The sequence below is a fragment of the Coenobita brevimanus genome, chromosome 42 (assembly GCF_032717465.1).
Source record: "Coenobita brevimanus isolate Jiangsu-jjx chromosome 42, ASM3271746v2, whole genome shotgun sequence".
NCBI classification, from domain to species: Eukaryota; Metazoa; Arthropoda; class Malacostraca; order Decapoda; family Coenobitidae; genus Coenobita; species Coenobita brevimanus.
The window spans coordinates 19,830,288-19,902,376 of NC_136995.1; positions in this window are offsets into that span (position 1 = coordinate 19,830,288).

Consider the following 72,089-nt stretch of genomic DNA (forward strand, 5'->3'; position numbering starts at 1 on the left):
CAAATAAAGTATCTACGTTAATCAGTGGAGTAACGGATGTTGGAAAAGGACGCCCTCGTGTCGTGGCATCGATGTAACCCGGCGACCCAACTGCCTGGACTGGGGGGAAAAAAAAAAAAATAAATAAAATAATCCTTATCTCCAAAGAGAGGATGGTGGACTGCCGAAGGTAGTTTAAGCCAGCAGTTCACCGGGTTCACGTTTCAGCCACAGTGCAGTAACACATGTCTTCTATATTTTAGTCTCGCAAACGCCACACTTATATATTAAGCTTAGGATAGAGCCCTGAGGTGGGTTTCTTGAACGTATTTACGATTGATTCCCTGTTGTAACTTAGGCTTGTCTCTGCGGGAACAGCGAGATACATGAGGAGATCCTGGCGTCTCCCTTCTCTGTCCTTCCAACTTGAACAAAACAAATAAACGTGTGCAAATTTTCTTCTCGTAACCAAGATAACTATTTCTAGGAGGAACAGGAGATATGGGAAGACCCTGAACCTAGTTTCCCTAGTCTCCCTTAAAAAAAAAAAAAAAGAAAGAAGAGGAATTGTTCGTAAGTTTGTGTGTGTCAGCCTTGGTTGTGAAGTGTTAGAATTTTAGTAATTGATATTCGGCTGCTTTGCCAAAAATAAAAAAATAAAAAACTATATATATACAACGGGAGGTGTGCGGCAGTTAGTGGGAAAGTTGTGAAGGTTGTGGCTGATTTGAACCTTAACGGATGAGAGAGAGAGAGAGAGAGAGAGAGAGAGAGAGAATATTGCACAAGAATGCGTATTTACTCCTAATTCAAATGAGTGACAAATTTCCTTTATCATCTGGATTGAGTATTCTCCCATTGGTGTGTTATTAAGGTCTCTCGCAGGCTGCAGTTTATGCTGACCTCGGTTGTCTGTCGCTGTGTATTTCATGTGTTTTATGGCCCGTGTGTGTGTGTGTGTGTGTGTAATTCACCGGGTCGGTCAGGATCACTTGATGGTCGTGATGGTCAGCTTTTACCCTCCCGGAAGGGAGCTGAGAGCTCATATAGTCCGATCTAAGGGCAAGCCTGTGACCTTCACACACGCACACACCCGTCCCCTTGCTCCAGGGGGACAGTAACCACCCACTTCGTCAGTGAAACTTTTCGCAACCTGAGCGAGGCGCGAACTCCCGTCCACCAGTTGGCAAGCGACAGCGTTACCACTGCACCAGCGAGCGGTGTGTGTTTGTGTGTGTGTGTGTGTGTGTGTGTGTGTGTGTGTGTGTGTGTGTGTGTGTGTGTGTAATTGTGTGCTTGTCTGAAGATGTTGTCATATTGGTTTATGGCCTTATTACTCTCAGTGTAACAGCATGTGGTTTTATTATTGTTTGTCTGCTTGTAAGCTTAACGAGGTGCTGAAAAAGGACGCCTGCATGTGGTGGCACTGATATAAACGAGTGTTGGAGTGGCCTCTCACCAAAAAATAGGATCGTGCGCTGTGGTAGAAGGCCAGCTTTTGGTTTGTAGTCCACCGGGTTCACGTTCAGATGAGTTCGGGGTTGCATCTGCCACCACCACCACCACTTCCACTGCAGCTACTACTACTGCTACAGCCACCACCAACACCACCACCACCACTTCTACTGCCGCTATTACTGCTACAGCCACCACCACCACCACAACTTCTGCTGCTACTACTACTGCTACAGCCACCACCACCACCACCACCACTTCTGCTGCTACTACTGCTACAGCCACCACCACCACCACCACTTCTACTGCTACTACTACTGCTACAGCCACCACCATCACCACCACCACCACTTCTACTGCTGCTATTACTGCTACAGCCACCACCACCACCACAACTTCTGCTGCTACTACTGCTACAGCCACCACCACCACAACTTCTGCTGCTACTTCTGCTACAGCCACCACCACCACCACAACTTCTGCTGCTACTACTGCTACAGCCACCACCACCACAACTTCTGCTGCTACTACTGCTACAGCCACCACCACCACCACTTCTGCTGCTACTCCTACTGCTACAGCCACCACCACCACCACCACCACCACCACCACTTCTGCTGCTGCTCCTACTGCTACAGCCACCACCACCACCACCACAACTTCTGTTGCTAATACTGCTACAGCCACCACCACCACCACCACTTCTGCTGCTACTACTACTGCTACAGCTACCACCACCACCACAACCATCACCACCAACACCACTTCTTCTTCTTCTTCTTCTTCTTTAGCGTTTATTTTTCACGTTTTTGTAGAGGACGCGTTTATAATTATTTTTCGCCTTCCAAAGTTCCCAGGAGGCGACTGGAGACTTAACCAGTTCACACACACACACACACACACACACACACACACACACACACACACACACACACACACACACACACACACACACACACACACACACACACACACACACACACCTTTCATAGCTGCGTTCTTTTGTAGCGTTTGTTTTTGCCTGGTTTTTAATTAATTCCGGTTTTATTTTTTCTGTCTGCTTATCAACTCCATTGTTTTTCCCTGTACGAAATATGTATAAGAACATAAGAAGCAGGGCAGCCCCAGCAAGAGTGATCAAACTTCTAGAATAAGACAAGGATAGCAAAGAAGACATTCCTCTCTCTCTCTCTCTCTCTCTCTCTCTCTCTCTCTCTCTCTCTCTCTCTCTCTCTCTCTCTCTCTCTCTCACTTGATTCCTCTCCATTCCTTACTTCTCCCTCCCTCTCTCCCTTTTTCCTCCACTCTCCTCTCCCTCCACCCGTCCTCGTTCACCCCCCCCCCCACCTCATAAGTCAGCTGCCCCCGCCCTGCATTTCTCTCGCCTGTCCTCTTCATCCTTTCCCGCCCTCGTTTTTTCCTCTTCGTACTCCTCTTCCTTCAGTTCTCTTTCTCTCTTTCCTTTCTTCCTCACATATTCTCTTTCACACATCCTCACTCCTCCTCTTTGCTATGTGGCGTTTTCTTTCATACCTAATTGTTTTATATCGCATTTTTGCTTCGGTTCATTTTTTTTTTCTTACTGCTCACCTCATTTATTATAACGACATATTTTTCTGCATTTTCTTTGTAATACTGTATTAATTTTTTCTGTACTGCAGGTATGGTTAGACTAAATTTCTCTGGCACATTCTGTTGATAACGCTGTATTGAGAGTTCATTGTCCTTTTTATTAATCATATTCACCTCAGTATAGTGGGAAATAGGGTAGGATGATGATGATGATGGTGGTGATGATGATGATGATGATGATGATGTGTGTGAGTCAGTGTTATGCTTGGCTACACTCACTGTTCATCTTTTTCTTCATCATTATAGCTTTTCCTTTATAATTTCACAGTACCTCCACCTTCTTTCCTGCTGCATGTTTTGTCGTTCCTTCTCTCTCTCTCTCTCTCTCGCTCTCTCTCTCTCTCTCTCTCTCTCTCTCTCTCTCCCCATTTTCCACATCACTTTCCCTTTTCTTCTTCTCATCATCTTCATTTTTCCTCGTATCGTTAGGTGGTCATTCCCATGGCACCGTATTCCCTCCTTGTCTTTAGTAAGGGTGAGGGTGAGGCTGGTAAGGATGAGAAGGAGGGTAATTGTCAGTATGAGTGTGAATGTGGCGGTAAAGGTGAGATTGTTTAGTGTTAGGATGTGTCAGTGTGAGTGCGGGGATGTGGGTGAAGTTGGTGAGGGTGAGAGTGTCAGTGTGAATGTAAGGGTGAGTAAGGGGTGAGGGTAAGGGTGTGAGTGAGGAGTATACAGAGGGTGGGTTAGCGAGGATGAGGTCACAACACTTGGCCCATATATGCAAAATCCTGTACACTCACACGCCCATCACCGCCTCCACCCTCACCACAGGGATACCTTTTTTATTTTTGTATTTGGTCTTTTTGGGGGGTTAGTTAAGGGTGGTTATTTGAGGTGATTCCCCTTAACACGTCAAGCCTTTACCCAACAGTTATGGTTAGTCTGCCGCTCAGAGTCTGCGTTCACCGAAAATACTGTCCTTTTATACCTGCTTTTGTGAACTACTTATTCAACCCAATTGATACAGACAGACAGATAGACGGACAGACGAACAGACAGATATACAAGGAAATAGACGAGGTAGAAGACAGACACATAGACAAGAAGACATTTAGAAGACCGACAGACGGACAGGCAAGACAATGAATGACCGGCAGGGAGATAGGCAGAACACAGGCAGACAGACAGGTAAACAGATAGACAAGCACCACCCTTTGTTAGTGTTCACACCAGATCCTTGAGGCGAGATAGATTACATAGATAGAGAAAAAGACATACAGACACATAGAGAGACAGGTAAATAGATAGACATATTTACCAATAAATACCCACACTTGACAGACACAGCCTACTGCCATGCTTATATTTTAGACAGCAGATGTATTAGTGGGGTAGATACGTTGATAGACGGCGGTGTTATCTTGGGAGGAGAGAAAATTTTGCGTCCATTCCCGTTCGTCTCTTGTTACATAAAATCTTCTGATGCTTTGCCTTAGTGGGTGAGCCCTGCATGAGTAAAAAGGCTAAATAAGAATTATAGAGTTTGTAGGAGGGCCAGCCAGAGGTTTACGATGTACTGAGGTTATACATTTTGAATGCCGAAGTGACTGACATTTATTCACGCCGTGTTGAGTGAATGGTTGGGGAGTACATGAGGGTGGTGTGCGTGTGGGTGTGTGTACATGCGTGCACAAAGAAGGAATCAGAGTTTATAAGTGTTCCAATTTACCCTTTCCAAAGCTTGCGATGAAAAAAGAGGTAATTTTGAATGCTGGAAAGATGTGAAGTTTATACCGTGCATTTGAAATGTTTGTATAAAAACCGAGGAATAATGTTTATGAGAGCCTGCAGTAATTAAAACACTAAGAGATCAACAAAGAATGAGAGTCAGATGTTAGCCTTGTAGCTGGTAAATCGTGAGTTGCTGGTATGGCCGTTTCTACCGTTGCATCCACGTTGGGAGTACCTCACTGTTCCGCTGACTGTGGGAAAGAATAACGAGAGAAACAAGAAGCGGTGCCAAGGCACAGCAAACCCGTCCCCGGCAGTCATTTTAGTGCTGACGCATAAACACAAAAGAATGTCTAGTCAAAGATGTCACTTATCAAATTTGGAGTAAATCGGGTGAAAATTGACGACTTTATGCCCATTTGAAATTTTAGGCCCGACGCACCTGACACTGACTACCCTACCGCTAACTGGGGGGTAACCTCCCTGATGTAATGAGGCGTGTTATAGGATGCAGGTTTGAAAAATGCACCTTTGGGTTTTGGTTTCATGTCGATATGATGAATTTAAAAGAAGTTATGGCGAAAAAACGATTTTTTTTTTTTTTTTTTTTTTTTTTTCCTACATCATGGGCCTTGGCCCAATTTGGCCCAAAATTTCATCAGGTGATCAGAAGATCATAGCCCATCATCCCTGTAATTTTAGTCAAAATCCCACCAGGTGTTTCGCGTAAAGTTGTTAACAGACAAACAGACACACCAACCGAGTGAAAACAATACCAGTCCCCGAGCCCCTTCGGGACGTGGACGGGTAATGAGTAGGGGGACAGAAGAGATAAACTGATTCCCCAGAAAGACGCAAGAGGTTGAAAGTTAACATTATTATTAAGCAAGAAACTGAAGGAAATGTATTACTGTGAAGAAAATGAATGGTAAGTATTTTTAAAGAAATACATGGAGGAAACTGGGGGATGAGAGAGAAAATTTGAGAGAAAACACTTATATGATAATCGTTATAAAACCATAATTATGGGGTGAATGTGAATATCGGCAGGTAGTTAAATAGAGGCCGTAAAAGGCCGAACAGTAATATATTCATGTATTTTGTTTTACTTTCTCTGATATGGGACATACCATCTTCGGCAACTAGTAAAAACCTCAACCACCTCCGCATATGATGACACCTCGTATAGTATTTTCAGTTTAACTTGACCTAAAATTGTCATCTCGCCGTCTTGAATGCTGGGTTGTAACGGTACAGTAACACTAGAATATGATGCAACTCATAAATATATGTCATGGAAAGAATGTGGAGCCATAATGTTGTCCTTTTTTGCCACTGAGCTAAGTGAAATAAGCCACAAAAAAGGCGAAAGTGTGGGCCAACTTAAGGTGAAAGCATATAGGAAGCCATCGCCTTGCTCTTGTTGCTCAAGTGACGGGCCTCTTTCGCCTCACCCAAACATATTCCTGCCCCTTCCAAGCCTGTCACCGCCATCAGTGCCTCCCCTCGTTCCTCACACCTTCATTCTCATTTATGGCCATATTTCTTCTTCCCTCACTCACACCCTAACCTTGCCGCCCCCCACCCCCCTCCTCTTGTCACCCCCACACCACTCCCGTCGCTGTCCTTCCCTCACCCCAGCACCACCTTGACCATGACCTTGACGGTTTTTCATCCTCTCCATCATACAGTCTCACTTACATTCACACTTTCTGCACCCAACTGTTTCTTTGTCTGTCTGTCTCTCTCTCTCTCTCTCTCTCTCTCTCTCTCTCGCGAAAATTCGTACGTTCCAGACTGACGAAATATAAAATGTTGAGGCATTAGGGCATTCGTATGAGAGCGGTGTAGGGACAGACGGTGCAAAAACAGAAATTTGTTCCTGGCCGGTTTTGCCAAAATGTTTCTCCAGAGGAATGGAATGGCTACTGAGGCTAATCTGTCCTTCTATAGGTGCAGGGCCCGGGAGAGTGTGGTATAAATGGTACCAAAACACCAGGGCTTGGGCTAAAAGGGAGCCTGGAGAGCGAGCTAGGACCTTATTAATGTATTGATTTTTTGTTATATTACGTGGCTTAGGTATAATCAATTGGATCATCTTTTCTCACATAAGGAAAAGAATATACCCGGTATATTGTCAGAATTACCTCGCTCTGTTTTGCCTGAGTGGATCATTATGTCTGAAGGTTAGGGGCAGGTATCGTTTCGTAGCACCAGGGCCCCAAGGTGTCTCCCGGGCCCTGTGTAGGTGTCGTTTGGATCCAGTGATTCCCTCGATACATGAATTATGTATATAAAGTGTCAAGTTTAGGATCATATTAAAAAAGATTAATACGATGGAACCCTAAAGAGTGTACCAATTAGCTTTGATATCATGAGTAATTAAGAAAAAGGGTAGTACCGGTACGCTAAGTTCCATGTCTGTAATATCCCACGTAAAGCAAAATTTGGTAATCAAAGAGGTGAGGGCGGTAAGGGGTGGTGAGAGCGTCAGGGAGGGGAGGGGGAGACAGGTCAAGTTCATTCCCAACCATCCGTATGCGAGGCCTCGTGTCGACGAGGTAATAGGGGACGGGAAATGGGTTGGGGGGGGGAGGGATGGAGCGGTGCCAAGGAGGAGGGGATGGAGGGAAGGACGAAGAGAAGAAAAGGAGAGGGAAAATTAAAGGATGACAGTGGAGAGTATTTGAGAAAAGTGAGAAAAGTGAGGGGGGAGGGAAGTAGTGTGAATGAGAGGGATATGGGAGGCAGGCTTTCTTTTGCAGGCTCCCAGGGTTTGATATTTATGCATAAATGAGAGAGAGAGAGGGGGGGGGGAGTTTATGCAAGGAAGGAGGAACCAAAGGCCAGGAGCCCGCAAATTGTTTCCTCCAAGAAAAAGCAAAAACAAGATAACAGAGGGCCAAATTCAAGATCCATTCATTTCGAGATGCCTAGACACACTGCGTTTTGAAAGACTGGAGATTAAAGGCAGAAGGAAACACAGCCAAAGGAAGACAGTTCCAGAGTTGATATGTTGCATATATGAAAGACTGGAAGTAACGGTCAACTCTTGCATCAGAGAAGTGGACAGAAAAGGGATGAGAGTTTGTTGATAGTCAGGTGTTACGCGCCTGTCTTAGTGGTGGGGTATGCAAGCAGAGAGTTCAGAGGATCAGAGACCATTGAAGTAGCGATAGAATAGAGATAAAGATGCAACAGTGTGGCGAGGAGACAGGTTGAAGGGAGCCAGTAATAGGAGGAGAGTTAATGAGGCGAAAAGCCTTTGACCCCACCTTGTTGAGAAGAGCTGTATGTGGGGAGCCTCCCCACACGTGAGAATTGTACTCTACCCAGGGGCGAATAAAACCCGTGTATGAAAGAGTAGAATGGAGATGGGTAAAATATACTTACAGAAGAAAGGCAGATATGGTTTGAAAACGCAAGAAACAGAAATATGTGGTAAAATTTAAGAAGACAAAGGAGAATAAAATTATGTGGCAGTGATAGAGTTTGAGACTGTTAGAAAAGAAGAAGAAAGAAAGAAAATACAAGAAAAGAACTTCATGAACAGGAAAAGAAGGGACAAAGACAAATTCAGAGAAGATAAGTCCAATAGAGATGAGGATACAGGGTGACAGTATAGAGTAGGAGAAGGGAAAAGAGGGAACTGATCTTGGAATACAAGGGATGAGGTGACCAGGAAAAAAATGACACAATATGAAAACCCCAGGAAAACATTTAAGGAATGTGGGAAATAAATGAAGAAGCAGGAGGTAAGTCATAGGATAAAATGACCATAGTGTTTTTACCTAACTCGGCCCAGATCTTTGTCCTTTGCAGCTCAGTGGCAGAATAAGACAGTGCAATGATTATCCATCCTTTTCGCGGCACTTCTTGACTTGCTCCATATTCCATTGTTAAGCTATTGGTATAACTCAGCATTCAAGATAAGGAGAGGGCAGTTGTAGGAGTTTATTTAGTGAATAAAAATATAAAACCCCATTAAACAAAGCAGAAGGAGTAGAGTTACAGGGGCAGTGGGGGTATAAATTCCTCTCAGAATTGCTCACAGTCCCTCAAGAATGCATACAGTTTCAAATGCATTGCAGGGGAAGGGGGAGGAAGTGTGGAAGGGCAGCGAAATTCATCATGTAGTTATATGATCCCAACTTTCCCGTCCTAAGAACGTTTGTCCATCCCGGTGAAGAAATATTGTAAATAATAATCTACAGAACTGTTGGATGTGGTGAGGTGATTTGTTTCTTTGCTATCCTTATCTCATTCTGGTAGTTCAGTTACTCTTGTAGGCGTTGCCTTGCATGGGCCAACCGGCCTACTGCAGTTATCCTCTCCTTATGTTCTTATGTAGATAGAGCTGTGGTGGTGGCCAGTGGCTGAATAACGATTTTTATTTGCCATTTGTTTATAATGCTGCCGACTATGGACAAAAACTAGGAAACCCGTTCCCGAGGTCCAGTAGCCTAGCTACGACACACAACATAGGACTAGTCCACTGCAGCCCTCACACGCCACTTGTTTTTTTTTTTCTTTCTTTCTTTTTTTGCGCTTAAACGAAGAGAGGGTAAATACATAGAGAAGGTGAGTAAGAGGGAAGGAAGTTTGGATTAGAGGTTTAATACGCAGGTGGGCTATAGCCAGTACGTTGACATCATATCTACCAGTAAGCATGGAGAGGATGCTCAGGGAATTTGTCCACGACTGTACTTCTTTGATATTGATACATGTGTTGGCTGCTGTTGTACATGTGTTCAGGCACAGGAATATACGGCTTTTTCAGATCTTGTCATCTGTGGCAGATCTGCTGGAAGAAGTGTGACGCGAATGAGTGGCATGCACATCCCTCCATCCCCCTTGGTTATGGCCCCACCATGGAGGTATCCTATCCTGCCTCCATGGGACCTACATACTCGTACCCCTGCGCACACACACACACACACACACACACACACACACACACACACACACACACACACACACACACACACACACACACACACACACACACACACACACACACACACACACACACACACACACACACACACACACACACACACACACACACACACCTGCTTACAAGCCCCTCACCTCCTTGCCGATGGACTTACACATACCTCACACGCCCACACCCCTCACCCCTTTGATTTTGGACACACACACACACACACACACACACACACACACACACACACACACACACACACACACACACACACACACACACACACACACACACACACAACACACACACACACACACACACACACACACACACACACACACACACACACACACTTCATTATACTGTAAATCCTGATTACCGGGTTGTAAACCTACAAACAACGTGCATTAATATCGAGTTACTCAGCTTAATCTGGTGCTAGACTGCGATGCATCAAATATTAGTGTGTGACCTTAATCCATCCACCTCCACTTACTGACCGCTTGGTTCCTCAGCGACAGAGTCACACAGTTACCTGGAGTTTAAATGTCAGCCTCTCTTCTCATTTATTTTTCGTTACTTGTCAGGCAATTGTTGTTTGCATTATTTTTGTAGTTTTTGAGGGTCGTCATGAAAGATTTAAGCTGGAATTCATTAGTCGCTGGTGCTGCCGTTCTTATCTCATAGGTGTGTCGGCCTTCACATTCATGTGTTCATTTTCGCGTTTCGTTGGTTCTTGCACTTTCCGTAGAATTGAGAAAGTGTCAGCTGGCTCGTTCAGGCAGTGGCAGTGGAAGGTTTAGTAGTAAAGGGATAAGTATAGCAGTGTTTACGTCTAGCTGTTATGTACTGTATATGTGTCACAGCCTGTCAGTGTGGCCCAGTAGATCTTCCGTCATCAGTCTGCTGAATTTTGTCATTTTCAGTTGTTCATAAATTTCTGTAATCAGACTGTGTGTGTGTGTGTGTGTGTGTGTGTGTGTGTGTGTGTGTGTGTGTGTGTGTCAGTCAAAGCTTGTGTGACCTATTATTTATGCTTCTCGCCACATCCTAAATTAAAGTTTCTCTTCCTCCTCCAATTCTGTTGCTTTTTTGATCTCCTTATATACATTCTTTTCTTTTTTACCTACCCCTTCATCCCAGATTGAGGTTGCTTTTCCTCGGCCTTTTCCCTCTCCACCTCATCCGAGATTTAAGCCAGTCTTCCTCCGTTTGATCTGACCTTTCTCTTCTCCTTCCTACTCTTTCTCTTCGATCATCACAAGCAGCCGCCAAAAAAAAAAAAAAAAAGTCTGGTGTGTGTGATATGTAATTTTAGGTGATTACTGGTGCTGGAGGAGTAGGCTGACAGGGAGGAAGATGAGGGAGGAGGTGATGTCAGAGAGCATGATGGTGAAGGAGGAAGATGATGTCAGTGAGCTTTTCGTCTCATTAACTCTCCTCCTCTTACTGACTCCCTTCAACCTCTGTCTCTTCGCCGCACTGTTGCATCTTTATCTCTTTTCTATCGCTACTTTAATGGTCACTGCTCCTCTGAACTGTCTGCTTGCATTCCTCCACCTCTACGACGGGCGCGTAGCACCCGTCTGGCAGCAAACTCTCATCCCTTCTCTGTCCAACTCTCTAATGCAAGAGTTAACCGTTACTCCCAGTCTTTCATTTATGCAACAGGTCAACTCTGGAACTGTCTCCCCCTGTCTGTATTTCCTGCTGCCTATGATCTCCAGTCTTTCTAACGCAGTGTGTCCAGGCATCTCAAAATGATCGGATCTTGAATTTGGCTCTCTATTGTATTTTGTTTTTCTCTTGGAGGGAACTGTTACTACTGGCTCATGGCCTTTGGTTCCTTCATCCTCGCATAAAAAGAAAAAAAAAAAAAGGTGAAGGAGGAAGATGATGTGGATGAGCAAGATGAAGGTGAATTGAAAGATGAGATGAGGAGGAAGATGACGTCAGGGAGGAGTAGGAGGAGGAGGAAAAATGATATCAAGGAGGAGGAGGGAGGAGGAGGAAGATGATATTAAGGAGGAAATAATGTCAAAGAAAGCAGGTATGGAGTAGGTCCTCCAGTTTCCTTTTGGCTCTTCGGTGTTCTCACTTTTATCTTTCTACTTCGTTATTCAGGCTTCATTTACTTCTCTCTCTCTCTCTCTCTCTCTCTCTCTCTCTCTCTCTCTCTCTCCTTCACGTGAAATAAGACGAAATAGGTGAGGGACACGGGGTGAGGGGGAGAGGATGGCGATAAAGAATAGACAGGACAGGTTTACGATAATGTGATGAGCACGAGGTGATGACTGTGTGTGTTGTCATTAGTCACACACACACACACACACACACACACACACACACACACACACACACACACACACACACACACACACACACACACACACTAGTCCTATTCACCACTTATCCTTCACACCACACTTCCTTACTCTTCATAATTTCACTCCCTAATCCCTCACTTTCTCTTCCATCTCTTCACTCCTCAACTTTACCTCTTCTTCTTCTTTCCTTTCCACTCTCCCATCTTCCCTTTTCTTTCATCCTTTTCATTATCCACACATCAACTCTAATCCTCGTTTCCTCCTGTCACCTCTCCCGCTCCTCTCGCCCCCTCTCCGTTTCGGCGCCTGTGTTGATCAATATAATACCAATTGCAGCGTCAACCTCCTGCAACGATGATCGAGTGCCTCATCCACACTTGGAATTACTCTCTCTCTCTCTCTCTCTCTCTCTAATAAAACTCGCAAGATGCCAGGTGTATGAGTGACCATAGTTTCTTTCTTCTTGCTTTATTTTGTTTATTTACAACTGTTTTATTTAGATTTGGAGACTTCTTATAAATGGGTCAGAAAGTCGTCTCTCCATTAACTTCCTTTTTTAATGCATTTTACTGTCAGCTTCACTACCCACATCTTACTGAACTGTTCACACATTTTCATCATTTATCTGCTTACATGGTTTTCCTACATAAGTGTTTTCCTGTTACTTGCTAGCGCCACCTTATTGCCTTACTTTTCATCCATTTACCTAAATTTCTTTTACGTATTTCACCTTTACTGTTTTCCTTTCTTTCTTCTCGTGGTTGTAAATTTTCCTTCACTTCCCCTTCCACTCTCAGGACGCTGTTTCTCTTTTACTGACTATTATTACTTTCCTTCCATGTTCCCCTGTCTTTTTCCTCTCGTCCCCTCCCACATTTTTACCTCAGTCAGCTACCATCATCCTCAGGGCTGTGCCTGTCGTCTACAAGCTGTTATTTCTTTTAACTTTCTGATCTCCATCTTTTATCTCACTCTCCTCTCTTTTTTTACCCATTTCTTTCCCCCTCATTTTTACCCCTGCCATCACCTCCTTCACAGCTCCTCTTTTCTCTCTCTCTCTCAATGCCGCTAATCCTCCCAGCCCTGTTTTTTCTCACTCTTTACCAGCGATTTTATCCTTTCAATTTTATTCCTCGCTTCTTCCCTCCAACAGGCACTCGCACTCACATGCGCGCGCGCGCGGACACACACACACACACACACACACACACACACACACACACACACACACACACACACACACACACACACACACACACACACACACACACACAATTTTCCTGTCTGTCTATATGTCGTCCTATCTAACTATATACTCTCTGTCGCTCAGTCTGTCCCTGTAGGCTATCAGTCTATCTATCAGTATATCTAATCCTTCATTCTTCCACTTCCAGCTTTCCTCCGTCTCCTGTCTCCGTATTTGTTTTCCTCTCTTTTTTCATTATGAAAACACAATTGTATAAGATTTATGTGAAGGCCTTTGTTATGAGGATGAAATGTTGAAGCCTCTTGGGTGAAGGAAGGTGAGAGAGAGAGAGAGAGAGAGAGAGAGAGAGAGAGAGAGAGGGAGAGAGATCCTGGAAATATCACTCCTGGAAAACAGAGAATTATATTTTTGTAGGAGAATGATCAGAGGTGTATGGTAGTGTTGTTTTTGCTGTTGGTGTTTTTGTGGTGGTGGTGGTGGTGGTGTTATAGATGATGTTCCGGTAGTTGTTAGTGCTGGTGATAGTTCATTTAACACCTAGGTCGCTGGAATTTCTTTCAGCTGAACAGTAGTTTTTTGTCAGCTTGAAATATGCTCTTTAAGTATACAGTATATACATAAAACAATTACATATGCTTGTTATTAACTTAGTTCATTATAAAAGTTTGTTCACAAATCGAGAACACCGCCTCACCCATGACCTTCCTCCTGCCTTCACCGTTACTGACGTCATCTTAAAGTGTTACGCTCTCTGTTGCCAGACCACCAGTGCCAACCAACATAGTCTTCTGTCTAGTATTACATCCTCTTTTGCCAGACCACCAGTGCCAACCAACTTAGTCTTCTGTCTAGTATTACACACTCTTTTGCCAGACCACCAGTGCCAACCAACTTAGTCTTCTGTCTAGTATTACATCCTCTTTTGCCAGACCACCAGTGCCAACCAAATTCTTCCGTTTAGTATAACTCTTTCTTCTGCCGAGCCACCAGTGGCAACCAACTTATTCTTGTCCAGTGTTACACTCTCTTTCGCCAAACCACCAATGCCAACCCAGTTATTCTTCTGTCCAGAATAACACTGTCATTTGCCAAGCCACTAGTGCCAACCCACTTATTCTTCTCTCCAATATTACACTGTCTTTTGCCAAGCCACCAATGCCAACCCACTTATTCTTCTCTGTAATATTACACTGTCTTTTGCCAGACCACCAATGCCAACCCACTTATTATTCTCTGCAATATTACACTGTCTTTTGCCAACCCACCAGTGCCAACCCACTTATTCTTCTGTCTTCACAGAGCACATACTTCGGCTTTTCCTCCCACACTCTGTCGTCTTTGGGTAAATACTGTGCCCTAGCTTGGGTAATCAGTTGCGTTTTTCTGTCATAACTGTATCTATTTATCTATCTATCTGTCGATCTATCTATCTATCTATCTATCTTTTTTCTTTCTTTCTCTTTTTTTTACTTTCCATTTTATTTCTTCCTCTTATTTTGTTTCCCTCCTCATATTCTCCATCAGTAGTCTCTCTAGCTTCCGTCTTTTCTTTTATTTCCTAATCTTATTATCGTCATATGATCGGTATGTGATTTTCTGCGCTATTGGCTATCCTCCTCCTCCTCCTCCTCTCTCTCTCTCTCTCTCTCTCTCTCTCTCTCTCTCACACACACACACACACACACACACACACACACACACACACACACACACACACACACACACACACACACACACACACACACACACACACACACTGTAATACATCAGTACATAATTATAAGCACTGTAGCCTAGTTTATCTCTACCACCATTTCTTCCATTCCTCTTCTTTCAAGTTTTTCTTCTCAATTCTTGCATGTATTTCGTCTCTCTTCATTCTTCACCACATTACGTAACACATCCCTATTGTATATGCAGAAAAAAAATGTTTTCTTCCTCGTATAACGTGGTGCATATTTTATCTCTAATGATGTAACTATCTCGTTCGTGTGTTTTTTCCGATAATAGACAAAGACGATATGTTAAAGAATTGTGGCGAGGGAGGAAGAAAGGTGGAAAATAGTGAGAGAGAGAGAGAGAGAGAGAGAGAGAGAGAGAGAGAGAGAGAGAGAGAGAGAGAGAGAGAGAGAGGAATGGAATATGGAAGAGAGGAAAAAATGATGAAGAGAAGGAAGAAGGAGAGAGTCGGTGAGTTGGTAAGAAAACGGGAAGAAAGGTTAAGAAAATACCGATGATGAGAATGAGGAAGAAGGAGAAAGAGGGAGGAATGGAAGGAAGGATGAGAGGAAGAGAGAGAAAATTTAAACAAGAAAAGAGGGGAAAGTAAGAAAAAAGAGAGGACAAGATAAAAGAAGAGGAAGGGAAGAAGAAGAGTGAGGGAGAGGAGAGGAAAGTGGTAGCTATCATAACGACTTTCACCTTCCTGTCTTTCTCCTTCCCTCCAGGCAACTCTCACCCTCCCTTCCCATCCCATTCCCTCTCCTTCCTTTCCCCTCGGCTCTCCTCTTCCTTTCTTCATGGTGGTGTTGGTGTGGGATATTTTGGTGGAATTGGCTGGTATATTCTTGGCGGGGAATCTGGTGTTTTGCAGGCCATCACGACACTCACGGCGGGTGTTATCATACATGCTGAGTGCAGAAAATATTGTTATTGTTTTCGTTTGGTTCAGATTTGTTTTTATTTCAGGAAGTATAGCACTGATACTCGTTAAGGAAAGATGTGTTGATACTAGATGGAGAGACGGTCATATTGTGTTGCAGCAGACAGACTCAGACAGATAGGCAGGCAGACAGGAAAACAGACAGATATACGGACAGACGGACTAATAGACAGACAGTGCTAATCTCGCCTCATAGGTAACGGTACGGATTACTTGTTTGCCTCTTTTAAATACTGCCTAGGATAAAACAACCTAATTTATCCATTTCACTGTCTCAACTGTCGTTTATAATTCTCTATGTCAGCCTTCAGCTTCCAGCATAGTTTTGTATATTTTACTTTTCGACAATTATATCCGCTCATCCATTTTTCCGGATTTACTTTTGTCGTGGTTTCCATCACAGCTTAAGATGTCGTCATGTGTTGGAAGGTTATATGTGTGTTGACTTAATGGACTTACTCCCCATCCACACCCTCCTCCAACCCACACCCTTCGCTCCCCCTTTCCCTGGCTCTCCCCCTCCCCCACTCCTTCCCTTTCTTTACCTTTCTTTGACCTCCCGTACTCCATTCCTTCCCTCTCTTTGCCCTTGCCTCCCTCTCCCATCCCCCCTTCTTCACATCTCCTCATCCCTTATCTAACTGTCCCTCTCCCTCACACACACACCCTCTCCTCTTCACTCAACACTCCGTCCTCTCCTCCCTGACTTTTTCCTTCTTCTTTCTCACGCCTCTCCCCGACTCACTCACCCATTCCCTCCCTCACGTGCCCTCTTTACTTATTTACAACTGTAGGAGGCGGTTTAAGAATTTTAGAGAGCGCATGTATCAAGAGAGAGTGGTTTGTTTATCTTGCGCCCAAATATCTGAGAGAGAGAGAGAGAGAGAGAGAGAGAGAGAGAGAGCACTGAGAGTAGTACTTATAACAGATTCTCATTTAGATATGTTGGCAGGAGGGGTAAGGAAGTGGTCGGTTCTGATTTTCTTACTTCTTTTTCCATTATTTTTATCTTTCACTCCCTCTTTATCGTTGAATCTTCCACGTAATACTTCACTGATAGTTAAAACAAATACCTGGGGAGTGAGGTGAAGTGAGGATGGCTTCTGTACTCCTGCTCTAACTACACCCTCTCCTTTCTCCATCATCCCGCACGTAGTCAAGCCGTAAGCCCCATAAAGCCGGTAATTACCAAGACTGTCACACGTAATCGTCACCATGGTAACGGCAATCGTGGCCTCGTTATCATCACCAGGCAGGAATGTTGTCATCTCTCTCTCTACACCACCACCACCACCACCACAACCACCCTCTGATTCTTGACTTTTCTCTGCCATATTTTGTTCTTTTCATACCAACTCTGATTCTTATATCAACTTCCCTCTATATTTCTCCTCCTCCTCCTCCTCAGACTTCCTCCTGGCAATCTGTTCTTTGTTTCGGGATCCTTATCTTCCTTCGTTTCAACCTCCGACTTTCTTCTTTTCTACCTTACTTTCTCCTCCTTTTATTTCTTCATTTTATGCTGTCTTATTTCTACTTCTTATTTGACTTCTTTCATTTTATGTTGTCTGTATTCTACCTTATCTTTAACTCTTCAAATTTTAACCATTGTCTCGCCTTCCCATTCACTCGTTTATTTTACATTCTGGCCCTTCTTTTTCATTTCCTTTCTCATTTCTGTTCTTCATCTTTTCAAGGTACAGTTTGTTGCCCCTTGTGAACAAATATTATCGTAATCTTTTCATCTTTCTTGCTTCAGTGTCGTTTAGTTCACTGGCTTACCACCTTCCCTTTCATCTTCCTTCCCACTTCTATTGCTTGTCGTTTTATTCTTCTTCTGTTCCCCTTTTTCATTGTCATTTAGTTTGTGTTTTTGGCTTTTTTTTTTTTTCCCATGAATCCTACCTCTGCAGCCCATATCCTCTACTTCCGTTAGAAATCACATCCTTACTCTTCAGCATTCCCTTCTCTTCCTCCGTGCCAGTGCCTTTCATCCTTTCCTCCAGCCTTTCTACTCTTTCATCATTCTCCCATCCATACCTGTTTTCGTTTACAGACACATTCGTTCCTTTTCGATTTGACTGTACGAAGTTCATTATCTAGTAGTTTGTTTCCAACCCATTATACTTTTTCTTTTATACCTGTGTGTCTTGTTTTGCTCTCTCCACGCCTCCATCTTTCCTGCTGCCTCCGCCATTGCAGGCCTTATGGAACAGAGAGCGTCCAGTTATGTATTAGCTTTGGTCCCCCCCCCCCACTTCTTTTAAGCGTGTAGTAGTGATGGAACATGTCTGAACTCACTCTCATTGCTGACTACACTCTGTATTGTAAGATGCCGGTTACTCAGAATTACATGTGTTCAGTAAATGACCGTCAAGAATTAGAGTATGTTTACACCTTTGCTCACTCAGTTTTAATAAAATGGCCGTAACATTAGGGTCATCACCCCCTTCCCCTCTCTCCACCCCAGCCTAATCCCTCCCTCTTTCCAGCACTACATTACGCCACCATCAGTGTTTACTCGCATGGTGTGTCGTTGTCTGACGGTAAACACTGCAAGCTGATCCGTACCATGCCTTTGCACAACACACACACCTCCATAGATAACATACACCTCAACTTTATTGCCAAAAATTTGTTTATGTAAGACTAAATAATAAGATCTTATATTTCAATTGTCACCACGTATACATTCTGGAAGTGAGTCATTGCTGCACTTCCACCTTAACCCCTGCATTCCGATGACGTCATTCTTAGTTCTTGCTCTCCCCAGACAATTATATTCAGATGGAGGGACACCTTACAAACTGGAGGGATTAACTGTAGCCATATTTAATCCCTTCACTACTACAGATTCTTCCTTAGTTGAGTATGTTCGTCTACAGATAGGAAATAAGAAAAATCATCGGAGTGGATGGGTTATTGGCATTAATGGCTTTGTGATTTGTATTGAAACACAGCAGGGTCGGATAGATGAAACTATGTAAAGAATATCAACAGTTAGGCAAGTTTCAAGAGGCAGAATGACATCAAAACATCCTGCTTGGTGCGGTTAAATCAGAATGTTGTGTTTATTGTTCCGTGAGGCGGCAGAGGCTGATGTGAAACGCGGCCGTGTTGTTGGTGTGTGGTGTGGCGGGAATGGGTAAGCTGCTTGGCCACGAATATTCTCTGCTTCTCCGCCAACGCTGTCTCTGTTTCTGGCTCTGATGCTGCCTACCTGTGCTGGTCGTGCTCAAATTTTTATCATTTTCATGTGTGGGACTGTGTTTCTCTCTCTCTCTCTCTCTCTCTCTCTCTCTCTCTCTCTCTCTCTCTCTCGTTTCTTCTCCGTGTTTTGATTCCCTATACATCATCTTAGGCAACCTCTCCATGCTCTTCCCACTCCCCCCTTCCTCAGTCTCTCCCTTCTCCTTCCCTTCCCCTTCACCTTCCTCTATACCTCCCCCACACCTACACCAGAAAAGTATTTGTCGCTGAAGGGAAAATAGAGTTGCGAGGAAAGGTTAGGTTGAGATGTGTGGTACGAGGCGGAGGGAAAACGCAGGAAAATATATATACCGAGTTCTGAAGTGGACGAGGAATAGACCTGACCTGGGTAGACATATCAGAAAGGCAAACATTTACAATTTTGGGATAATCCATGTGCAAACCGTTTTGTGTGGCCAGGAAGTGTGTGTAGCCTAGTGGAGAGGGGAATGGTGTGGTGGTGGAGAGGGCAGTGGTAGTGTGTGTGTGTGTGTGTGTGTGTGTGTGTGTGTGTGTAATGGTGGAGAGGGCAGTGATAATGTGTGTGTGTGTTTAATGGTGGAAAGGGCAGTGGTAGCGCGCGTGCGGGTGTGTGTGTGTGTGTGTGTGTGTGTGTGTGTGTGTGTGTGTGTGTGTGTGTGTGTGTGTGTGTGTGTCTAATGGTGGAGAGGGCAGTGGTACTGTGTGTGTGTGTGTGTGTGTGTGTGTGTGTGTGTGTGTGTGTGTGTGTGTGTGTGTGTGTGTCTAATGGTGGCGAGGGCTGTGGTACTGTGTGTGTGTGTGTGTGTGTGTGTGTGTGTGTGTCCTTGGCACCCCACCTCATCCCAGCTCTTCTTTCCAAAATATTGCGTTGCATAGAAAAAAAAAAATCTTTACCCCTGCGGAGTAAACCAGATAAACCGGGAAAAAATATTTGGCGTAAGTTTGTTGGTGTTGCCGGGGTTAGGGGGGATGAAGGGTTGGGGGGGCAGGGGGAGAGATGGGGATGGCAGGAAGGGTAGAGGAGGGTAAGGTATTAAGACAGACACAGGATGAGGGACGAGTAAGAGGGAGAAACAGGTTAAAGTACAAGAAAAAATATGAAAACAGATGCCCCCCCCCCCACACACACACACTTGTTTTCATATAATGGAGCTTGTATGAGATGTCAGTAATAAGCGACACACCAAAACGAGTCCACTGACTGATGCTGCTGCATCAATAAATTTAACTCTGTATTTCACTTCGGTCGCAGTATTGAAGCCTTTTACCATTTTGATTTTATTCATATTGTCTGGCGTATCATTCACTTCACATCATTAGTAGTTTGTGATAAGACGGCCATCACAGGTATGTTCTGCTGTAGTGTGAAGTTGCTAATCAGCGGGAGACAATTTGCTATATATTCTTGTAAGTCATGAGACTGAAAACAAAATCGTAATCAGGTTTTTATATCGTCAGCAGTTTAATCATGGAATGTAATATTCGTGCAGTTTTACAAACACCGTGAAGTGATATATAGTGTGAAACTTTGTAATTTTGTAACTAGAGTTACTTATGATGGCGGCAGAGTTCGGTAGGATCATATATCAGAGGCTCAGCCGGGATAACAACGACAGTGTGAAGGATGTGATGGATGGAGGGTGTGCCCGGGCCTGTTAACTTTAATGCATCACCACCGCTGTTCACAGTCAGTATAGTACAGTGGCCAGAGGATAGGCGGGGCGGCAGCAGCACAGATGGCAGGCTGATAAAATAAGCAGCGTGAAGGAATATTTTAGTACAAGGATGTAAGGCCATTTTGTTCCTAAAACATGATGGTATTTGTGATGGTGGTGGAGCAAAAGGCAGACTTTGCGAAATATTAAAGTGTAAGAAAAAGAGTTGGACTAACGAAGTGACAGTGGATGAGTAAATGTGTCCGTTCATGTTTGTGGTGTATTCAAGTGAGTGTGTAACTGGACTGCGTATAAAAAATACATTTAATCCTTACATCGCCGTCCAACATTACTGTTTTTAGTCTCCCTAACGTCGAGCGATAACTAGGCTTCTTTTGATATGTGCTTGATTATTATTATTATTATTGTTATTATTAATATTATTATTATTATTTTATTATTATTATTATCCTATTATTGCATTCATTTTTAGTGTATATATGATGGCACTGAACGTTTTTAAAATGAGGGAGTAAACTAAAATAATTCAGTATCTGTTGTTCGTGTGAAATAGTGCATATGCTGTTGCGTGTAGATGTACACGTGGATGTGCTTGTGTTCGTGTGTGTGAGGAGGTGCACGCGCGGGCGTGCAACACCATGTATTAACCTCCAGTGGTGTGCACAAAGGCAGTTTATCTTGCAATTCATTTTAGGGAGTCTTTTCTTACCGTGTGTGTGGAGTGCCCCAGTATTAAAACGTGTGTGTGTGTGTGTGTGTGTGTGTGTGTTTTATGCGAGGAAGAAGGAACCAAAGGCCATGAGCCTGCAGTAACAGTTCCCTCCAAGAGAAAAACAAAATACAATAGAGAGCCAAATTCAAGATCCGATCATTTTGAGATGCCTGGACACACTGCGTTTGAAAGACTGGAGATCATAGGCAGCAGGAAATACAGACAGAGGGAGACAGTTCCAGAGCTGACCTGTTGCATAAATGAAAGACTGGGAGTAACGGTTAACTCTTGCATTAGAGAGTTGGACAGAAAAGGGATGAGAGTTTGCTGCCAGACGAGTGCTACGCGCCCGTCGTAGAGGTGGAGGAATGCAAGCAGACAGTTCAGAGGAGCAGTGACCATTAAAGTAGCGATAGAAAAGAGATAAAGATGCAACAGTGCGGGGAAGAGACAGAGGTTGAAGGGAGTCAGTAAGAGGAGGAGAGTTAATGAGACGAAAAACCTTTGACTCCACCCTATTGAGAAGAGCTGTATGTGGGGAGCCTCCCCACACATGAGAGTTGTACTCCACACAGGGGCGGATAAAACCCCTGTATAGAGTCAACAATTGTGCAGGGGTAAAGAAAGAGCGGAGTCGGCTTAGCACACCCAATCTCTTGGAAGCAGATTTTACAAGAGATGTAATATGATCTTTCCAAGATAAGTCCCGAGTAAATGAAACCCCAAGCATGTTCAAGGGTGATGCAGGATCAAGCTGAATATTATTAAACATTAGTGGGTATACCTGTGGAAGATTTTGTCGGGTTGATAGGTGTAAGAACTGAGTCTTAGATGCATTAAAGACAACCATATTATTTTTACCCCAGTCAGAGATACGAGCCAAGTCAGACATTAGGTGTGTCATAGCCTCATTCCTTGTTTGTTGAAGTAATTGTTGAGATGGGCGTTGCGGGAACCGAATGGAAAGGTGAAGGGTGGAGTCAACAGCATATGAGTGGATAGGGTTAGATGTACAGCTTAGAAGGTTAGATGTACAGCTTAGAAGATCATTGATGAATAAAAGGAAGAGAGTTGGTGATAGGACAGAGCCCTGAGGAACACCACTGTTGATAGATCTAGGAGAAGAACGATGGCCGTCTACAACAGCGGCTATAGAACGACCAGAAAGGAAGCTAGCGATGAAAGCACAGATAGAAGGATAGAAACTGTAGGAGGGCAGTTTGGAAATTAAAGATTTATACCAGACTCGATCAAAAGCCTTTGAGATGTCAAGTGCAGTGGCAAAGCTTTCGCCAAAGTCCCGAAAGGAGGAAGCACAGATAGAAGGATAGAAACTGTAGGAGGGCAGTTTGGAAATTAAAGATTTATACCAGACTCGATCGAAAGCCTTTGAGATGTCAAGTGCAATGGCAAAGCTTTCGCCAAAGTCCCGAAAGGAGGAAGACCAGGAGTCTGAAAGGTAGGTGAGAAGATCGCCAGTTGAGCGTCCCTGACGGAACCCATACTGACGATCGGAAAGAAGGTTGTGATAGGAAAGATGCCTTAAAATTTTTCTATTAAGAATTGATTCGAAAACTTTTGAAATACAGGACGTTAAAGCAATTGGACGATAGTTGGAGGGTTGGGAGTGGTCACCTTTCTTTGGGACTGGCTGAATGAGAGCAAACTTCCAGCAAGAAGGAAAGGTACAAGTTGACAGACAAAGGCGAAAGAGTTTGCCGAGGCAGGGTGTAAGCACAGAAGCACAGTTCTTGAGAACAACAGGAGGGACCCCATCAGGCCCATATGCCTTGTTAGTACTGAGGCCAGTGATGGCAGAAAATACATCAACTGAAGAAATTTTAATGTCAGCCATGAGGAAGTCAGAGGGGGGAAGTGATGGAGGAACAGCACCGGAATCGTCTAAGGTGGAATTGGAGGAGAAAGTCTGTGCGAAGAGATCTGCTTTATCAGTAGAAGAAATAGCTACAGAGCCATCAGAGTAGAAAAGAGGAGGGAAGGATGATGAGGTAAAGTTGTTAGAAAGATTTTTGGCAATGTGCCAGAAGGAGCGGGAAGAATTTGAGTCAGAGAGTTGAGAGCATTTAGTATGGATGAAATTATTTTTAGTAGAGCAAAGAACAGACTTAGCACGATTCCGGGCAGAAACGTAAAGATGATGTGATTCAGGGGTGGGTTGGCTCCGGTACCTTTTGTAGGCCTTCTCCTTGTTGCGGACAGCATTAGAACAAGCGTGATTAAACCAAGGCTTTCTTGCATTAGTCAAAGGATATGAGAAAGGAATGTATGCTTCCATGCTCGAGAGAATAACCTCCGTAATGCGCAAGGCACACTCAGATTCACGGCCATGGAAGCAATAATCATTCCAGGGAAAATCAAATAAATACTGCCTGAGGGCCTCCCAGTCCGCGGCTCCAAAATGCCACAGACGACGTTTCCCTGGAGGGTCCACTGGCCGTACCGGAGTGATAGGACAGGTTAAGGTAATAAGGTTGTGATCGGAGGAGCCCAACGGAGAGAAAAGATTAACAGAGTAAGCAGAAGGATTAGTTGTGAGGAAGAGGTCAAGTATGTTGGAGCTCTCTCCAAGGCGGTCAGGGATACGGGTAGGGTGCTGTACAAGCTGCTCTAGGTCATTAAGGATAGAAAAGATGTAGGCTTGTTCACCAGGTGGATCAGTGAAAGGAGAGGAGAGCCAAAGGTGGTGGTGAACATTGAAATCTCCAAGAATGGAGATTTCAGAGAAAGGAGAAATGGATAGAATGTGTTCCTTCGTAGAAGTAAGATAGTCGAAGAATTTTTGATAGTCAGTAGAATTAGGGGATAAGTAAACAGCACAGATATATTTCGTCAGAGAATGACAGGAAAGCTGAAGCCAGAGTGTGGAGAATTCAGAAGAATCAAGTTCAGGAACACGAGAGCAAGATAAGTCGTTGCGTATGTATATACAACAGCCACCTTTGGCTTTGAAATGAGTATAGAGAAAGTAGGAGGATACAGAAAAGGGTTTGCTGTCAGTTGCCTCAGACAGCTGAGTCTCCGTTAGAAAAAGAAGGTGAGGTTTAGAGGAGGAGAGGTGGTGCTCAACAGAGCGAAAGTTAGAGGAAAGGCCGCGAATGTTGCAGAAATGAAGAAGAAGAGAGTCAGACAGTGGTTCCAGGCACCTCAAGTCGTCATCGGGAGAGGGGCGGATGGTGGGGGCATTTATGGTCCCCCCCCCCCGGGGACTCCGAGGCTTGATGAATCGACGCCATTTTTGGTGAATTTTGAATAGGAAGTGTAGTGTGTACTGTGCACGTGGTTTGGTGAAGATAGTTAGAGAAATTTGTACTGGAGAGCATGCTGGCCTACTCTCTGTGTAACTGAGACACTGAAAAAGTTCAGCAAAGGGGGATGGTCAGGAACTAGTCCTGAGGGCTGATGAAACGGGAGCTCCAGCACTCCTTGTCATCAGCTTTCCATCCACCTCGGGAGTACTGCCCTGCTCTACTGGTGCTACAGTGTGTGTGTGTGTGTGTGTGTGTGTGTGTATATAAATAACTAATGATGTAACCGTATAACTTTACCACGTTTACCCACTCAGTTTTCCGGTGTGTTTCCGTGTGGTATATTGTGGTACTTCTCTCACTTAGGTAGCCAGTGCACTGTTTCCTCAAACCTACATTCACCTTTAGATAATTAAACAGCCACAGTGTTTTATATAACCTATAAAATTACTTCTTCGCTCATCGCACATTCACTTCCACAGATAATTTTTGTTCCAGTATACAAACTACTGACGGTCTGCAGAATCTTGTTTCCACATTATATACTGTCAGTACCTTTCAACACTGCTGGCCCCTCAGCAGTATTATGTCTCTTCCACATCTACCAGTCTACTATATTCATGCAGATTTTTCTCTGCTAGCCATTTCAGTATATCTATTTTTTTGTTTTTTTTTATACAAGGAAGATAGGAACCAAAGGCCAGGAGCCCGCAAACCGTTCCAAGAAAAAACAAAATACAACAGAGAGCCAATTTCAAGATCCATTGATTTCGAGATGCCTGGACACACTGCGGTTGAAAGGCTGGAGATCATAGGAAGTAGTAAATACAGAGAGAAGGAGACTGTTCCAGAATTGGCTTGCTGCATAAATGAAGGACTGGGAGTAACGGTTAACTCTTGCATTAGAGAGTTGGACACGAAAGGGATGAGAGTTTGTTGTTAGATGGGTGCTACGCGCCCATCGTAGAGGTTTGAGGGATGCAAGCAAACAGTTCAGAGATAATGATGCAGCAGTGCGACGAAGTGACGGAAGTTGAAGGGAGCTAGTAAGAGGAGGAGAGTTAATGAGACAAAACTCTTTTGACTCCGCCTTGTTGAGAAGAGTTGTATGTGGGGAGCCTCCCCACATGAGAGTTGTACTCTACACAGGGGTGAATAAAACTGTGCAGGGGTAAAGAAGGTACCGAGTTGGCTTAGCACACCTAATCTCATGGAAGCAGATTTTACAAGACATGCAGCATGATCCCGGGAGAATGAAACCCATAGTATGTTTAAGGATGATGCAGGATTGAGCTGGATATTATTAAACCTTAGAGGGTACTCCTGTGGAAGATTTTGCCAGGTAGATAGGTGTAAGAACTGAGTCTTTTATGCATTAAAAACGATTATTTTTACCCCAGTCAGAGATATGAGCCAAGTCAGGCATTAGGTGTGCCATAGCCTCATCCCTTGTTGAAGTAACTTCTGAGATGGACGTTGTGGGAACCGAATGGAAAAGTGAAGGGTGGAATCATCAGCGTATGGGTGGATAGGGTTAGATGTACAGCTTAGAAGGTCATAGATGAATAAAAGGAAAAGAGTTGGTGTTAGGACAGAGCCCTGGGGAACATCACTGTTGACAGATTTAGGAGAAGAGCGGTGGCCTTCTACAACAGCAGCTATAGAACGACCAGAAAGGAAGCTAGTGATGAAGGCACAGATAGAAGAATAGAAACCGTAAGAGGGCAGTTTGGAAAATAAAGATTTATGCCAGACTCGATCGAAATCCTTTGAGATGTCAAGTGCAATGGCAAAGCTTTCGCCAGAGTTCCGAAAGGAGGAAGACCAGGAGTCTGAAAGGTAGGTGAGAAGATCGCCAGTGGAGCGTCCCTGACGGAACCTATACCGACGATCAGAAAGGTTGTGATAGGAATGATAATTTAAAATTTTTCTCTTAAGAATAGACTAAACTTTTCAGACACAGGATATTAAGGCATTTGGGTGATAGTTAGAGGGTTGGGAATGGTCACCCTTCTTTGAAACGTGCTGAATGAAAGCAGACTTCCAGCAAGAAGGAAAGGTACAAGTTGATAGACAAAGGTGAAAGAGTTTACCTAGGCAGGGTGTAAGCACGGAAGCACAGTTCTTGAGGACAACAGGAGGGACTACATCAGGCCCATATGTCTTGTTAGTATTGAGGCCAGTGATGGCAGAAAATACATCGGTTGAGGAAATTTTAATATCAGCCATGAGGAAGTCAGAGGGGGGAAGTGATGGAGGAACAGCACTTGGATCGTCTAAGTGGAATTGGAGGAGAAAGTCTGAGTGAAGAGATTTACTTTATCAGTGGAAGAAATAGCCACAGAGCCTTCAGAGTAGAAAAGAGGAGGGATGGATGATGATGTAAAGTTGTTAGAAAGTTTTTTTTTTTTTTTTTTTTTTTCCAAGGTGCCAGAAGGAGTGGGAAGAATTCGAGTTGGAGAGTTGAGAGCATTTAGTATGGATGAAATTATTTTTAGCAGAGCGAAGAACAGTCTTAGCATGATTCCGGGCAGAAGCATAAACAATATGTGATTCAGGAGTGGGTGCTTCAGTACTTTTATAGGCCCTCTCCTTGTCTGAGAGCCTCCCAATCAGGAACTCCAAAATGCCACAGCCGACAAATAGGGTCCTCAGGCTGTACTGAAGCAGTAGGACAGGTTAAGGTAATAAGGTTGTGATCAGAGGAGCCCAACGGAGAGGAAGGATTTGCACCGTAAGCGAAAGGATTAGTTGTAAGGAAGAGGTCAGGTATGTTGGAACACTTTCCAAGGCAGTCAGGGATACTGGTAGGGTGCTGTACAAGCTGCACTAGGTCATTAAGGTTAGAAAAGATGTAGGCTTGTTCACCAGATGGATCAGTGAAAGGAAAGGAGAGCCAAAAGTGGTGGTTAACACTGAAATCTCCTAGAATGGATATTTCAGAGAAAGGAGAAATGGATAGGATGTTTTCCGTCATAGAAGTAAGATAGTCGAAGAATTTTTCATAGTAGAATTAGGGGATACGTAAACAGCACAGATACATTTAGTCAGAGAATAACAGGAAAGCTGAATCCGGAGAGTAGAGAGTTCAGAAGAATCAAGTTCAGGAACACGAGAGCAAGACAAGAGCCATCTTTGGCTCTGAAATGGGTATGGAGAAAGCAGGAGGATACAGAGAAGGGTTTGCTATCAGTTGCCTCAGACAGCTGAGTCTCAGTTAAGAAGAGAAGGTGAGGTTTAGAGGAGGAGAGGTGGTGTTCAACAGACAGAAAGTTTGACGAGAGGCCACGAATGTTGCAGAAATGAAGAAGAAGTGAGTCAGACAGAGGTTCCAGGCAACACGTTGACTCGTCACCGGGAGAGGGGCGGATGGTGGGAGCATTTGTGTCCCCCCCCCCCCCGGATATTCCGAGGCTTGGTTATTAGACGCCATCTTGGTTTAAATTTTGAATTGGAAGTGTAGTGTGTAATGTGAATGCGGTTTGGTGTTGACAGAGAAACTTGTATTGGAGAGCATGCTGGCGTACCCTCTGTGTTACTGAAACAGATGTCCTCTGTCCTCTTTGAAGCTCAGTTATATGTCATTTCTCCATCTAGTGATCTGCTATCCACTCTCAAATTCTTCTTTGCAACACATCATACTGCATATATCTACACGTTCTCTGTCTTCTCTAAATGTCTTGTCATATGTCATTCCCACATTTTATCTCCCGTCCGCTCTGTTTCTTCTCTGTATGTAGTCTCGCCACGTATATCTGCCCCACACATGCTCTCTCCTGTCTATAGTTCTATGTCATTTGCACATCCACCAGTCTTCTATCCACTCTCACATTCTTTTGTACAACACATCACACAGCAAATACGGTAATCTGCTTCACACATCCTCTGTTCTCTCTGAAGCCACCCTGATCTTCACACTGCCAGTCTTTAGTATTTAACATAATTAATCATCCCTGCCCGTAATTTTAAAGTATATTTTCTTAAGACTTCGATTAACGACATTACCATAATCCCTTTTATCTTCCCCTCGCTTTCCCCTTCTTCACACCTGCTGCCATCTCATCCGCTCTATTTATCTTCCTTTTCTCTTGATCCTTCGTATTGCCTCCCACCCTCTTTATCAATCCTTTTCTTTCAACTCTTTCCTGTTTTAGTTACCCTCTCCCTGCTTGCCTCCTTTCATCTTTCCTTTTCACCATCTTTGGCATCCTTTATCTCAGTCACTTATACATGTTAAAATATTGGCATTTATTGTTCGTATATTAATAGATAATTATTGGATATACGTGGACTATAATATGTTGAAGGAAAATAATCAGTCATGTAAAAAGGTATGGTCATTCGAAACATTAAATAGTACCTGAATGTAAATTGACAGATCCCATTTTCTTTCTTTCCTTCTGTGCCACTTCATGTTTTTTTTTTTTTTTTTGTTCTTTTTCATTTCCTCTTTCATTATTTCATTTTCTTTATGCCCTTCTTTTCATCCTGCATTCATTCGTCTCCTCAGTATCCAGTATAATGTATTTGTAAAGGTTATTCTGGACACAGTTTTGGGTGGTGGTGGTGGTGGTGGTGTAATCGGAAGCACACTTGGTCCACAACTGACAAGTCCCAGGTTCAGTTTTCCGGCCGACCACGTGATCTTTGGGCAGGGTGTCTTTGCCTTAGTCAATCGGCACCGAGAATGGAAATAGGGAGCTGGATGTGTAAAGCGATGGTTGCGTGTGGTAGTGTGGGGGAATGTTGGCTGCTTTGCTGTGGTTCACGCACTTTAATTGGGCTGAGGCTTTCATTCTTTGGCAGCCATTTTCCTTAGCTCAGTTGCAAAATAAAACAATACTAAGGCTCCGGATCCTCTGTATAGCACTTCCTGATTAGCGTCATATTCTAGCTTTAATCTGTGCTATAGTTCGGTATTCAGTATGGAAGTATGGCAGTTTTAAGCCTAGCTAAAGCGATCAGATTATAGTTACTTATGATTGTACTCTAGGCAATTTTATTCACCGTTTCGGAGACCTGAGCCGGTATTGTCGTCGCTTAAGGAGTCTCTCAAGCACCTCTTCCTTAGCGATTTATCTTTGGATACGGTTGGGTAATATAATTGTGCGTTATTTGTGAAGTGTATGGGGGTGATTATATTAAAATGACCTAAATAAGGCAGAAGAGGATAGCAAAGTGTAATAAGCAGAATAAATCGCTGAGGAAGAGGTGTTTGGGACCTTCTTTAACAGACGAACATATGAGCACCGGTGTAGTAAACGGGCTGATTTATTTTGAACTAATATCCCATTACTGAAAATTGATGGATGTATATAATGATACGTGAAATGCAACGTTTATATAAAGGATACAGTAGATGAAAAGAATATAGAAGGAAAAACTGACGCCACTGTATTATATATAACTTTCATCCACCGTCATATCATTTTTTTTCTTCCTTTCCTCTGTATAGAGTTTTTATTTTTTCACCTATCACAGTAGCCTATTCTCCCCTCCTTTCTTTCATGCGGCTGTAATAACACATTTCTCTTTCCCTTCTTCCTTCCCACTATTTTTCCTTTTTCAAATTTCTTCTTCCTCTTCCATATCATTCTTCTCTCATGATATTTTTCGTTTTCCTTACTTCCCCCTCACTAGTTCTCCATTATTTCTTCGTCTCCCCGTGTTTCATCCCTGCCGCTATTTTTCCCTGTCTGTTAAAAATCCACTTCATCTCACTCCCCACCCCACCCGTAATCACCTCATGGGTCATTAACCAATAGCATCGTTATTGCATCGCTAATTGCCTCATTCATCAACTTTCTATCATATGGAGGACGACAGGGGCTTTTTTTATTTTTTAAGGAAAAATATATCGTTTTGATTTTATCCCGGATGTTTTTTTTGGCTAAATGATTGTGTGTATTGAAACGAGTCCCTCCAGACTTACTGATTTCATTACCCCTTGATTTACAACCCAGCTTTATCGTTCATTTATCATGCCCGTTTTACTCTACATGGCCTAAAATTGCCATCTCTCCATTTAGAATACTCAGGTTTAGCAACAGATTATCGCAAGATTATGGTGCTTGTCACGAAGAGTGCTGTGGAAAGGATGTAGAGCCGTGCCAGTATCTTATTCTGTCATTGAGCTTCGTAAAATAAACTGCAAAAGGACGGAAATTTCAGCTAGGTTAAGGTAAAAAATCAGTGCCCTAATCTCAAAATCCACACAGCGTTCATTTGTTTGTCGGTGCCTCGCCATCTGTACCTCTCTCCAGCACAGGATATAAACTGCAGCCTTCTTTCTGTCATCATCATCGTCATCATCTCTTTTTTTTTTTTTCCCTGGGTCATTTCCCCCGTATGCTTGTCACTCTTTGATTCTCCAAGCATTTTCTTCCCAGTGCAGCTCTCCTCCTTGTTCCGTTCATATTTCCTCATTCTTTTACTCTCTCCAAACACTTCCTAACCCATTTTCCTCCACCTCCTCCCCTCTCTCCTTTTTTTTCACCTCTCCCTTCTTCTCCCCCCCCCCTCTTTCTCTTCTTCTCTTTGTCTCTCCTCTCCTCCTCCCATCTTCACTCTCTACCCAAGGTTCCTACCTCTTTCGTGTAACCGGATCTGGAGGTAAACACACACACACACACACACACACACACACACACACACACACACACAGAATAATATGAAAAATGCAAATATGACAAGCAAACTAAAGATATAATGCAAATGATAGGGCGAAAGTGAGAGAGAGAGAGAAAAAGAAAAGATGATAGACGAGGAAAAAAAAGAAAGAAAAGGTGAGAGGGGAAAAAAAAAGAGAGAGGAGAAAAAAATGACAAAAGGACAGGATGTAAGGGAAAGACATGTGTGAAAGAAAGGCAGTATGTAAGTAAGAGAAATAAAGTAATAGTATGAAAGTCAAGGGAGATTTTTAAGTATGATGTCCTTTTTAATTGCATCCTTTTATTATTATTATTTTTTTTTTTTGCCATTTTGAGGGGAATAACACATCTTGCTCAGCATGTTCTTTCCTCCTTCCTATGCTCGTTGTTATTTCATTTGCTTGTTTACTTCCTGCTTTCTTTTTCCTACTGTGCTACGCCCCTCTTTTCTTTTCGTCTGTTGCCTTCCGTACGTATGTTAAATTCTCTCTCTCTCTCTCTCTCTCTCTCTCTTTTACCACCAACTATTTCCTTCCCTCTTTCCTCTGCCCCACTCTCACTCTTTTCTTTCTCATTCCCTTTCTTTCTCTCTCACCCTTTTTCTCTCCACCCTCTCCCCTATGAAGTTCAGGTATGTTGACAGAGCCCTGGGAAGGCGAAGAAAAGGTTTAATTGGATGGGTGGCAGAGGGGCTGGCGGTGTGGCGGGGAGGGGGTGGGGTGAGGGGAGAAAAGAGGGAAGAGAAGATGAGAGAGGGAAAGGGAAATTTGAAGGCGTTTGAGTATGACTGGATTAATGTTAAGTACAGTGCTTGTGTGTGTGTGTGTGTGTGTGTGTGTGTGTGTGTGTGTGTGTGTGTGTGTGTGTGTGTGTGTGCGCGCGCGCGCGCTACTACACTGCATCTATTACAGAAGATACTTATGGTGTATATTTTTTATCAGTATTCATAGTGTTGCCTTATATAAAAACCTGTATAATATTACTCTCGCAAGCGAGAGTTCCCGGGGTCGATTTCCGGGTCGACCACGAGACCTTTAGGCACGGTCTCCTTTGCCCTAGCCTGTTCGTACCTAGAACTAAAAATAGGTACCCGGATGTAAAATCGACGGTTGCGTGTCGTATTCCGGGGGAATGTTTGGGAGCTTACCTTCATTGTCTGTTCACCACCACCGGATATAAAAGCTGTTGAGCTCCACAGGGTTGGGTATTATTTTGGGTGATTCAACAGTCCGATCAGCATTTGTTCCATGCCTCTTGGGTTACATATAACTTAAATTTGTAATCCCATGACGTATTATTACTTTCTTTCTTGCCAACACACCAACAGTCACACTAATGCACTGCCAGCCTGAGAAGTGCTCGTATTTCAGTATACCATTATTGAGGAAAAAAAATCGGTACTATTTCGGATTGGTGGTTGTTATTGTACTTGTTGCGCAGACGCTAAATAGTAAGTAAATTGCAAATCTTTGTGTGTGATTACCGCCTTTTTAATATTGTGCTGCGTGAAACATTTTCCATTTTGATCAGTAAAGAAGTACTGAAAAAATTGCTTGCCAATCATGAGTAATTAATTTAACATATTTACTGGTGTGTAGATTCCATCTATTTAATCACTGCCTCCTCACCTGTCGCTGGTAGTTCACTGTGGATAATAATTGCTGCATCCCAAATTTAAGATCAGACAATCTCCGTAACTACAGGGCGAAATTTGGTTCATGTTATCTCAGTATTAGGACGGTCGATCAGTTGCGAAGGAGAAAAAGCAAAAATGGACCTTAGTTACTGTCTTACCTAAGGTGATTTATGCGGCAGTCAGCAGTGGTTGACGAGCAGTTGCGTGAGGTGTGTAACGCAGGGAAGCTCTCAGGTGCAGAGGGATAGCGTATACTGCCTCTGCTTTTGTGTAGCATAGCCTGCAAACTGTAAATGAATAATAAAATAGGGTGAATGTTGTTAATCATCTGACAGTAAATGTTTATTTATTTATTTACTTTTTTTTTTTTTTTTTTTTTTTTTTTTTTTACTGGACACGAAATGCAGTCTTCACTGATACAGAGACAGCTTATAGTTCGGTTTTGTTACAAGTCTGTGTACACTTTTCCTTTTATCTATCTATCTATCTATCTATTGCCAGACGCCTCAATCCCGTTTGGGGTGGCCACAAACAAATCGCCTCCAAGTCACCCTGTCCCCCGCCATTTCACTCCCCTGCTCCCAACTCACACCCCCCTCTCTCATATACCTCTCCACCCCATCTCTCCATCTCGTCCTCGGCCTCCCCCTCCCTCTTTCCCCCTCCACCTCACTCACATACACTCTCTTCGTCAGTCTTTCACCCTCCATCCTCTCCACGTGGCCAAACCACCTCAGTGTGTTCCTCATAACGCTTCCTATCACATCCACATCAACACCACAACGCTCCTTTATATCCTTATTTGTCAGCCTGTCTCTCCATGTGACTCCACAGGCTCCTCTTAAATAACTCATTTCCACGGCTCTCACTCTTGACTTGTGTCCTTCCAACAACGTCCAAGCTTCACTTCCGTACGTTAGAGTTGGTATCACAACTGTCATGTAACTTTTTCACTTCCATGCTTACTTCCCTGTTTCTTATCACTGCTTTCAAAGAACCAGCAGCCTTTCTTCCCTGCTGTACCCTTTCAAGCACTTCACCCTCCAAACCTCCATCCTTACTCATCACACTACCCAAGTACTTAAACGTACTAACATTTTCCAATTCCTCACCATCCAACCTTGTTGTTCATTCACTGACTTCACCTTTCTCAAAGACCATCACTTTACTCTTCCCTACATTCACCTTTAGATTCTGTTTCTTACACATTCTCCCAAACTCATCCACCAAGCCTTGCAGCTCCCCTTCGTCTTCACTCAACAACACAGTATCATCTGCAAGCAACAGTACAGGGAGTTTCCAAACACTATCCTCTCTCACCAGGGCCACTCCAACATTCACTACCCTACCTTGTACCTCTTTTATTACCCCATCCATGAACAGATTGAACAGCCATGGAGACATGACACATTCCTGTTTCAACCCAACCTCCAAAGAGAAAAATTCACTTAGTTCACCATCCACACGCACTGCAGCCTTAGCACCATCATACATACTCTTCACAGCATTCAACAACTTCCCATCTACTCCATATATTCTTAATACTTTACACAATCCTTGTCTATCCACCCAGTCATATGCTTTCTCCAAATCCATGAAAGCCGCATACAACTTCTTTCCCTTCTCTAGAAATTCTTCCACAAAAGATCTAAGAATGAATATCTGATCTACACAACCTCTTCCCTTCCTAAAGCCTCCCTGTTCTTCTCCAACTAATTCCTCTGTTCTTTCTCTAACTCTGTCAATAAGTATCCTACCATACACTTTTCCTATTATACTAAGAAGATAAATGCCCCTATGATTACCACACACTTCTTCTTCCCCTTTTCCTTTGTACAAGGGAATAATTATACCTGACTTCCAATCCTCCGGGACTCTACCTTCCTCCCAGGCCAATCTGCACATCTTCCACATCCATTCTAATACTTTCTCTCCCCCATGCTTCAGCATTTCACCACACACTCCATCAATTCCTGGGGCTTTCCCCGATTTAACTTTCTTCATTGCTTCCACAACTTCAATCCTACTAATTTCTTCCTGTCTTCTCACCTCCTTCTTCCAGCCATTCTCCAGCCACTTATACTCGCATTACTTCAATCCTGTATGTTCAACAATTCCTTAAAGTGTTCTCTCCATCTGCTCACTTTTTTTCCCTTCTCCACTAGTAGTCTACCATTTTTATCTTTCACTCCCCTGCTAACTTCACTTCCACCCTGTCTTACTCTCTTCACCTCTTTCCAGAACATTTTCTTAGTCCCTCCACTTTACACGCTTGATCTATCTATCTATTGCCAAGTCCCTCCACCTTACACGCTTGCTCTATCTATCTATTGCCAGACGCCTCAATCCCGTTTGGGGTGGCCACAAACAAATCGCCTCCAAGTCGCCCTGTCCCCCGCCATTTCACTGCCCTGCTCCCAACTCACACCCCCCTCTCTCATATACCTCTCCACCCCATCCCTCCATCTCATCCTCGGCCTCCCCCTCCCTCTTTCCCCCTCTACCTCACTCATATACACTCTCTTCGTCAGTCTTTTACCCTCCATCCTCTCCACATGGCCAAACCACCTCAGTGTATTCCTCATAACACTTCCTATCACATCCACATCCACACCACAACGTTCCTTTATATCATCATTCGTCAGCCTGTCTCTCCACGTGACTCCACAGGCTCCTCTTAAAGAACTCATTTCCACTGCTCTCACTCTTGACTTGTGTCCTTCCAACAATGTCCAAGCTTCACTTCCGTACGTTAGAGTTGGTATCACAATACTGTCATGTAGTAACTTTTTTACTTCCATGCTCACTTCCCTGTTTCTTATCACTGCTTTCAAGGAACCAGCAACCTTTCTTCCCTGCTGTACCCTTTCAAGCACTTCACCCTCCAAACCTCCATCCTTACTCATCACACTACCCAAATACTTAAACGTACTCACATTTTCCAATTCCTCACCATCCAACCTCGCTGTACATTCACTGACTTCACCTCTCTCAAAGACCATCAATTTACTCTTCCCTACATTCACCTTTAGGTTCCGTTTCTGACACACTCTCTCAAACTCATCCACCAAGCCTTGCAGCTCCCCTTCATCTTCACTCAACAACACAGTATCATCTGCAAACAACAGTACAGGGAGTTTCCAAACACTATCCTCTCTCACCAGGGCCACTCCAACATCCACTAACCTACCTTGTACCTCTTTTATTACCCCATCCATGTACAGATTGAACAACCATGGAGACATGACACATCCCTGTTTCAAACCAACTTTCAAAGAGAAAAATTCACTTAGTTCACCATCCACACGCACTGCAGCCTTCGCACCATCGTACATACTCTTCACAGCATTCAACAACTTCCCATCTACTCCATATATTCTTAACACTTTCCACAATCCTTGTCTATCCACCCTGTCATATGCTTTCTCCAAATCCATGAAAGCCGCATACAACTTCTTTCCCTTCTCTAGAAACTTTTCCACTCAAGATCTAAGAATGAATATCTGATCTACACAACCTCTTCCCTTCCTAAAGCCTCCCTGTTCTTCTCCAACTAATTCCTCTGTTCTTTCTCTAACTCTGTCTATAAATATCCTACCATACACTTTTCCTATTATACTAAGAAGACAAATGCCCCTATGATTACCACACACTTCTTTTTCCCCTTTTCCTTTGTACAAGGGAATAATTATACCTGACTTCCAATCCTCCGGGACTCTACCTTCCTCCCAGGCCAATCTGCACATCTTCCACATCCATTCTACTACTATCTCTTGTTACAAGTTATCCCTTATTTCATACAGTACGTTTTCTTTTGTTGTGTATCATGAATGTAATGAATATTATGTTTATTATTGTATAATGTGATTGTATATTGTGTTGGAGTTTATCTTTGGAGAATGTAGAAATGGATTAATATTTGTGAAGTTGTTAAGGGTTAACATGTAAGGTTATGTTGTTGTATTGTGATCCCGTTAGTGAGAGATATGTTGTGTATGCACGAGGAGGAGAGTGCGTGGCTTCTCTCTCTCTCGGTGGCTGGCGGCGTGTGAGGAGCTGATCTGGGTTTCTGCTCGGGTGGGCGTGTTGGAGGAGACACGTGGTGATTTTGGGAGAGCAGCGTGGTCACACAGTGTGAGGTGTTATATAAGGGAAGTGGTGAGATAATTATGTGAATATATTGAGTATTACTTGTGGGAGGAGAATATACAGGTGATGGAGAGAGAGCGTGGTGTGGGTGGCCACAAGATAGCCTATGGTGAACGTGGTGGTGTACTTGTGATAGTGGAGATTATTATTGTGTGAACCATTGTGGAGTATTTGTGTGGTTAATATTATAGAGTAACATGTGAGGGAGAATGGTTAATTATTTTGAGATTATGGTTATTATTGAGTGTCATTTGGTGTTGAGAAGATCATTGTGGGGATATAGCATAAGTGATCTAAGCATATTCTTTATTTTGAGTATCAGAGTGTTATTTGTAAATATATGTAAATAGTGTAGTAGACTATTTCATTATCATTGATGGTGTGATGGATGATACAGTATTTGTGGTGGAGATATTTCATGTTGCTATCCAGCTGGCCCGGGAATGAGGAGTTGCAGGCCGAACGAATTTCTTGCTGTACCTAACTATTGCAGCGTGCTTGAGGAGTGAGGACAGCTGGGGACGTAACAGAAAATTGGGGGCCTGTCCGGGATATCTTTGTGATTGTGTGCCACCTGTCCATGAGCCCAGTGTGTGTGACCAGGAGAATCTGTCTTCCTTGCCAGCCCTCCCCTCTGGACTACTGTGTTGTGGTGAGCCTTGAAATTATGTAATCATGGCAGAGAGTAATGTGCAAAACTTTGTGAGCAGTAGGGATGTACATTTTCTATACCAGTGCACAAGAGAAGAGCTGAGGGAGTTAGCATGCATTTATGGCATTGAGTTAAAAACTAATCTTAAGGAGGATATGCAGAGAGAACTGATAAAGGGTTTGATGGAATCTGGCATTTTGGGTAGAGAGCAGAGTGAGTGTGAAGAAGAAAGTATGGAAAAGGATGAAAAGTATGCAGAAAGAAACAAAGAAATTACTGGTAGTGAGATGATGGAATGGAAAGTGAAGTTAATGGAGATGGAGATAATGTTACAGAGGGAAAAGAATCAAGAGGCTTTGATGAAAGAGGCTTTGATGAAAACAGAAGTTGAGAAGGAGAGAATCAAGGCTCAGGTGGAGATAAAAAGGTTGGAAGTAGAAAAAGGGGAATACAGAGGATATTCAGCAGATATAAAGATGAAACTTATGCCAGAATTTGTAGAGGAAGAGGCTGAGGATTTCTTTATACAATTTGAGAAAATTGCTGAATTGAGAAGTTGGCCAAAGGAAGAGTGGGCTTTGTTGGTGCAAGCTAGATTAAAGGGCAAGGCAAGAGAGGCTTATGCTGGTTTGGGTATTGATGAGTGCAGTGATTATGATGTTGTTAAAGAGGCAATTTTACAGACCGTGAAGGTGGATCCAGAAATTTATAGACAGCGTTTCAGAGACGTTGGAAAGACACATAGTAACACCTATTTGGAAGTTGCCAGAGAGATTGTGCTGAAGTGTGGTAAATGGTTGAAATCTGAGGATGTGACAAGCAAGGAAGATGTGATACAGTTATTGATGTTAGAACATTTTAGAAATACTTTAAAACCAGCACTGAGGTATGAAATAATGAAACTAGACATTAGAAATGTGATTGAGGCTGGACGTAAAGCGGATCAGCTTGCTGTTGCGTATGAGATGAGCAAAGGTGCTGGTAAGGGTAAATTTAACCAGAGCTGGGTTAACAAGTCCACCAACTCTTGGGGTGGTAAACAAGGTACAGCTAACCAAAACAGTTTCAAGAACTCAAATAATTTTCTGAAATCTAATGTTGGACATGTTCAAAGTCAGGCTGTAGAGTCACCTTTGTTTAGGAGTGATAAGGTCATTAATGCTTCACATCAAAATAAGTCAGAAATCAAATGTTATAAGTGTGGTGATTTTGGACACTCAAGTATAAGTTGTAAGAAAAATCAGGTGCAACCCAAGTGTCTGCATTGTGGTAAAGTAGGTCACAGGAAGTATCAATGTTATAGTTTGAAGAATTCCAAGGAAGCTGGATTGACTGTAACTGGGAAGGAACATGTAGAACAATTGTTAGCAAATGTATGTACAGGATCCAAGGTGTTACCTGCGGTAGAGTTTAAGCCATTTATCACCAAAGGTCGGATGAAGGTGGGTGAGGGACAAGGAAAGGAGATTGTGATACTGAGAGACACAGGAGCTAACCTGAGTCTTGTACGTAAAGGTATTGCAGAGTGGAGTGATGAGTCCTTTACTGGTGAAAATGTTGTTGTTAGGGGTGTGAGTTCTTCAGAGCTTGAAGTACCAGTACATTGTATGCGGCTTGAGAGTGGATTTGTCAAAGGAAATGTGAAAGTTGGAGTAAGTGAAGGATTGCCTGTGTCAGGAGTGGACATGCTATTAGGGAATGATTTGGCAGGCAATAAAGTTGTCCCTGAGCCTGAAATTGTGGAGAATCCTGAGGTTGACCAGGAAAGTGAAACCGTAGACCCAGAAGTATGTGAGGATGGTGAGAGACTTGAGGAGAGTATGATTTATCCAGCATGTGTAATGACAAGGGCTAGTGCTAAAAGAGCGGAGGAAGATGAGGAGTGTGAGTTAGACCTAAGCTCATCCTGGCTTTGTGAACCTGGAGATGAAGCAGAGCAGGTGAAAGGGAAGGAAGTAGAGACTTTGCCAGACTTTGTTGTGAAAAAGGAGGACTTAATTGATGCACAAAGGAATGATGAAAGTCTGAAGGCGTTGTGGAGTGAGGCTGAGAGAGGAATTCTTGATGGAGATGTGGGATATTATGTGCAAGACCAAATTTTAATGAGAAAATGGAGACCTGCTGATAGCCCAGTATCTGATCATTGGATGATGAAGACCCAAATTGTTGTCCCTAAGAAGTACAGAAGTAAGATTTTGGAGTTGGCTCATGAAGATAGTTGGTCAGGACATTTTGGTGTAAGAAAGACTTTGAGTAGAGTGACAGCACATTTTTATTGGCCAGGTGTAAAGATGAGTGTAACTAAGCATTGTAAGACTTGTCATACATGTCAGGTTGTTGGTAAACCTAACCAGAATATTGTGAAGGCACCATTGCACCCTATTCCTGTTGTAGATGAACCATTCAGCAGGATATGTATTGATGTTGTAGGTCCTCTACCTCGTTCTAAGCGAGGCAATCAATATTTGCTAACTATTATGTGTATGTCAACAAGGTTTCCAGAGGCAATTCCTTTGAGAAGTATCCATGCCAAAGTGATTGTGAGGGAGTTGGTGAAATTTTTCTCATGGGTTGGACTCCCGAGAGTAATTCAGTCAGATCAGGGCAGTAATTTTACTTCAAGGTTGTTTGGTCAGGTGTTGAAAGAGTTGAGGATTAAGCAGCAGTTATCGAGTGCCTACCACCCGCAGTCGCAGGGATGTGTGGAAAGGTTTCACCAAACTCTAAAGAAGACTTTAAAAATATACTGTACTGAAATGGATAAGGATTGGGATGAGGCAGTGCCACTAGCTTTGTTTGCCATAAGAGATGCTGTACAGGAGTCCACTGGCTTCAGTCCATTTGAACTTGTTTATGGACATGAGGTCAGGGGACCTCTGCGTATGTTGAAGGAGAAGTGGTTGGGAAATCATGATGTGCCAAATATGCTGGATTATGTTACTATGTTTAAGGAGAGATTGTTGAGAGCTAGAGAGATTGCCTGTGAGAATTTAAAGGAGTCACAGACTAATATGAAAACCTGGTATGATAAGAAGGCACGAGATAGAAGTTTTCAGCCTGGTGATAAGGTGCTGGTGTTGTTTCCATTGCAGGATAATCCTTTGAAAGCAAAATATTGTGGGCCTTGGGCCATTAAGGAGAAAGTCAGTGATGTAAATTACATAGTCAGAACCCCAGGGAGACGGAAGGGAACTCAATTGTGTCATGTAAATATGATCAAGCCATACTATGGTAGGGAAGAAGTATTGGATGTAAATGATGAAGTAAATTGTGGTAATGTTGTGAAGGTGGAGAAGAGTGAGGGTGAAGATGATGACTTGATGAATTGTGAAGGTCAGAGTTTGGAAAATTCAGTCATATTAAATAATTTGGATGAGAAGTTGAAGCATTTAGATAAGGATAAGAAAGGAGAGGTAAAAAGAATTGTTAACAAGTTTAGATCTTTGTTTCCTGATGCTCCTAGAAGAACCCATGTTATTGTGCATGATGTGGAAGTAGAGGATGTAAGGCCAATTAAGCAACATGCATACAGAATGACTCCACAAAAGAGAGAAATTATGAGGAAGGAAGTAGAGTACATGTTGAAAAATGATTTAATTGAGCCATGTAATAGTCCATGGAGTTCACCCTGTGTACTTGTACCTAAGGCTGGAAGGAATAGTTACAGATTTTGTACTGACTTTAGAAAAGTGAATACTGTAACTAAGACTAACTCATACCCTATTCCCAGGATTGATGACTGTATTGATCAGTTAGGAAATGCTAAGTATGTGACAAAATTAGATTTGCTTAAGGGTTTCTGGCAAGTTGGATTAACTGAAAGGGCTAAGGAATTGTCAGCATTTGTTACCATGGATGGGTTGTATCAGTATAAAGTTTTGCCATTTGGAATGAAGAACAGTAGCAGTTGTTTTCAGAGATTGGTTAATGCAGTGTTGAGTGGAGTGAAGTGTTGTACTGTATACATTGATGATATAGTACTGTATTCTGATACATGGGAGGAGCATTTGAAGTTGTTGGATGAAGTATTTAGAAAGTTAGATGATGCAAATCTCACAGTGAATTTGGCAAAGAGTGATTTTGTGAAGGCTTATGTGGACTATTTAGGATTCAAAGTGGGACAAGGACAAGTGAGGCCATTGGATGCTAAGGTGAGAGATATTCTGAACTTTCCTTCTCCAACAAATAGGAAAGAATTGTTGAGGTTTTTGGGAATGAGTGGGTATTACAGAAGATTTTGTAAGAACTTTTCAGCCGTTGCATTGCCATTGACCAGGTTGTTGTCAAAGAAGGTGAAATTTATGTGGAGTGAGCACTGTGTGGAGGCTTTTAAGAAAATTAAGGATATGCTAGTAAATGCACCCATATTGGTCACTCCTGATTATGATAAGCCATTTAAATTGTATGTGGATGCCAGTGGTGAGGGAATTGGAGGAGTATCGATGCAGGAAGTGGAGCAGGTTGATCATCCTATTGGGTATTTTTCTAAGAAGTTGTTACCATATCAGATGAATTACAGTACTGTGGAGAAGGAGGCTTTGGCATTGATTATGTGTTTGAATCATTTTGAAGTGTATGTGAAGGGTACCATGAGGCCCGTGCAAATTTTCACTGATCATAATCCTCTTGTATTTGTAAATAGGATGAAGAACTCAAACCAGAGGTTAATGAGATGGTGTCTGCTGTTGCAAGAATATAATTTGGTTGTGACTCATGTAAAGGGAAGAGAGAATGTGATAGCAGACGCTCTCGCTCGCGTTCCTGAGAGATATGAATCCTCTTAAAGGGAGAATTCACATCTTTACTGGAAGGGGGGTGTTACAAGTTATCCCTTATTTCATACAGTACGTTTTCTTTTGTTGTGTATCATGAATGTAATGAATATTATGTTTATTATTGTATAATGTGATTGTATATTGTGTTGGAGTTTATCTTTGGAGAATGTAGAAATGGATTAATATTTGTGAAGTTGTTAAGGGTTAACATGTAAGGTTATGTTGTTGTATTGTGATCCCGTTAGTGAGAGATATGTTGTGTATGCACGAGGAGGAGAGTGCGTGGCTTCTCTCTCTCTCGGTGGCTGGCGGCGTGTGAGGAGCTGATCTGGGTTTCTGCTCGGGTGGGCGTGTTGGAGGAGACACGTGGTGATTTTGGGAGAGCAGCGTGGTCACACAGTGTGAGGTGTTATATAAGGGAAGTGGTGAGATAATTATGTGAATATATTGAGTATTACTTGTGGGAGGAGAATATACAGGTGATGGAGAGAGAGCGTGGTGTGGGTGGCCACAAGATAGCCTATGGTGAACGTGGTGGTGTACTTGTGATAGTGGAGATTATTATTGTGTGAACCATTGTGGAGTATTTGTGTGGTTAATATTATAGAGTAACATGTGAGGGAGAATGGTTAATTATTTTGAGATTATGGTTATTATTGAGTGTCATTTGGTGTTGAGAAGATCATTGTGGGGATATAGCATAAGTGATCTAAGCATATTCTTTATTTTGAGTATCAGAGTGTTATTTGTAAATATATGTAAATAGTGTAGTAGACTATTTCATTATCATTGATGGTGTGATGGATGATACAGTATTTGTGGTGGAGATATTTCATGTTGCTATCCAGCTGGCCCGGGAATGAGGAGTTGCAGGCCGAACGAATTTCTTGCTGTACCTAACTATTGCAGCGTGCTTGAGGAGTGAGGACAGCTGGGGACGTAACACTCTCCCCCATGCTTCAGCATTTCACCACACACTCCATCAATTCCTGGGGCTTTCCCCGATTTAACTTTCTTCATTGCTTCCACAACTTCTATCCTACTGATTTCTTCCTGTCTTCTCACCTCCCTCCTTCTCCCAGCCATTCCCCAGCCACTTATACTCGCATTACTTCCATCCTCTACGTTCAACAATTCCTTAAAGTGTTCTCTCCATCTGCTCACTTTTTCTCCCTTCTCCACTACTAATCTACCATTTTTATCTTTCACTCCCCTGCTAACTTCACTTCCACCCTTTCTTACTCTTTTCACTTCTCTCCAGAACATTTTCTTACAGTCCCTCCACTTTACATTCAAATTCTTTCCAAATTCCTCATCCACTCTCTTCTTACTCTCTCTTACCAATCTTTTCACCTCTCTCTTCCTTTCCACATATAACTCTCTCTTCTGTCTCTCAACTTCTTCCACGCCCCTATTTCTCATCCATTCATTGTATGCTTTCTTCTTTTGTGCCACAGCAAGTTTCACCTCTTCAGTCCACCACGCTGTTCCTTGCACCCCCCTCCGTCTTCTCTTCCTTCCACACACCACATCACATGCTGCACATATTTCTTCTGTAAATATCTTACACATACCTTCCACGTCTCCCATCTGCTCCAATTCATATTTGCCCAATCGTTCCTCCACTTCTCTCTTATACTCTGCCTTTTTCTCATCCTCTTGTAACCTTTCCACTCTCCTTGCAACTACTCCTTCCTCTCGTCTTTCCCTTCTTCTATTCCTCCATCTTACTTGAACTTTAATTCTGGCCACCACCAAGTAGTGGTCAGAAAGTCCACTCCCCCAACCTCTATACACTCTTGCATCCTTTACACATCTTCGCATCCTTTCATCCACACACACATAATCAATCATTGCCTTCCTTTCATTCAGTTCACCACCCACCCTTCTCATCACTCGCCATGTATACCTGTGGATCATTTTAGGCCTGAAGAGGGTATTGGCTATCACCAGCCCTCTCCCAGCACAAATGTCCACTAACGCACTCCCATTCTCATCTATCTCAGCAGGCACACGCCACTCACCAACTATTCCATCCACCTTCACATTACCAACTTTACCATTCATATCACCAATCAAAAACACTCTCTCATTCCTTCCAAACTTTTCCATGCACACTTCCACATTTGTCCAGAACTCTTCTCTCACTCTTCTAGCACGATCTTGCGTTGGCGCATACACACACACAATCGCCCACATTTGTATTCCAACTTTCAACTTTACCCACACAATCCTTGACCCAACTGATCCATACTGTCTTATGCTCTTCTTCCATCTTTTACTCACAACTATACATACTCCTTCCTTTGCCCTCTCATTCTCATCTACTCCTGCACATATACCTCATCTATACTCCCATTCTCTCACACTTTCTCCTCTCCATTTTGTTTCAGTTATTCCACATACATCCACTTTCGCATCCTCAAGCACCTGGACAATCTCTCTCTCTTTCACCTCATCATTCGCTCCTCTTACATTCCATGTACTCATTACCAAGTCCTTTGTCCGGTCCTGGGTCGTCATCGTTTGGTCAGTCCTTGTCCGAGGCTTCTTGTTTGTTTTTTTAGTTAGTTGTTTTCCGGGGAGGGGCACTAACCCTCCGCCAACCCTTTTAGTCGCCTTTTACGACAAGCAGGGATACTGGGGGAGTATTCTTGAAAACCCCCCTACCCCCAGGGGTGGGGCACTATGAATTTCTGATCAGCTAGTCAGGTCAGGTGTGGGTAAGGGGATGGGTCTGTTATGATGTGGCATGGGTAAACCAGTTCTGCTGTTGGGCCCTGCTGCAGATGTCACTGATTGCATTGCGCAGTTGACCCTTGTTCGGTGTGGTGCGGTGAGGATCTGTCCGTTCTCCCCTTTGGGGCTAAGATGCGAATGAATGTGTTTGAATGGATGAGTAAATGGGGAGTGTGTCGTCCTGTCTCGGCTACCTCCCTTTCCTTGGGGGAAGCAGCCTAGGTATATAGATAGATAGATGAATTTCTGCTTAGAGTCCTGCTCAATTCTGCCAAAAACCCGGAGTTGCTTGAGCTGCCTTCCACAGTTGTATTTACTCCTGATAAACAAACTTTCATCAGTCTCCACCTTAAAATCAGGTCCACCAATCGCCTCCTGAGAGTCCATCCACGATAAGGTCACTTCAGAGCTAAAACTCCGCCAGTCTACACTGGTCACTGTTGACCAACTGAAATTTTCCAGAACTGTGGTATGATTCCACTGTTTTTGAATCCAGTGGGTAACAAACAGTAGTAATTCTGATGGCTTTATGTGTGCACCTGCAAGAAAGCTGCCACAAAAATCCGAAACGGAAAAAGAGCACTGCACTCGATGCTTGATTTTTCTTATTTTTTTTCCACTTTCCGCAATACTAAAAGTGTTGATCCACGCAGTAATAACAGTCGCCGTCACACTGAGGGCACTTAACAGATTGCATAAGCATGTTAGGTTGTCTCAAAAAGTCAATTGCTGCCTGATCTTTGTCCATATGTCTTAATAAATTGTCAGTATGACCACGAGCACCCTTCACGAGACGACATTGTGGACTGACTTTCAAATCAAAGCCCACGGTCCCGGACCCTTGCCTGCTAGGTTGTCATTGGTTGATGAAGTCACGTGATTGCCTAATGTACATCACTACAATAAATTCGGTCGGTCTTCAGGAGTGATGAGCAACGGTTTTAACTAAAATTTGAGAATGGCAATGTTATGTCATACATCACATGACTTCTCTTCCTCCTCCAACCTCAACGGACAATGCTGACTGCTGAACTCGGCTGCCATGGCCCAAGGCTCGCCCGCCATTTCTTTCCCTTTTTCTGTACCGTATTTCTGTATCTCCATTATTATTCATTTGTGAGCAAAGTGCATAGAATGAATAATGGTCTATACTGGCCCAGAAGTTATTTGGTAAACTTATTTTTCTAAGATTCTCTGGTTGTGCAACCAGACTGCGAAATAATGCTGATTTTATGTGTACAGCATGTCAGGGTGAGCAGGTGGAGATTGTCAGACGTGAAAGGATTGAACTTGCTGGTGAATCTCTTGAGTGTGTGGAAGAGTTTTGTTATTTGGGAGACATGTTGTGTGCTGGAGGTGGGGCTGGAGCTAGCTTTGTGGCTAGGGTGAGAAGTAGTTGGAAGAAGGTCAGGGAGCTCTTGCCTCTCCTGACATTGAGAGGACTCTCCGTACGTGCTAAGGGGTCTTTGTATGCTGCATGTGTTAGGAGTGTAATGATGTATGGTAGTGAGACCTGGGCAGTGAAGGGGGAAGATATTCGCCAGCTCAGACATACAGAAATGACAATGATCAGGTGGATGTGCAGTGTGTCCCTGCGTCCAAGGCCTGGAGGGGCTGGGTTTATGATGGAAGAGTTGAGAGGTAGGATGGGACTGGAGTGTATTGGTGTTGTGATGAGGAGAGGTAGATTGAGATGGTTTGGACATGTGGAGAGGATGGGGGATGATAATTGGGTGAAGAAGGTGAGAAGTGTTAATATTGGGGGTGGGGTTATGAGGGGTAGACCGAGAAAGACATGGGACGAGGTCATTGTGACCTCAGGGTTAAGGGCTTGAACAGGGAGGCTGCAATGGATCGTGCAGTGTGGAGAGCCGCCATTAGGTGACCAAGGCCGACACATGCAAGCATGTTGGAGCCTTTAAAAAACGAAACGAAAACGGCTTGCGTATGGTCTGTAGTGCCTTGTCGGTAGCGATATAAGTTTTTTACCTATAATTTGTGTAATTTTAGCAAGTAATTTTTCTATAGTTTAAAGCTTATGCCCCCAAAAGGATATGTAATGCAGAAAGTCACCAAAGTCAAGTTGCTAGGATGTCATTCTCTCCTAAGGCCAAAGGAGATGATTTATATTTTGGCCATCTGTTTTTGAAGGCAGGATTTTTCATGGATAATAGTATATATATATATATATATATACACACATATATATATATATATATATATATATATATATATATATATATATATATATATATATATATATATATATATATATATATATACACACACACACACGCACACATGCACACTCGCGCGCACACACTCACACACACGCACGCATGCACGAACTCACGCACGCACACACACACAGACACAGACACACACACACAAAGTATATTATGGTGTTGTTCATTTGCCTAGGCCGAGATCGTCGTTTTTTTTTGCAGCTGATTTCCCGTAGTGCAGTGGTAAATTTGGACAAATATACAGCTCTGCATCATTTCCACGTCCTTTCTTCGTGACTAACATCAATCTAGTGTTAACCCCTTGTCACAACACAAAATTTAAGAAAGAGATTGCAATTTTACGCCAAGTTAGATTGAACAGGGGTCCTTATCCTGCAGCGGTGTGTCACAGGCTGATGATGATGATAATAGGGTTGTCGGAGATGATATTGATAATGATGATAGTGATGCTGCTGATGATAGTGATGTTGAAACTCCTGAACCAACTAACTGGACCGAGATTATGGTGATTGTAATGATGATGAAGCAGTTGGGATAATAATGATGATGATGATGACGGTGATGGAACTTATGTAGTAACTCTTTAACAGGGTTGTGATGATTGCTGTGCTTGACGCTGTTGCTCCTGGCGATGATGATGATGATGATGACGATGATGATGATGATGATGATGACGATGATGATGACGACTACGACAACGATGATGATGGTGATGACGATGATGATGGTGACGGCGACGATCTTCATGTCTATGGCTGAGTCACCTCTTGTTTTTCGTTTCTCTTCAAATGTAGTTGGTGACTGTGTGTAGGAGAGAGAGAGAGAGAGAGAGAGAGAGAGAGAGAGAGAATGTGTGTGTGTGTGTGTGTGTGTGTGTGTGTGTCCGCGCATGCTTGTGTGTATTTGCGTGCGTGCGTGCGTGTGTATAGCATTTCCCTCGCACGCGAACTATTTATATCATAAGAGTGCAAATGAGGTCAGGGATATTGCTCTTCTTGGCCATACAAATACTAAACATTTAAACTATATTCTGAAAAAACATACTGGATTCCTAAGGTCACTCAATGGGTTTCAAAAATCATTGTTCACTGTTTCTTTATTTATCGCAAGGAAAGGGATGGATGTGTGTCCGAAATAGTAGCTCAGTTTTGGTCTTTCTCTGGACCGTGAATGATTTAAATGGAATAATTATCCTTATTTATATTGGTTTAGTTGTGAGGATGCAACACACGTTTTGTATACGTTTTATCAGGGCACATCAAAGAGCGGCCATGTCCATCTGCTTCTCACTAATGATTTTCGAACGAGGTTCTACATTCCTATAGATTTTAGGGACAGTGAAGCCGCACAGCACCACAACACGCCTACCATACCATACCATACCATACCACACCACACCACACCACAAAATCCCACACCACAAAACCCCACACCACAAAACCCCACACCACAAAACCCCACACCACAAAACCCCACACCACACAACCCCAAACCACACCACCCAACACCACACCACACCACACCACCCCACACCACACCACACCACCCCAAACTTTACCACACCAACCACCCTTCCACACCACACCACCCCAAACTTTACCACACCAACCACCCTTCCACACCACACCACACCAAGGGGATTAACCAAAGGGTCCTGAAGCTCCCACATCTAGTAATTCTGAGCTTGTTTCCAGGTAACTCCACACACACACCTCAGGTCACGTCTTTCACAGAAGAGATAACAGAAGGAGAGCGAGCGTAACTGAATGGCAAGCCAGAGATGGAGTGAGAAGAAGAGGTGCACAGAGAACAAGATAGAGAGATGATATGATGCAGATCTACCGAGCAAGGACGGAACTGGCTAACAATCAATGGATCAGAGTCGAGAAAGGTGAGAGGGTCCTTATCATGCAGTGGTGTGTCACAGGCTGATGGTGATGATATTGATGATGATAATGATGTTGATGCTGATGGTGGTGATGCTTTAACATCTCAACGTACGAGGTAACAGAATGCACAGTGAGGCTGCATAGTCAGTAAATGAAAGAATATGAGTGCATTTAAGTATTTATGTAATGTGATGAATAAGGATGGAAGATTAGAGGATGAAGTGACTGGAATGATGCGTCAGGGAAGGAGGGTTGCTTATTCTCTAAAAAGCAGTGGTTAGGAAGAGGGAACTGAAGATGAAAGTAAAAAAAAAAAAAAAAAAAAAAAAAAGAAGGCACTCCATGCTGTGATTCCCACTTTAAAGTATGGAAGTGAAGCTTGGATCTTGTTGAAAGGACACAAGTCAAGAGTGAGAGCGGTGGAAATGAGCTACTTGAGAGGAGCATGTGGAGTTTCATAGAGAGACAGACAGACAAATGGACAGATGAAGGAGCGTTGTGATGCTGATGTGGATGAGACTGAAAGCGTTAAGAGAAACACTTCGAGATGGTTTGGCCATGTGGAGAGGATGGCGAATAAGAAAATGACCAGAAGAGTGCACTTGGAAGGGTAGAGTTGGAAGGGTAGAGGGGGATGGGGAGACCGACGATGAGATGGAGGGAAAGAGTAGAAACATATGACTGGGATACTTGAGCTAAATGGTAGAGGACAGTACATCATGAAGGCTATTTGCTTGTGGTCACCTCTTACGGGATTAAGGCGTCTGGCTATAGATAAACAGATATAGATAGAAAGGTAGGTGATGATGATAATATGATGATGATGATGATGAGGAGGAGGAGAATGGTAATGATAACGAGAATGACGGTGCAAATAATGATGATGATGATGATGATGATGATGATGGTGGTAATGAGGACGACAACTACGATGATGATGATTATGATGATGATTATGATGATGATGATATTGATGATTTTTGTCGGCAGGTGGAAGGACGAAACAGCAGGAACTCTACCATCGGTCCAAGCATCCACGATTCCACATCCACCCATCCGTCCATCCATCCATCTCGCTTGATGTTAAAAGCTAAGTCTATTTAACTTTAGTATCAATTGCTTCTTCATAAGCTTTCCAGCTCCAGCTGTCTGAACAGATCAGCAGTAGTTTTAAAAACTAAAATAACTCGGTTCTGGTGCTCAGTTTGGTACGTTTATTTTCCTTTTATCAGAACTGGCGCGGCAAATTTCGAGAAAAGTCCCTCAAGTAACTCCTACTATTTTTTTACTAGGTTTCTAATGATGTCGATAGATCCGTTGTGGCTTTAATAGTTTCCTAGACAACGCAGTGTTGGCGCATTTCTCTGCCACCCTAAAATACCATGTCATATAGTGTTCTCGCTTGCTTGCTCTCTACGCTCGCTCGGTTGAACAATAAATCACTGAAGAAAAGTGGTATAAACCCCCTAAGCCGCCGTAGTATTACACCCTCGGTATGCAGTTCGTTCCCTGTGGCCTTGTAACTTTGTGTACCCGAAGCGCTTACAAAATAACTTGAAATAATTTTCCTTTCGTAACTAGACTCGTTTCACTTTAACTTGGCCTGAGTTGTTGTTGTTGTTCTTGTTACATCTTAGGCTCCTCTGGATGTGAACCCTGTGTTATATTGAAGGATTGTCTGTGTTGTGGTGGTGTGGTGCAGGAAGTGAGTGGGTGTGCTGTGGTGTGGGGGTGCCACCTTGCAGTATGAGCACAGGGGATTGTATGTGTGTTATATTTTGTGTTAGTATTGTAGCAGGGAAGGTTGGTGTACTCGTGTCTCTGGGTTCGGTAGTGTCTGAAGGGTGTATGTCTGGTGGTGGCACATGAAGGATGCTGTTTGGTAGAAAGTTTTGGCTGGCTGGGGTGTCTGTGTGTTTATGTATGTGTTTGGTATAGAAAGTTTTGGCTGGCCGGGGTGTGTGTGTGTTTATGTATGTGTTTGGTATAGAAAGTTTTGGCAGGCTGGGGTGTCTGTGTGTTTATGTATGTGTTTGGTATAGAAAGTTTTGGCTGGCCGGGGTGTGTGTGTGTTTATGTATGTGTTTGGCAGAAAGTTTTGGCTGGCTGGGGTGTTTGTGAGTTTGTGAATGTATCTGGGAGGTGTAGAGTCGGGTGGAGGAGGGGAAATGTTGCAAAGATACTCTGTGTAGTGTTGGGCGGTTGTTCGATTTTGTTTGTGGAGAGGATGATGCAACATAAGGTTACAAAGGTGGGACGGATCTTGAGCTGAAGTGATGAACTGTGTGCCTCTCATATTCACTTGGTCTCTGACTGAAATTAGTTATGTTTCTTGGTGTAGGCTGTCAGTACTTGTGGTCTTAGTGTCTCCTGGTATCAAGGTATTGTTTTCTGTTCTTTAAAGCTTCTTCGTGTTTGTGTTGGGTAAGATTAGGGCTCAGCTTGTGCGGCAGTAATTCACGGTTGTTTTAATGTATTACTTATAAGTGGAGGATGGAGTTGGGATGTATATGAGAGAGGGTGTGTGTGAATTAGGGGGAGTGATGCAGAATGACAGGGGACAGGGTGGCATAGAGGCGACTTGTTTGTGGCCACCTCTTACGGGATTAAGTCGTCTGGCTATAGATAGATGGATAGACAGATAGCTTATAGTTTCCATACGGTTTGCCGAGTAGTAGCGATAGTTATCACTAGAATATGATGGTAGTCACGAATGAGTGCCGTGGAAAGGATGTTGAGCTGTAGTATTGGCTGTTTCTGCTACTGATCTGCGTGACATTCTCATATGCTTTAAATGAAATTCTGTGTCAAGTTAAAGTGAAAGGCGTGTATGTTTGTGTAGGAGGAACAAGAGACAAGGAGGTGTTCTGTGGCCTGTTTTCTTTGTGCTTCCTACAAGACACAGTAATAGTTATGACGGGGCATTGATGGCAAGTTTGTGGGTCAGCACACACTTACGGCCTCTCATTATACAAGGTGGTCCATATATTACACCACCCAGTTCTTGTGTGTTGCGGGCACGGCTCATTGAACATTACCAGTGTCTACCCTGCATCATTATCTACTTCCCACAACCCTCTTCAGGCCTAGCTTTATAATATAGGCTTTAATTTAGGTCCATTGATTGCATGGTGGAGAATTCCCATAACCTTTTTTATGCTTAGCTGTATATCATTGTATTGTATAATCTTTTATGTCCACTGATCACACGGCTGAGCAGTAATTTGGTGAAGCGATCAGAATGTCTTAGCTCATCACAAAAGCCGTTCCCACAACACACAAGACTGCAGAGCGCAATATACTTATCACCTATATTAAGTCAAAGCCACAGTTAAAAAGGTAATGAAACAAGACAGAAAATTTAAGTTTTCATTATTAATACTTCAGTACAAAATACATTAACAGAGACAGCAATATAAAATATGCATTCAAAAGTAGCATTTGTCCACAGAACATCCTGGACTTGCAAGGCAGATCACACCATCACCACCAGGCTTCTCTTGGCAGGTCAGGGCAGATCACCAGCAGCAGCAGCAAGTAATCTCACGGCTGGGGAAGACACGACACCCTGCCGTCGCCGCCGCCGTCACCACCACCACACCACCAGGCATCTCAGATTAGGGGAAGACACCACACCACCGTCAGGCTTCTCACGGCAGGGCAAACCAAACTTCAGCAGGGTATGACAAGTGTGGCAAGGAAGCAGCGTCAAGGCAGCAGACTCCAGCACGACCTGTGGACCAGATGTGTATTAGTTCAAATCAGTGTTAGCTTTAGTTATTTAATCTTCTATCTATCTCTATCTATTGCCAGACGCCTCAATCCCGTTTGGGGTGGCCACAAACAAATCGCCTCCAAGTCGCCCTGTCCCCCGCCATTTCACTGCCCTGCTCCCAACTCACACCCCCGTCTTTCATATACCTCTCCACCCCATCCCTCCATCTCATCCTCGGCCTCCCCCTCCCTCTTCCCCCTCCACCTCACTCACATACACTCTCTTCGTCAGTCTTTCACCCTCCATCCTCTCCACATAGCCAAACCACCTCAGTGTGTTCTCATAACGCTTCCTATCACATCCACATCCACACCACAACGCTCCTTTATATCCTCATTCGTCAGCCTGTCTCTCCATGTGACTCCACAGGCTCCTCTTAAATAACTCATTTCCACTGCTCTCACTCTTGACTTGTGTCCTTCCAACAACGTCAAAGCTTCACTTCCATACGTTAGAGTTGGTATCACAATACTGTCATGTAGTAACTTTTTCACTTCCATGCTCACTTCCCTGTTTCTTATCACTGCTTTCAAAGAACCAGCAACCTTTCTTCCCTGCTGTACCCTTTCAAGCACTTCACCCTCCAAACCTCCATCCTTACTCATCACACTACCCTAGTACTTAAACGTACTCACATTTTCCAATTCCTCACCATCCAACCTCGCTGTACATTCACTGACTTCACCTCTCTCAAAGACCATCACTTTACTCTTCCCTACAATCACCTTTAGATTCCGTTTCTTACACACTCTCCCAAACTCATCCACCAAGCCTTGCAGCTCCCCTTCGTCTTCACCCAACAACACAGTATCATCTGCAAACAACAGTACAGGGAGTTTCCAGACACTATCCTCTTTCACCAGGGCCACTCCAACATCCACTACCCTACCATGTACCTCTTTTATTACCCCATCCATGTACAGATTGAACAACCATGGAGACATGACACATCCCTGTTTCAACCCAACTTTCAAAGAGAAAAATTCACTTAGTTCACCATCCACACGCACTGCAGCCTTCGCACCATCGTACATACTCTTCACAGCATTCAACAACTTCCCATCTACTCCATATATTCTTAACACTTTCCACAATCCTTGTCTATCCACCCAGTCATATGCTTTCTCCAAATCCATGAAAGCCGCATACAACTTCTTTCCCTTATCTAGAAACTTTTCCACTCAAGATCTAAGAATGAATATCTGATCTACACAACCTCTTCCCTTCCTAAAGCCTCCCTGTTCTTCTCCAACTAATTTCTCTGTTCTTTCTCTAACTCTGTCAATAAGTATCCTACCATACACTTTTCCTATTATACTAAGAAGACAAATGCCCTTTGATTACCACACACTTCTTTTTCCCCTTTTCCTTTGTACAAGGGAATAATTATACCTGACTTCCAATCCTTCGGGACTCTACCTTCCTCCCAGGCCAATCTGCACATCATCTACATCCATTCTACTACTATCTCTCCCCCATGCTTCAGCATTTCACCACACTCTCCATCAATTCCTGGGGCTTTCCCATATTTAACTTTCTTCATTGCTTCCACAACTTCTATCCTACTGATTTCTTCCTGTCTTCTCACCTCCCTCCTCCTCCCAGCCATTCCCCAGCCACTTATACTCGCATTACTTCCATCCTATATGTTCAACAATTCCTTAAAGTGTTCTCTCCATCTGCTCACTTTTTCTCCCTTCTCCACTAGTAATCTACCATTTTTATCTTTCACTCCCCTGCTAACTTCACTTCCACACTGTCTTACTCTTTTCACCTCTTTCCAGAACATTTTCTTACAGTCCCTCCACTTTACACTCAAATTCCTTCCAAATTCCTCATCCACTCTCTTCTTACTCTCTCTTACTAATCTTTTAACCTCTTTCTTTCTTTCTACATATAACTCTCTCTTCCGCCTCTCAACTTCTTCCACGCCCCTATTTCTCATCCATTCATTGTATGCTTTCTTCTTTTGTGCCACAGCCTGTCTCACCTCTTCAGTCCACCACGCTGTTCCTTGCACCCCCCTCCGTCTTCTCTTCCTTCCACACACCACATCACATGCTGCACATATTTCTTCTGTAAATATCCTATACACACCTTCCACGTCTCCCATCTGCTCCAATTCATATTTGCCCAATCGTTCCTCCACTTCTCTCTTATACTCTGCCTTTTTCTCATCCTCTTGTAACCTTTCCACTCTCCTTGCAACTACTCCTTCCTCTCGTCTTTCCCTTCTTCTATTCCTCCATCTTACTTGAATCCTAATTCTGGCCACCACCAAGTAGTGGTCAGAAAGTCCACTCCCCCAACCTCTATACACTCTTGCATCCTTTACACATCTTCGCATCCTTTCATCCACACACCCATAATCATTCATTGCCTTCCTTTCATTCAGTTCACCACCCACCCTTCTCATCATTCGCCATGTATACCTGTGGATCATTTTATGCCTGAAGAGGGTATTGGCTATCACCAACCCCCTCCCAGCACAAATGTCCACTAACGCACTCTCATTCTCATCTATCTCAGCAGGCACACCCCGCTCACCAACTATTCCATCCACCTTCACATTCCCAACTTTACCATTCATATCACCAGTCAAAAACACTCTGTCATTCCTTCCAGACTTTTCCATGCACACTTCTACATTTGTCCAGAACTCTTCTCTCACTCTTCTAGCACGGTCTTGCGTTGGTGCATACACACACACACAATCGCCCACATTTGTATTCCAACTTTCAACTTTACCCACACAATCCTTGACCCAACTGATCCATACTGTCTTATGCTCCTCTTCCATCTTTTACTCACAACTATATATACTCCTTCCTTTGCCCTCTCATTCTCACCTACTCCTGCACATATACCCCATCCACACTCCCATTCTCTCACACTTTCTCCTCTCCATTTTATTTCAGTTATTCCACATACATCCACTTTCGCACCCTCAAGCACCCGGACAATCACTCTCTCTTTCACCTCATCATTCGCTCCCCTTACATTCCAAGTTCCAATTACCATGTCCTTTATTATAATGTATTATTATTATAATTATTATCGGGAGCAGGCTGTAGTATGGTACCAGCCTGTGAGGGCAGTACTGTACTCTCAAGGAAGGTGGAAAAGCTGGTGATAGGGAGAGCTGGAGCTCCCCCTTGACATTTTTCAGTGTCACTAACATAGAGGGTAGGCCAGCATACTCTGCCAAACATTTTTATAACTACCTGCTCTTCACTACCATACATCCACTTTATGCATCATACCCCATACCCTACAATGACACAGGTTGGTGCCAGTAAGGGCATGCGGCCGGAAAAGGACATCTAGGGGTTAGAACGCCCAGTCAGAATGACATCCATGCATGGCTTTGTCCCCGAGAAGCAATTGGATTTTTTTTTTTTTTTTTTTTTTTAAACACCACCAAGGGATGTAGACAGGTCATCTACCCTTACATGTATTGGACTAGGTTAGCCTAGCCACAGGATCCTACACCGTGAAAGAAGTATGATGAGACTGTATTTTTTATCTATCTATCTATCTATCTATTGCCAGACGCCACAATCCCGCAAGGGGTGGCCATTTGACTTTGAGTTATTTGTTTTACGGGGAGGGGCACTAAGCCTCCACCAACCCACTTGTTGACACGTAGGGAGCACGTATGGTTTGGTTATATGGTTACCACCCAGCGTTGTAAATGGTTTCCTGGCTTACAGGAAACCATTTGGCTTGTCACTCAATGTAAAGCCACATGTAAAGGAAAGAAAAGCAATAAGAAGTGACAGGAAAGATGGGAGAAATAGGAAGAGAGGAGGGCAGGCACAGAAAAAGAATGATAAAGACTAAGGAAGGAGTAGGCAGCACTACATCAAGAGAGTGGATGATGGTCGCCACCACCTACCACAATGATAATGATAATAGATATGTAAACTATTGTATCCATCTAAGAAGAACAGTAGTAGTAGGTGTACAGTACAACCTTTCAGATCCAAAATGCCTAGGTCCAAAGGCTTTATGCAAAATGGAACATTTTGGAAAGTGGAATCATAATGGCAGCTGTGAGAAATGACCTGTGAAACAAATAATGTAGTCAAGGCAATTGAGAACAATAAGTAAACTGAAGCACTTGCATTAGTAACTTATTATCTGCTCTTAAACATGTCCACAAAAGAACTCAGTCTTCAGTTATACCTTGAATGTGTGAGGACATGATATCAACACCCCTCTATATCATGAAAAAATATTTTGGAAATTGGATGTTCGGATTTGGCAGGTTGTACTGAACCAGCAGTAGTAACCGTAGGCTTATCTGAATGTGAATTTGGTGGACTGCTGGCGCCAAAACTGGTCTGGGGGAAAAAGAGGGTGGTGAGGGACATAATTTTGTATTACCTTGTACTGTAGTTAAGCCACATGATTATATCAGTCCCACCACACGAAGGAGTCCCTCTTAGCATCATGTGTACAGTACGAAAGACTCCTTAGGCAGACTTGTGTTAAAGCGAACAAGTAATGATCAGAATACACTTGCAGAGTTACTAAACAGTGGACACCAAACATAGCCCAAAGTCCTTTCATCCATCTATCAACATCATGCCCAGTACAATGGGACAATCATTCAAGCATCCAAACTCCTAACTTCACCATACAATGCAAAAACCTATAACTCAACCTAACCCCTTCACCATCAGGCTATTCTTCTAAGATGAATTAAATAGTTTTGGAAGCAGTAAGAAAAAATAAAATAGTAAATTTTACAAATGAATATACCTTTCAAGTACAGTATAAAGGCTGTGGAGATTTCCTAACACCTCTTCTTTAGCAATTTATTCTATACACCTTAACACCCTCTTAAATTAGTTGATAAATTTTATGTGGAAAAAAAAAATAATATAAAATATACATAAGAATGTTTATATGTACTGTACTGTGCTAGCAGTATGTAAAGTAAATGAGTAAGGAAGAGGTGCCAAGAAATCTCGTATGCACTAGTGTCCCCCAGTGCACTGAATTAGTTAGTTGAAGAACATGGTGCAAACAGCCTAACTGCTTATTTACACATACAAATATTCATCATAACATATTCTAACATCATAGTACTGTACACTGTACAACTGCAGACATGATATTTTATACCAGTAATGTGATCATGTGATCCTTCCAGGGATAAGAGACTGAATAGGGAGGCTTCCAGACATTGAGAAGTGTGGAGAGCCACCATTAATTGGCCAAGGACAATGCATGCAAGCATGTTGTAGCCTTAATATATGATATGAAAGGACCAGGCGCCTGGTGGTTTAGTGGGTAATTATTGTGCTCCAGTCGGATTGAGCCAGTGAAGGTTTATATCCAAGGGGTGGTTGGGGTTGATTGCTCATGTAATGCCACTCAGGGATGAGTGAGGCTGGTCACTCTCATCTTAAATGTCAGGACCAACTGCCTAGCCCCGGGCTCCTATGCTCCTTATTGGACAATGTAGGATTGGATGATGGATGGGTGGATGGGTTTCAGTTTTAACCACACACTTGAAAGATGAACTGATTTTATTCATGCTTCCTTCAGATGATATTCAGCATGGGAGAGACTTTGAACTGGAGGGGTTATATCGTATCATTTATGAAGGTTCCAACATGCTTGCATGCATTGGCTTTGGTCACCTAATGGCGACTTTCCATGCTGCTCTATTGCAGTAGCTCAGTAGTAGCGCTTGCTCTTCACAACCATAAAGTTGACAGTTCGAGCCCCCACCAGGGTAGCGTATATGAGGTCTCTCCTTGCCCTTCAGAGCTATGTGGTCCATTGGTCCTAGCTGGTTGGGATTAGTCCTCTGGCAACCTCTGTGATCAGCCTCCTATCCCTGATGTCACACTCTATGACCTTGTTCCAAGCCATTTTCTGTGTTCAGTTGCCATCCTCCATCCTTTCAACATGCCCCATCATTCAATCTACCCCTTCTTATTACAGCACCGATACAATACTCTTCAGTCCTGTTCTTCCTCCATTAATCCCTTTCATACAGTACTATATGTCTGTCTCAAGTTAGATATGATGGTCTGGTGGTAGAAATAGATAGTAAAATGAGAATATAACTACATCTTTTGGATTACAGGGCACAAACTGCTCCAATGATTAGCCTTTATTCTTGCTAATTTAAGACTGTTATTCAGCTTGGGTAAGACTTTTCAAACTGGAAGGGTCACATTACAACCTTCAGGAACCTGTTCAATAGGAAAGTAATTAAAGGTTGATAGGAGATCTTTTGGACTGAAGGGGTTAGGGACAGGCTTCATTAAGCCATTCTTGTTACCTTTAAACTATGTTAATCAGCATAGGAGAGACTTTTCAAACTTAGAGTCCCATATGACATTCTTTAACATGTGTAGGAGAGACACTGGATAAAGCCTGATTGGAGATATAGTATATTGAACTGGAAGGACTGCATACCTTACATCCTTCATTAGCCATTGCTGCTACCTTTAAAGAAGAATTATCATACTGAAGGTAATTACTAGCAGCCTTCATTAACATATTACTGTACTGTAATTAGGAGAGAGGTTTCATAAGTTGATTGGAAGTCAGGAGACAGCAGGAATATACCATTACTGTTGAGGGGGATGAATTTGTGTGTAGGCTATGATATAGGAAGCATATCTCAGAATATGGATGTACAAGGTTAATCATATCTTGTATAGTACTTACACTTTCAGATTTGATAGCTTTTCCTTTTGTAATCTTTACTGAATGATGCAATCAGTTCATGATTACACATTATATAATCTCAGACTTCATCTGTGTCATTGTAGTTGGCTCACCTTGACAAATTTTAGTCCTTCTGCTGCTTAGTTCCTGTGTCTAAATGGCAGAATAAGACAGTATTATGGTTTTGCATCCTCCCCATAGATCTTCATTGTGATTTGCATGATAATCTAGTCTTTATCTCTAAAAACAGCTCAGCATTCAAGGTGGAGAGATGCCAGGTTTTTGTCAGTTTAGGGTGGACATGTAGTCTATATGGTTTGTCTTTATTGTTTTATGTATTCATTATTATTATTATTATTTTTTTTTTTTACTGTGGATCAAATTTAGCGATTCATCTCTTCCGTTTATAAATCGGTACAACAGATAGGCTTTCATTCTCACAGAAGATACCACTGAGTACTGTACTGTCTTCCTGTACAGTGTATATTTTGTCATTTGTACTCTCATTATAAGTTTCATTAAAGAATTTGTATCATATGTTTAGTTTCTGTGTTACTCAGTGTGTTAAGTTTATGTAATATATGGTTAATCGTTTAAGTCCTGCCGTTCGATAGCAGACTAAGTTGCAGTTTTTACTTTCTCCCTTTATATAAGTAGCAACTGCTCTATATTCTTTCCATAGCACTTGTTCATGATTAGCATTAAACTGCAGGCTTAGGTATTCCAAGTAGCTCAGGAAATTTCGAAATATCTGCTCCTAAAGCGACATTAATAGGTACATGACAATTTAGTTTAGTCTGTGCATGATAGTTCAATTTCCCATTTTTTGTAACATGTAAAGAAATAATATACAGTAGAAGTTTTAGCCGGTATTCCTATGGGGCCGCGGTGGCATGGTCAGCATGGTGCTGGCGTGCTGATCAGGAGGACCCGGGTTCAACTCCCGGTGTGATAGAGGTTTCTTTAAAATGTGGCTGAGGGAAGTTTGCGTAGCAGGCTTTCCTTAAAACCACAAGGCCCCTTACTTACACTTCAGCTCACACACACCAAGACACTTACACACGCTACTACATACATACACACATCGACACACACACACACACTACTACATACATACACACAAGACACGTACAGAGCCACAGCCACCTTCACACAGTAGACACACACACTACTACATACATACACACATCAAGACACACACAGTACTACACACACACACACCAAGACACGTACATAGCCACAGCCACCTTCACACAGTAGACACACCGCACACACACACACAGAGGGTGGGACAGACACACCACAGGCAGACAGAGAGGGACATATACAAAACACAGGGAGTGAGAGGAGAGGGGGTTTTATTAAAAATTCCAATTTTGGTATACCTCCTGTGGCAAAATTGATATAGCCCCCCCTTTAATATTTTTTGGATATTTTCATTTAGTGCCCCCCAGGCCCCAGACCCACTCGGCTGAACCAAATTGTCTGGCGTCAGCTGGAACATGATATACCAGAGTTATGCCGGTCTATAGCCCCCCCTTTAATATTTTTTGGATATTTTCATTTAGTGCCCCCCAGGCCCCAGACCCACTCGGCTGAACCAAATTGTCTGGCGTCAGCTGGAACATGATATACCAGAGTTATGCCGGTCATGCGGGGATTAATGGTGACAGTGTAGTAACTGTCAGGCTCCTATGACTCACTCAGCCGAACAAAATCGTCTGTCAGCTGGAATGGAATACTAGAGTTGTCCAAAGCACCAGAGGGTTAAGATTCTTAACCCTCTGGTGCTTGGGACAACTCTAGTACCCCATTTCAGCTGACTCAGACGATTTTATTCGACTGAGTGAGTCATAGGAGCCTGACAGTGTCAATACCGTCACAATTAACCCCCTCACGACCGACATAACTCTAGCATCATGTTCCAGCTGACGCCAGACAATTTGGTTCAGCCGAGAGAGGATCCTAGGATCCTGAGAGACACTATAACATCACAAACAAAATACAAAATGCCTTCCCTCCATCTTGAACGTACTATAATTCATTTACATTAAGTAAGCTCGTATTTTCGTATTTTTGCAGCTTATTTCATGTATCTTAGTTAAAAGAAAAAAATACTACGAGCCGGTGAATAAAACCAACACTTGTAGACGAAGAATATAATTACCAAACAGTTTCGGTGGACACTGCCACCATCTTCAGTGGTCAAGATAGTGAGAGGGAGTGACATACTACCATACAAGGGTTCCTTTTTATGCGTGTGTGTGTGGAAGGGTGGGGTAAAGGTGAGGTGGGGTGGGGTAGATTGTAAGCGGGGATTAACCCAAGGGGGATTTTGGGGGGGACATTACTGGACGGGTCAGGTGTAATTCCTATCTGACCTTACCTGTGTCGTAGCAGGATGGTTTGTCCCTTCCTGCTACGACACAGGTAAGGTCAGATAGGAATTACACCGGACCCCGCCGGTAAAGTCCCCCCAAAATCCCCTTGGGTTAATCCCCGCTTACAATCTACCCCACCCCACCTCACCTTTACCCCACCCTTCCATACACACACGCATAAAAAGGAACCCTTGTATGGTCAGTATGTCACTCCCTCTCACTATCTTGACCACTGAAGGTGGTGGCAGTGTCCACCGAAACTGTTTGGTAATTATATTCTTCGTCTACAAGTGTGGGTTTTATTCACCGTCTTTGATTATCACGCAAGAGTGATTCATCCAGCCAATACTACGAGCTCTGTATCTTTTCATAGCCCTTCTTCGTGACTAGCATCGTATTCTAGTTATCTATAGTTACAACTGAGCATTCAAGTTGGAGGGATCACAACTTTAAGCAATTACAGTAAACAAACAAACAAAAAGCAAGTGTCGTCCTCTTGACCTCTCGTCTTCGCAGGAATGCAGCGGTGGCGCCATCTTGTGCGTGGAATGCGTGAAGTGCAGGCTCGTGAGTGGAAGGAGCACGGAGCCACGGGAGACTTAATAATATTCGCTAGTCAGCCAGTCTAGAAGCCTGGGACATTTGCCTGAAATAATAATAATAATAGAAATAACAACAAAACCAGTCATATACATAATTCAATACCTTAGTCACTCGATCTGTCCATTCCGCCCCTTCAGTACGAGGACGCATTTCTGTAAGCTATTTTTTCTAACATGGGAGGTTCGATACGTTTGATTGAGCCTATCCATAAGACTCCTAAAGCTGAGTAAATGCCTCTGAAAGTTGCAAAATATAAAATATAAAACGTCTATATGGTATAAAAACTTTTGTTCACCTCCGGGACTCGATCTGTGGCGCCTAGAACAAGTGCTGACGTCATGTTTACACTTTGTTACCTTCAGACGATTTCCTGGAGCATAAAGAAACCCTCTCGGGATGATGGGACAGACATAATAACCCCTTCAGACAGAGAATGACTTAGTTACTTTGTTCTAGGTAACCGGACGATTTTAGTCAGCTTAGGAGATCCCCTCGTAGTGAAGGGGTTGATGGTGACTGTATCTAACCCCTCCAGTACGAAATTTCTCTCCAGAGTTGAAGAAAATCGTCTGGAGGAAGAAAGATGAAAATGGAAAAAAGTGTTAATGTGGACAATGAGTTAGATAAGACTGGTTTGGTTAAGGTAGGATAGGGATGGGACGGTTGTGGCAGGGTGGGGTAGCGTTGGGTCGGTTATGGCCGGGTGGGGTAAGGTTGGGTTAGTTTTGGCAGGACGGCGTAGGATTGGGCCGGTTTTGGCAGGGTGGGGTAGGACTGGGTCGGTTTTGGCAGGGTGAGGTTAGATTGGGCTGATTATGCCGAGGTAGGGTAGGGATGGGTCGGTTATGGCAGGGTTGAATAGAGGTGGGTCGATTACGGCAGGCGAGGGTAAGCATGGGTAGGTTATGGTTGCGTTGGGGAGGGTAGGATAGGTTATGGCAGGGTAAGATAGGGCTGGGTGGTGGTGGTGGGCTGGGTAGGGTAGGGTAGGCTGAATCAGGGTAGTGTAGGGTACAGAAGAGAGGTGGGTATAACTGCCGTTTAGTTCCGTCATATCCAACGCCTATTTCACTCAGTTATAATACTATGTCTCATCAAATTTGGGGCGATCTTCTCTACGATTTTTGTTCTTCCCCGCTTAGTTCAGTCCTTTAGTTCATTCATGACCCTTGGCTTTCCTTTTTATTTATTTTTTTATGTGGTGGAGCGCAGGTGCACGAGGCTAGACCACCATAAGTCCAGAATATTTAAGGGTAGGCCACCAAACTACGCCCTGGTAACGTCTACACGTCAAAACATCTGTCCACCTCTGGGACTTGAACTGCGGAGCGCTGGACGCAGAGCTCCCGGTCTGCGGATGTCACTTTTACACTTTGTTAGCTTCTGACGATATCCTACAGCTTCAGAAAAACCTCTTAGGATGACGGGACAGAATCATGTAACCCTTCAGACCAAGAACGATTTATTTACTTTGTCCTAGCTGACCGCACGATTTTCTTCAACTTAGGAGATCCCCTGACAGAGAAGGGGTTGATGCTGGCTGTATCTAACCCCTCAAATTCAAACTTCCTCTCCAGAGCTGAAGAAAATCGTCTGGAGAAAGAATGAAGAAAACTGAAGAAAGTGTTAGAGTGAAAAATGAGTTAGATAAGATTGGTTTGGTTAGGGCAGGGTAGGGTTGGGTCGGTTATGCCAGGGTGGGGTAGGGTTGGGTCGGTTTTGGCAGGGTGGTGTAGGGATGGGTCGGTCTTGGCAGGGTGGGGAAGGGACGGGTCGGTCTTGGCAGGGTGGGGCAGGGACGGGTCGGTCTTGGCAGGGTGGGGTAGGAATGGGTCGGTCTTGGTAAGGTGGGGTAAGATCGGGTCGGTTTTGGCAGGATGGGGTAGGATTGGGTCGGATATGGCAGGGTGGGGTAAGATTGGGTCGGTTTTGGCAGGGTGGGGTAGGGATGGGTCGGTCTTGGCAGGACGGGGTAGGATTGGGTCAGAGTTGGCAGGGTGGGATAGGAATGGCTCAGTTTTGGCTGGGTGGGATAGGTATGGGTCGGTTTTGTCAGGGTGGGGAAGGGTTGGGTCGGTTTTGGCAGAGTATTGGTTAGGTTTCGGTTGGTTTTGGCAGGGTGGGGCAGGATTGGGTCGGTTTTGGCAGGGTGGGGTAAGATTGGGTCGGTTTTTGGCAGGGTGGGAAAGGATTGGTCGGGTTTGGCAGGGTGGAGTAGGATTGGGTTGGTTTTGGCAGGGTGGGGTAGGATTGTGTCGGTCTTGACAGGGTGGGGTAAGGTTGGCTTGGTTTTGGCAGTATGGGGTAGGGATGGGTCGAGTTGCGTTGGGGAGGGTAGGATAGGTTATGGCAGGGTAAGATAGGGCTGGGTGGTGGTGGGCTGGGTAGGGTAGTGTAGGGCTGGGTAGGGTAAAGTAGGCTGAATCAGGGTAGTGTAGGGTACAGAAGAGAGGTGGGTATAACTGCCGTTTAGTTCCGTCATATCCAACGCCTATTTCACTCAGTTATACTACACTGTCTCATCAAATTTGGGGCGATCTTCCCTACGATTTTTGTTCTTCTCCGCTTAGTTCAGTCCTTTAGTTCATTCATGACCCTTGGCTTTCCTTTTTATTTTTTTTTTTATGTGGTGGAGCGCAGGTGCACGAGGCTAGACCACCATTAGTCCAGAATATTAAAGGGTAGGCCACCAAGCTACGCCCTGGTAACGTCTACACGTCAAAACATCTGTCCACCTCTGGGACTTGAACCGCGGAGCGCTGGACGCAGAGCTCTCGGTTTGCGGATGTCACTTTTACTCTTTGCTAGCTTCTGACGATATCCTGCAGCTTCAGAAAACCCTCTTAGGGTGACGGGACAGAATCATTTAATCTTTCAAGCCGAGAACAACTTCTTTACATTGTCCTAGCTGACCGCATGATTTTATTCAGCTTAGGAGATCCCCTGATAGAGATGGGGTTGATGATGGCAGTATTTAAACCTTCCAGTTCGAAATTTCTCTCTACTGTAGAGGTGAAGAAAATCATCCGAAGGTAGAGAGAAGCAAACAGGAAAAGTAATGTAGTGGTGAAAGAGCTGTACAGGGGAGGGTAGGTTGAAGTAGGGTACTGTAGAGTTGGGTCGGCAATGGCAGGGTAGGGTAGGGTAGGCTGAGGTAGGCTAGTGTAGGGTTGAGAAGAGTAGGGTAGGGTAAATTGAACTGAATAAGTATATACAATAAAATCTGGCGATACAACAACCAGGGTCATATGCCGCCGGATGACAACGAGAATAAAAGCACTCGAAATGATGAAATACACACACACACACACACACACACAAAATACAATTGATAATTAAAACAAGAAAAACACTAAAACACTAAGAACACTAAAACCACTGTATACTAACTTTTACACGGTAGTGCAGCTGCCTACACCAAGCAAAGGTTTCCCCCTCCACCACAACAAGCATCCTCTCCAAGTACCAACAGAAGACTACAATCCCTCTCCTGCCCGGTGCTCAGAGAGGTAACGATGGCGCAATTCCCCAACAGTGGACACCATCAGCAAAAGCCGAAGAGTCAGGGGGACGAAGCATTCCACACAGAAAGTAGGGGGAGAGTCCTCCATTAAGAATCAATGAGAGAACCAGGAATGGCCCATTCGGAGCCAGCATAAAGCCGTCTCCCACCTGCATTCAGACCTCGGCAAATGAAGGGGCCTGTTTACCCACAAATATCACACATTTTGTTGGCCCCCACCGCATCCCACCTACTCTGCCAGTGGGAGCAAACAGTGAGTGGTTAGATGAATATCACTGAGCGAGGCAGAGGAGAGGTGAGGATGGGCGAGAGGCAGCAGCCTTTGCCAGAGCGTCAGCATGCTCATTGCCCACAATGGTACAAAACCACAAAGCAGTCCCTAGCAAGCACAGCCATTCTAAAACACTGTAGACAACAAAAGAGGATTGGACGGGAAAACACAAAATGGAGATCGGCAGAGTCGCTAAAAACTGTATAACAAACAGGAGGGAAGCTAAATATCAATTTGACTGCGAGTAAAATAGCAGTAAGTTCTGCGATAAAAGTAGATACGATGGGGGGAAGACTACTACCACGAATGAAATCGGGAAGTATAACACCCAAGCCTGTCCCCTCACGGGATTTCAATCCATCAGTACATACGAGAATCGAGACACTGTGAGAGGAAGCATGTTCTAAAAAAATAGCAAAGAGCCGCCTGTGAGGAAAGAAAGGCCCCTTTCTCAGGAAAGTAAACACACGGTTGCACCCCTGAGAGGAGCCAGGGAGCCATCCTTGGTACACGCACAGGACAAACAAGAAAGGTTGGAACATCCACATCCCCCATGGCAGCCTTCACCCTGTACCCAAACGGATGTGGATAGCGAGGATATGGCGAGGCAGACACTCCCTCCGGAACAGAGCCAACAAAATCTTCCTGAACTTTAGCAAAGACGGTGACACTAAGGACACTAGTTTGAGGCACTCCCTCCTCTTGAGGATATGAGGGAAACAAGGTGGCACCAATACGGAAAAATTCCATAATCAGTAAAGGCAACCTACAACGCAAACCAAGATGGTGACCTGCAATACCTGGCTTGTGAAACGGCAGGACAACAGCCCCCCGCCAAGAAGCAGGAGTGGACGAATCTCTCCAAATTCTATTTATAAGACTCAGGAGGAAGGACACTGCAGAAATCCAAACACACACGGGCAAAATCATCATTGCCACAGCATACCTCCCTCCTAGCCGACCATACCTCCCAACCCCGGATTTCATAAACCTATTCAGAAGGAACACTCCTGTATATCTTATAGGAGATCTCAATGCCAGACACCATCTCCTGGGTAATAGGAACTCGAACATCGTCGGGAGACAACTAGCCAGACTAATCTCTGACACCACAATAAGATTTATAGGACCCCATTTCCCCACATACTATTCCCACAACTCCACCACCACCCCAGACATAGCATTAATTAACATGAATGCACATCACAACATCTACCTCTCCCCTGGGCCTCTAACTACCAGCGACCACACCCCTATTATTGCTACAATCTCCTCTGCCCCAATACTTGTCCCCACTCCACCCAGACCCAATTTCTCCTTGGCCAACTGGGAAGATTTCAAACAAGAATTATGTACAGCTTTTACAAACTTCCCTAACCCTGAAGAAGGCACACTCGAAGACATAGATCAGTCCCTCGAGAGTTGGTACTCCTCAATCAAATCTGCAATCAATAACAACATCCCCACAACTTCTTACAGAACAATAACACATCCAAAACACAGCAGAGACACACAGATTCTCATCCAACAATACAATGCACTTAGATCACACTCCCAAACACACGGCTGGACAAGAGCACACTTCACACAATACAAAGCGCTCCAAGCTCAGCTGCACACATCCTTAATGACAGAACATAACACACACTGGGCCAGCATCATTACCAACACCGCCAACTCATACAACGACCCCACCATCTTCTGGCGAAAAATAAAAACTCTCTCAGGCTACTCTAACCCCGACCCACACTACATACTTGACCCCCACGGAGAAAGAAAACACTCCCCCTCAGAAAAAGAAAACACCCACAGATCACACTGGGAATCCATTTTTCAAGAACAGGAAGAAGAACAAAACGACCAAACACACGAAAACAACGTAAGAGAATATCTAATCAACAACCACGACAGACTCACTCCATATCATTCAGCAGACCCAGCCAGACTAGATTCTGACACAATCTTTACCTCCCCCATCACGGAAGGAGAAATTACTGCCATCATAAAAAACATGAGAAAAACCTGCCCAGGAGAAACCGGAGTCAACAAAACTATTCTATCCAACCTCCCCAGCATAGCCAAAGAAACTCTAAGACACATATTTAATGCAACCATCTCAGCTGGATATTTCCCAGACAAGTTTAAAGAAGCAACAATAAAGTTAATCCCTAAAAAGAATAAAAATCCTCATCTAGTAGAAAACCACAGACCAATATCTCTATTAGAAGTCCCTGGAAAAATCCTAGAACGAATAATTAACAATAGACTAAGAATACACCTAGAAAGCAATGACTTATACAATACAAACCAATACGGGTTCCGATTCCACAGAGGCACCACACATGCAATCGCCGTCGCAACAGAGCATATTGCAATAAATAAAGCCAACAAGGGTCAGTGTCACGTGGTCCTCAGGGACATCACGAAAGCCTTCGACAAGGTGTGGCACCTCGGTCTTAAACACAAACTCCTCCACCTTAACCTCCCTACAATAACTGAGAAAATCCTATGGGATTTTTTAGATGATAGGAAAGCCAATATTAAGATAAATAATTACACTGGTGCCAGCTTTGCCCTGGGTTGTGGTGTCCCCCAGGGAAGTGTCTTGTCCCCAACTCTTTTCACCATCTTCACAAGTAACACCCCTCAAGCAACACACGGCATAAATATCAGTTATGCCGACGATATTACCCAGATCGTAAACTACCCAGGCCCATCAAGGAACGTTATGAATTCCAGAACCAAACAAGAAGCTGAGAAAATAAACGATTATGAAAATCAGTGGAAAATACGAACAAACATTAATAAATTTTCAGTAATTCAACTAGCAAACAAAAGAAAAGAGCCACTAATAATTAATGACGAATTAATTGAATTTAAAGAGGAAGGGAAAATACTAGGTTTCAAGATCAACTCAACAGGCTACCTCGCTAGCACAAATGACAGGAGACAAAAAGCCACTGGAGCACTCAGTCGATTATACAGATTCAAAGACATGCCAATAAAAATTAAAACCCACCTAGTCAAAGCACTTGTTCTTCCCATCCTCGAATATCCACCCATCCCTACACACACCTTCAGCCACACTCAACTAAGGAAACTACAAAAAATCCAAAATAAGGCTCTCCGATTTGCAACCAACCAACACTACCCCTACACCTTAACTACAGAACAAATACATACAATCACCAAAACCAAACCCTTGAATATTAAAGTACACAATCAAGCCAAAAAAATATGGGGAAAAATCGAAGAATTTGATAACGAAACGTACAACACCTTAAAAAACATCACTGAGGAAAGGAACCTCATCTTACACAAATGGTTCCCAAGCAGCCTAAAAACCATAGCAGAAAACCCAGACCCTGTCCCCATCTACTAAAACTCTCACCAGAACTACAATCCCAGCCCGACCTAACTCCCGCTAGCGAGTCCCGCATCTCACAACGACCCACATCCCATACACTCCCTATGAAACTCTACGGGAACGAAATGAACTCAAACAAGTTACCCAAACAGTACCCGCATCTACCAACAAACACTGACAAGTGTCCACAAAAGACTGCAATACTGTTGCTAGTCGCCAACAAACCACCCGACATCAACCACAAAAAACAACGAAACATTTAGCTAGCTAGCTAGTTATACAAACAAATAAATAAAACAAAATTATAAATACAACAAATAAAAATACAAATAAAATTATTAAACAAATAAACAATTAAATATATAAATAAATAAACAAACAAACCATTAAACAAACAAACCATAAAAAAAAAAAGCAAGGTGGCCAGCCCACCATCTTTCCACTCCTCCTTCCTTCCTCCTTTCCCACTTTCCCTTCCCCTCCACACAACCTTCCTTCCCCCCCCCAAACAAAAAAAAAAAAAAAAAAAAAAAAAAAAACTGCTTCATCATCCAGGTACCTCAGCACTGCATGGGGAATATTATCGACTCCGGAGAAGTGTCATGACAGGGAAAGGGTAGACCAAAGTTTACAACAAGACAAAGGGATGTTGTAAGTCTCTCCGCCCCCAGAACGGATGTCCAACACCTTAATCTCCTCCACCTCCCTAAGCCTGGCAAAAACCGAAGAACGAGTATCCCTACAGGAGACCTCAGCGGTAGGATAGGGTAGGGAACGCTAGGGCAGGGTAGGCTGGGGTAGGGTAGTGTAGGGCAGAGAAAAGTAGGTTAGGATGGGTTGGTTTAGGCTAAAGTAGGACAGAATAGGAGAGGGGTAAAATGTGCCTAGTCCAGGAACGAAAAATATATCAGTTATCCATGTAACTAGCGTTTTCTATTTCGGTAGATTATTTTCTTGTCTGCCTAAAGTATCGTGATGTACGAACAATGAGATTAGATATCGAAACTGTAAGATGCGAATTAGTTACAAAGACGGTATTTTGTTTTGGCTAACGTTACATCGATACGTTCAGCTAAGAGCAACTCGGCAGAAATGAACAGTATATGACGTGCTAGATGAACGCTGTGACCAGAAAATAAATATATATGTATATATACTTCAGCATACAGTAAGCGATTTTATGTTAACTGAAGAGAAGCCACCACAGCTAATGGGTTAAGTTTACACACACACACACACACACACACACACACACACACACGTTGCGAAAAGTTTCACTGACGAAGTGGGTGGTTACTGTCCCCCTCGAGCAAGGGGACTGGTGTGTGCGTGTGTGGTCACAGCCTTGCCCTTAGATCGGACTAAATGAGCTCTCAGCTCCCTTCCGGGAGGGTAAAAGCTGACGATCACGACCATCAAGTGATCCTGACCGACCCGGTGAATTGCACACACACACACACACACACACACACACACACACACACACACCATTACTTGCAACTGGCTGGCCTATCATACAGCCATATCCTATATTCATGAAGTACAACACATCTTACATTTATGTAGTAAAAAAAAAAAAAAAAAAAAAAAAAAAAAAAGATGGTTATATAATACAGAACTGGGAAATATGATGATGATGATGATGAGAGGGGAGTAAACAGGGTGAGATGAGGAGAATGAGAGAGATGGATGGACATAACAGTGAATGTATTATGTATATTAACCTGACAAATGCCGAAGTAAGCTGGTAAGGGTGAGGTAATATGGAGCCTGACCCTACCGTGACACCATATAATTATTGATTTATCCACCGATAGATCTATCTATCTATCTATAGCCCGACGCCCTAATCCGGCAAAGAGTGGCCGCAGACAAAACGCCTCCAAGTCGCTCTGTCACCCACCATTTGACTACCCTCCCCCCAACTCACCCCCCCCTCATATACCTCTCAACTCCATCCCTCCACCTCAT